At 32.6% G+C, this 72,089-nt stretch overlaps 2 protein-coding genes and 1 long non-coding RNA gene across 5 annotated transcripts in view; 2 read left to right on the top strand and 1 right to left on the bottom strand.

The window, feature by feature from the left end:
* Window positions 1-15,404: 15,404 nt before the first annotated feature.
* LOC123196152 (regulation of nuclear pre-mRNA domain-containing protein 1A-like) lies at window positions 15,405-42,225 on the top strand. 3 transcript variants are annotated; one of them, XM_044610052.1, is made up of 8 exons: window positions 15,405-15,705; window positions 16,643-16,749; window positions 17,149-17,396; window positions 23,885-24,040; window positions 24,181-24,337; window positions 34,720-34,859; window positions 34,955-34,990; window positions 40,782-42,225. In XM_044610052.1, exons 2-8 carry the CDS (start codon window positions 16,671-16,673, stop codon window positions 41,664-41,666), a joined length of 1,701 nt encoding a protein of 566 aa, XP_044465987.1. In that variant the 5' UTR covers window positions 15,405-15,705; window positions 16,643-16,670; the 3' UTR covers window positions 41,667-42,225. The 3 variants fall into 3 exon arrangements, with proteins under 3 accessions (XP_044465987.1, XP_044465986.1, XP_044465988.1); XM_044610051.1 differs by having other exon boundaries at window positions 16,631-16,749; XM_044610053.1 differs by lacking the exon at window positions 15,405-15,705 and having other exon boundaries at window positions 16,641-16,781.
* Window positions 42,226-45,320: 3,095 nt separating this feature from the next.
* Window positions 45,321-47,637, top strand: LOC123195395. Its single transcript, XR_006497449.1, has 2 exons — window positions 45,321-46,160; window positions 47,423-47,637. It is a non-coding gene; the product is annotated as an uncharacterized LOC123195395 (long non-coding RNA).
* Window positions 47,638-69,662: 22,025 nt separating this feature from the next.
* LOC123196974 (probable sugar phosphate/phosphate translocator At1g06470) overlaps window positions 69,663-72,089 on the bottom strand; it is a 6,922-nt gene continuing 4,495 nt past the window's right edge. The window contains exons 7-13 of the mRNA XM_044611138.1: window positions 71,933-72,033; window positions 71,805-71,817; window positions 71,431-71,615; window positions 71,160-71,246; window positions 70,832-70,926; window positions 70,317-70,478; window positions 69,663-70,148 (exon numbers count right to left, since the gene is read on the bottom strand). Coding sequence (XP_044467073.1) covers window positions 70,358-70,478; window positions 70,832-70,926; window positions 71,160-71,246; window positions 71,431-71,615; window positions 71,805-71,817; window positions 71,933-72,033 — 602 coding nt within the window. The 3' untranslated portion in view covers window positions 69,663-70,148; window positions 70,317-70,357. The remainder of the gene's footprint in view (window positions 70,149-70,316; window positions 70,479-70,831; window positions 70,927-71,159; window positions 71,247-71,430; window positions 71,616-71,804; window positions 71,818-71,932; window positions 72,034-72,089) is intronic.

Raw genomic sequence — 72,089 nt, 5'->3', positions numbered from 1 at the left:
ATAACCTAAAACTGTCATCTAGATACTGGTACTTGAACTTTGAAATGATTAATCAAGTTTATCATGTCTATGTGACAAAATCTGATGGCAAATTTGTAATTCTATCGATGTGTATGATGATGTATAGATAACTAGAAATGATTTGAAGTAAATGATAATCATCAAAGGATGGTTGTCCATACTTTTGACTTGCAAGATGTGGGAAAACAGATTACATATTATGAATTTAAATCTAGAGGAATTGTTCAAAGAAACTTTTAACTCTGTCATAAGAGCATAATATTCAAAAGATTCTAGAATAATCCAACATGGTATATTGTGAACACGTTGATATTCCTGTGTCAAATGATGAATTATTGAGCCAAAAGAGATATGTCCCAAAACTTAAGATAGAAGTAGAGAAATGTCAAAGGTTACCTATTCAAATGTCATCAGATGTATTATGTATGCTATGGTGCATACATGCCCAAATATTTATTTTTGTTATTGGCTTGGTTAGTCGAAATAAGTAAATGTTAAAAAGAGCACTGAAAGGCTGTATGTAGAATTTTGATATTTTTAAGGCTCTGTGGATGATTGATTATGTGATTAAGGATCGAACTTGCGTTTGATTGGTTATTGAGATGCCAATTGGGGAAGTGTTTTTAAACCAACACAAATTAAATTACGGCTAAGTTTTCTTACTCTAAAAGGGCCTATATCTTAGAGTGATAAGAAACAGAGATGTATAGTTGTATCCACATCGAAAGCCTAATATATAGCATGTTCAATAAATATGCAAGAAACTATTTAGTTAAGAAGATTCTTCGTGAATCTGAGTAAACAGGACGATATTGCCAAAACAATGATTGTCTGTTAAAATAAAAATCTTGAATTTTTATAAGATAACCAAATATATCGACACTAGACACAACTTAATAAGAGACTCAATTTTCAAGAGGGAAATGAACCGTACAATATAATTCTACGCATTGTATGGTCACTGATATTTTGATCAAGATTGTTCCAAGAAAAGTACTTCTTGGACATGTTAAATTTCTTGGATTGCGTAGACTATGATTGATAAATGCTGAACTTATATATTGTACTGGTGACACAATGTTGAAAACCATGAATTTAATTTCATTTCATGTTTTGAACTTACATCCCGAAATTCTTGGGTTTTCACTGCATACACATCATTTTTAGCTCAACAAGATTGTAATGTCACACAAGTTAGAGATTGGCTCACTCACAGAGCAATCGCCTTTGGCGCTAAGAAAGCGAGCAAAGATGAGACATTATTCTTGAGAAATGTGATGTTGAGAGAGCATACCAATGAGAGACAAATTTCTCAAGAAAAGATTTATTGAAATAAAAATGTCGTCTTAATGATTGATCAAGATAAGGTCATAAATAGATACATTTGAAAAATGACTGATTTGGATTCCCCACTTCCAAATAACTTATGAATGTTAGATGTGAGCTCTTAATATGAATAAATATTTGTAAGTGTAAAGATAATTAAGAACTCAGGTTAGACATTGAGTGTAGCGATTGAACTAAGATCTGTATAGTGTTGTGAATGACATTTGAGAAAATACACACTGTAGCACATGATTCATACCATATGTACATAAGTAAGACGACCAGTTAAAGTAGTGAGAGGATGAATCCCTATTCCCTCACTGTGTGAGACTTTACGAGGATTACCTCATGTTAGTACCCTTTGACTATTTACTGTTATTTGATATTTACTCTTAGTGTTGCTATCTTAACTTGGAACCTATGGCCACGCATGATTTGGTCTATGGAATATGACTAGAAAAACAGCTAAGTTTAAATTGAGATTGTCGAGTAGAAGAGGAAGACTTATATGTTATATGTGTCCATTGGTCGATTGATCATGTCACTCATATGGAGATTGGACTTGATCATGGTTATATAAGAAAATAACACAATGATAAATAAGTGATTAAAAGGAGCTAGTGTTATCGAATAAGTCTGGGGTGCTGCGAGCCTAACGCTTTATTTTTGTTGTATTCAGGTTGAAGAGGTTATGCTATTCCTAACAGATGCATAGTATTTAGCTCCCAAATGCAAGTTGCTTGTGAGGTCGTACAACACATTTACAAGTATGAAACGTAATGCTATATGGGATTTCTGTGGCTAAGCATTTGGTTTGGGTCTTCTATCATGTGTGAATGAGAGATATTGGATCCGGGTCCACCCATGACAAGTCGACCCAACCCAGTTTAATATAACTATCATGGCATGGGCAGTTATGAGAAGGCGTTGGAAGGCAGTTGGACATATATAAATTGTCCAAACTGCCTCCTCATTATGAGAACGTTATTTTCAGAAAAAAGGTATTTCCTTTGTTCTTTTGCAAAACAAAAAATGCACAGTAAATTCGTCTCCCAAAATGAAAAGCAATACGTGGGCAAATGACGTCGTGGAAATAGACTAACGTCAACACCTTGCGTAGAATTCGAAGAAGCTTCATCAAAAAATGTCCTGAGTACGCAAATTCTCATTTACAGATTCACAAAATTTGATCCTCACATATTTAATTATTCCCAACATAAAGTCATGCTCTTTTTTTGATAAATTTACATATTACTAATATACTGATTATTTATCTAAAATTATGAATGAAAATGATCAATTTGATATTCTTATATAGTGAAAAATACTTAAAAAATTTATGATGTAATTTCAATAGTAACATATGATTTACTATCATTTTTAGTTTCTACTATAACATCATAATCCATTTTTAATATATGTGAATATATATTAGATGATAAAAAATCAAATTTACATCTAAGTATTATAAAAGGTATTATATGCATAAAAGATTGAATGATCCATTATGACATATGTTTTAGTGAGGGTTGACATAGCACGACCTATGATGCAGTCACCAGCTCCAAATGTAGGTGTCGAGTTTGAAAACGGGTAGTTGAATTTTGATTAGGGTTTTACGGTAGGTTTTTTTTTACTTCAATTTTTATTTGATTATTTATTTTATAACTTTATAATGATTAGTGATTATTAACTTGTTATTTCGTTTTATTTTATTTCAAATCAAACATAAATATGGTATGACATTGCATAGGATGTCGGAAGACACTATATAGGTAATGTAACTCGAAGTTCATAACACTTCAAAGAGGTTTAGAAATTCTCTCATTTTAATATTAAGAAATATTACGTATATAATTATATATATAATTATATATATAAATAAGGCCAAAGGACTATTTCCCACCCAAGGTATACGCATTTCCTAAGTTTCCCTCCGTTAACTTTGAAAATCCTATTTATCCACTCATATACAGTTAAAACTAACGGTTTCAAAGACAAAATTGTCATTTTGTCTGTATTATAAAAAATAAACTTAAATTTGATTTAATTTTCCCTCCCTAAACCCTAAAAACTAATAATTTCACCTAGCTTAAGTTTTAAAAAACAACATTTCCCCCCCTAAGGTTTCTAGTTTTCAGATTCAATTTTTCGGTGTCATTTCTTCGTCTCCGACGACCTTTAGGCGATGACTCTTCTTCTCCGACACAGTCTTCTTCCAGCGGCTCTCTTGGGAGCTGTCATCGACGAAGACGAGGTCTTTGTTGACGATGAAGACTTTTCGTCGACGAGGAGTCTTCGTCGTCGACCAAGACCTCGTCTTCGTCCAGAGACGAAGACAATTCGTCTTTGTTAGAGACGAAGATGATTTGTCTTTGTTAGAGATGAAGACGACTTGTCTTCGTTGATGACCTCTCCTAGGAGAGCCACCGAAAGAAGACCGTGTTAGAGAAGAAGAGTCGTCACCTGGAGGTCACAAGAGAGGAAGAAACGACACCTAAAAATTGAACTGAAAACTGGAAACCCTGAGGGGGAAAATGCTGTTTTTTAAAACTTGAGTTGGGGTGAAATATTAGTTTTTACGGTTTAGGAGGAGAAAATGATATAACTAATAGACTCAGTTAATTTTAATAGCCCATGGGTGGGTAAATAAGATTTTCAAAGTTAACGTGGGAAACTTGAAAAATGCGCATATTTTGGGTGGGACATAGTACTTTGGCCTATAAATAATAATATAATATTATATATTAAATAATAAAAAATAAAAATAATATATAATAATATATTATTATTTTTATATAAATTTATAGGTATAATTTTATTGTTTAATTATCAACTGCCACATGGCCGGATTTTAATTATTTGTTTTAACGAATGCAGTGGCTTCTGAGCCAGCACAAGTAATTTGAAATTGAAACCAAATGCATTCAATTTATCTTATCTGCTTTGGTCGGGTCGGTGACTAAAATCTAATTTCTTTATCACCCATGTTTGGCAAATTAGAGATGCGAACGAATTCAATCATTATGGAGCTGTTTGCAATGGAGTTTTTGTAGAGTTAAGCTTGTGTTATATTCGAATTGAATTTGAGTTCAATTTGTTGATTTTGGAAATATCATCAATTTAACCTCAAACAATAGACCAAGAGACTTATTTCCACTAAAAGTTTAGTTTACTTTCAAACTCATTTACGAAGTTTTAAAACTTAAACACTTATTTATTATCTAAACTTTGTTAAAAAATTTTGTTATATATAAAGACAAAATAATCATTTATTCAAAAATTAAAATTTTATCCTCTTTTTTCATTTTAGTTTTAAAAACTGATAATTTCCTCTTTAATTTCAAAATTTCCAATTTAAAAAAATGACATTTCCTCCTCTCCTCTACTAGGATTTCATACTTTTGAAGTTATCATAATTAGTTGCCTCCCTAAACTTTTAAAAACTTTTATTTCCCTCCCCTTGTATAGTTTTTGTCACTGCCATTCTTCCAACAGCCCCCTCCTTTCGTCGCCTATTGCCTCTCTTTGTCCAAGACGTCGTGCTAACTTCTCCAACTTGCAGAACTTGAATGGAAGTTGGCAGCTCAACACCAAGAGAGATTCGAGGAGGAGAGGTTGCAAAAAGGTGAAAGGAAGTCGACAACCCAACAAACTTCTTCGACGTGTATCACGAACAAAAACCTGCACAAACTTTCGTTCATGATGCAAGCTGATTTTTGACTCTATCTCTCATCTCTCTGCACCATGAAGTCTTGTCTTTCTATTGGTGTTTGGTTGTCAACTTTCGTTCATGTTTATACACGTTGGAGAAGTTAGCACGACATCTTGGACGGAGAAAGGCAACAAGCAACGGAGGAAAAGGGTGGCCAGAAGAAGGGCACTAATGAAAACTATATGGGGGGAGGGAGATGAAAGTTTTAAAAAGTTTAAAGGGGCAACTACATTATGATAACTTGAAAAGTATGAAACCCTAGTAGAGGAAAGGGGAAAAGTCATTCTTTAAAACTGAAAAATTTGAAACTATAGAGAAAATTGTTAGTTTCCAAAACTAAGGTAGAAAAAGAGGATAAAATTTCAGTTCTTTTAGTTTTTTTGATAAATAATACTTTTATCTTTATATATAATATAAATTTTTAATAGAGTTCGAATGACGGGTGGGCATTTAAATTTTTGAAACCCCTTTGGTGTGAGTTTGAGAATGCACTAAACCTTAGGTGAGAATAAGTCTTTTGGCCTAGAAAGTAAAATTTACTTCTCAATATTGTTGACAAATTTTAGTAAAATTGTCATTGCCTTAAGATTCAAAAGGAATAACATAACAATTGTAAAAATTTTTAAGTATATACTTAAATATATAGATGATGTGTCATCATATAATTACATGATTTTAAATTAAAGAAATATTAACATCTAATCACATAACAACACATCATCTATATATCTAATTGTGTATTAAAAAGTGTGTATACAAAACATTGTTCATAAAATAAAAGACCAAACTCGAGTTAAAATAACATTTTTGAAATCAAATTATGCTCATTGCAGGAGAAGTCGAATACACCAAGGTTAGGATTGTGTTTCCAATACTAGTGGGCATTATACAAAAACACCAAACACACACGAGGTATATTAATTAATTAAAATGATCCAATTAAAGGGGTTTATACAAAATTGACCAATTCTTTTGGGGTTATATGAAAATGGCCAAAACCCAAACTTAAATACAACTCCCTCACCCCCTTTTATGTAAACCGTAATCTTATATACAAATTAATAATATAACCAAATCTTACTATCTTTAAAAATTCTCATTTTTATACTATCACTTAAATTCCAACTTTAATATTCAAAACCAAAGAAGGAAATTCGTTAAATCTAGGTATTTATATAAACATTAACTTAAAATTTAATTTATTTGATAATTGGGTAATGTTTTTTAGTGTGATATATTAATTTAAGAAGCTTGAAATGCATTTCAAAATCACAAATGATAAGGCTGAAATGATTTTTTTTTAGTAGAAAAACAATAAGAGGTTAATTGTTATTTTACATATACAAGTGTTAATTGATATTTTACCATGTGGGGGAAATTTAATTGATATTTTACTGGAAATTTTAGGTTAAATTGGAATTTTCAAACAATTATGTTTTTAGATTATATTTGTTAAATAATTTACTTAGGAAATTATATATTACCATTGTAGGATTAATCGATATATCGAGTTTTGATATTGAATTGATTCAGTATAGACGAAAATGGAGGAGACATTATGGTAATAGAATGAAACACATCTAGGCAAATGAGATAATGGTAAAAATCCTTGTGAACATGAAATTGAGGGATTAATTCGATTAATAAGTAAACATCTCTATAGTGACTATAAGTCGAACTATATTCAGATAAACATGAAACCAAAAAATGTCAATAGTATGGCGCATATCAACATTGTGGATGATGAAATCATTGATCGTTTTATTAGTCGTTCTCAGTAGTTGAGAGAATGCATTCCTATTTATGTGACAAATATCCAAAATCAAGAAATGCATCTTTTGAAACCATTAACTTTGATGTTCAATAGCTACATAATGATACAGTAGATAATGATAGTTTATAAAGTGTTGAGTATGAAAAGGTAAATACTTATTTGGGTGTTGATGAAAATGATATTATGAATATGCATAATGTTGATATACTGGCAATTGTAAAGTATTAGGTTTATGAAGGGAAAAAAAAGGTTTCAATTTGGGATACCTTTGACCATGGTGAGGAAATGGATGATATTCTCATCAAAGAACTTGAGTTTAAGAAGAAGATCAATGTCAATGATGAAAATGAAGATATGAATGGTTTATAGTATGAAAATCTAGTTAACATTAATGAACCACTAGAGGTTGTGACTACTACTAATGCATTTCATTGGTTAACTTTTTTCCTTGACCATTTGTCGACGTATAATGCTCAAGGAGTAAAGAGTAACACATAGTTTTTCAAAGCAGATGAAATTTTCTCGGATAAAGATTGTTTGAAGATGTATTCATATGACATGCTTTTGAGAATGAATATCAATACTAAAAATCTAAATGGAAGATAAAATGTCTTCATGAACAATGTAGATGACATGTACAGACATTGAAGTTGGAAGGTTGTGACTATTTTCAACTCTATAGTATGAATACTCACCACACATATCCAAGAGATAAGATCATGCCAATCATAGACAAACAAATGACTAGGTATTAGGAGAAATATTAAGCAAATGCTTGGTAATGTTAATTGTGAATATTGGTTGAAGGAAATTATCACTGACATGCTTTATTGGTATATAATTTATATATCATATATGTAGGCATGACAAACAAAAAATTGGGCACCATAAGCATTCAGAGGTATGTCAAAGGAGTCATTCTTGATGTTACCTAAATACTGCTATAATTTAGTTCTCCCTTTTCTTGGGAGTATCCATCATATTGAAATGGACGATGTAAAACCCTCTCCAATTAAGTTGTTTCTAAGTTTTTCTTAAAGAGAACTTAGATAATTCACACATGAAGTGTTTGTATTTGAAGCATACATAACTTTAAGATAACATAATTATATGAATGGAAAATTGTATGAGTTAACAAATTATGGTTCAAACTATAAAACTAGACTGAAACATTTAATAATTATGGTTTGGTTTAGTTTGATTTGTAAAATAATTTAATTTGAGTTAATAAATTTTTAAAAAACAATTTTCAGTTTAGACAATTTTCAAATTGAACCATATTGTAAACCATATTTTTTTAAACTATATTTAACACAATTTTTCAATAAACAATTAAATATACAATTTGTTTTTTTATTATATATATTTTGTCATTTTCTTTAAATGTATATTGTATATATATTTTATATTTATTTTACATATTTGTATTATGTTCTTAAAAACTATAATTCAATTAATTTTGTTAAATAATATTTATTTAGAAGTGAATTATTTTAATAGTTTTAAACCGTAATCCAAACTGAATCAAACTATAATTTTTCAGTTCGGTTTAATTTGATTTGAAATGTAAAATTGTTTTGTTTGGTTTGAAAATTTTTCAAATCATTTTTTTTTAGTTTGGTTTGAGAAAGCTTTCAAACCGTATCTTGCACACTTCTAAAAATTTTAGATTTTTTATTTAGCTCATCAAACTTTATTCACTGAGACATAAAATCTTCTGTTTAACAAAATTGAGTCCAATATCTTTAGCTTGCATAATTGAACTAATGCATAATCAACACCTGAGAGTTCTTATTTGTGCATGAAAGCATACAATTTTTCAAAGTGAGTTTCACATCATTCCAAATTTAACTTGACTTGTGCTCTTTATTTATGCCTTGGCCAGTTGCATCCCACATAGACACCACTTACCTATTACTTATAACCATTTGAAAAGGTGGAGTGAGTACTAATAACTCAGTAAGTAGTCAATCTTTAACCTTATATCAACTTTTAATTCATGACCTTAATGCATAAATTATCATGTCTTATTTACATTGCATCCTAGCCTTAATATCATTTGAGTATCTTAACAATCATACTACAATGTTGTAGTTTAATCAATCCAATTTCAGTAAATTTAACATAGGATCGAATTCACATACCCAGATTGTATTTTGTTTATGTTGATGATGACATGAAGTTTGATAATTAATTTCCACCACATAATTTGCCTTTTTTGTATTATAGCATTTTGTCGATAATGGTTATGTGAGAAGAAACTCTCTCAAAATGGAGTTTGTAATTTTGTTATGTATTGCGTATCTTCTATCATTCTAGAGTGGCAGTTTCTAGGACTTTAAATATGGTCCTATCTGCCCTCAACTGTCGTGGCAATTAAATGCAAATTAGGCATGAGTTGGGTTAACCTATCATGGATAGACCATGTCTAATATCTTTCACTCACACATGATGGCTGATCCAAACCAAATACTTAGAACATAAATTTCTCATACAATAGTATATTTCATATTTGCAAATATAGCGTATGACCTTCTGAGCAACCTATACTTGAGAGTTTATTACTATGCATCTATTAGTAATAACATAGTTACTTCAACCTAAAAAAATAAAATAAATCGTTATGTTCACTATACTTTAGACTTACTTGATAACATTAGTTTCTCTAATCCTTCAACAATAATTATGTCATTTCCTTATATATCTATGCTCAAGTCATATCTCTTATATTATCGACAAGATCTATCACTCAATGGATAAACATAATAGATAAGTCTTTGTCTTAAACTCAAAATTCTCAATTTAAACTCAATTGCCTTTCTATTCATGTTCCATGGACTGCATCATACATAGTGTTACCCTTGTAACTATGTCTAATGTTATTTTGGTCTTTTTGCTTTGCTTGAGATAATTTGTGTTTAATTGATATTATTTATGAAACTGGTAATGCAAGACCATATAGGAAGATTACACACCTGTGTATGTGATGGAAAAAAGATAAAATAGTCTTTTTTTCATTTGATATGTGAAAATTGGCTAAGTTTAGATGACATGCATGTCTGTGTATAAGGGTGTATATGCCTATACATGGTCAACATGTTTGAATATTGGACAAGGAGCAGTTTCATGATGATTTTGAAAGCCGTCATTATTATGTAATAGTATGCACGACTATGTATGATCAATAGACGCTTGTGTGTGACATTATTTTTGGAAAATAAAAATGATCACAAAACATGTTTGACTAATTTTACACGCATCTTTCCAAAGAAAATAAAGGATTTTGAGAGCCTTGGAGCCTTGGACACAAGAGGAAGCATCAACATGGGAAATTTTTGCAAAGAAAAGACTAGTTATCATTGGAGGAAAGGTAAGTAGATGATTTCATTTGTTAATATTTTGTATCATGGTAATTGTTTTGTTTTGAAGTATCGGAAATTTATGTGAATGGATTCTTATTGAAGAACTAGAGAATTATACTAAAATATGAGGATAGGTTTATGTAAAACTATAGTTGTGATTTATGCTCTTTTTATGAAATTTTAAGCATGTATTTTGATTGTTAGCTAAAAACATGATTTTGAATTCCTTGAATGATATATATGGAGTATTGTTAATGATTATGAATGACTAGCATGTGAATTGGAGATTGTGATTATGCCTCGAATAAATTGGATACTCGGTGTTTGGATTTGATGTGATGTTACGACTTATTTTATGTGGATTTCGTTAGGATGGTATGTAGGTTGTAGTTAGTATGGATGGTTGTAATTAATATACATGAATATTATTGATGGATTTGTGTAATTAAAGCAACACAATCATGGTTTGTAAAACCTCTCTTCGGAAGTATACACTTAATAGTAATTATCTCGAAAAGACATATCATGTGCAAATAAATGTTAAAACACCCAATTATTGTATATGAATAAGAAACACTATATATTTATTGATATTAAATAAGTGTGCCAAAAGGTATTTCAAAAACGAGTTTAGCAATTACAAATAAAATTATTATTTCCAACGTGCATAATTTCATAAAAATATTAACTAAAACAATGAAATAGTTGCAGACATATATGTAGCTCAATATGCTGATCCACTAGCCTCCCCGCCTACCTCGCAGTCTCTTCTACCTACAAATACAAAATAAAGAATATGGTGAGTATAAATACTAAGTAGGTATTTGTGATTTCGATAATATTCCCTATTAGCCTTTCCCCGACAGAGTCTCACTGTTGAACACACCTCAGGCATAACAGTTGGACATTCGTCTCAAGTGCCTCTTATGGACATCTATCTCAATTGCACACTGAATTGTGCACTCATCTCCAGTACCTCCCATAACTATAACAGATATGGACACCCATCTTAGGTACTACTTACCTCCCCTTAAATAACAAATTATTCTTATTCCACTTACAAGAACTGAGACATCTTATCAGTCAGCTTGTGCATTCTTAATACTAGAACGTCTCATCAACTAGCCTTTAACAAGACTCACCCATAGTTATATACAATTATACCTATGTTTCTGGACTGATCCCTTTATGAATATCCTTGATGGAGTTTCACTATCCCACGCATCTCTGACGCACCTGACTGGACATCCATCTCAAGTGCCCCTTATGCCTTCGTATTTGGATGGGGCATTTGTCTCATATACCTCCTACGTCCATATTCATCAAATTCAAACACCCATCTCAGGTGTTACTTACTTCATCATCATGTATCAAATTAATTCCATTTTCCCTTTGTTCAAAATTGAGACATCTCATTAATCTACTCAAGTATTCTCAAGACTGAAACATCTCATCAACCAGCCTTCAGTATAACTCATAATTACCAATGCTCATAATTAAGGCTACGTTTTTGGGTTCGGTCCATTACAAACTTTTATGGACACCAATTTTGTCCCCCTATCTATAAATAGCGCTAGCATTACCTTCCCAGTATTCAATCTGAATGTGAAATGTTTGGCATGAATGTGTTAAGAGGCTGCTGGAGTGTATTTTAAATGCTGTAGATGCACCGCAACATGTGTGGTTGCACGCATGGCATTCTAGCCCAAGCAAATGCATGTCTGGCATGCAGGCAGGTGCACCACAACATGTGTGGATGCACACATGGCATCCCAACCTAAGATGTATGCATTTTATTATTTTTTGCATGCCACTGTGCATCTTCAAATTTAACTGCAAAAATCACACACAAAGGAGACACCCACCAGAGCTTTCGTGCCTGCCTGGGTTGCTCATCGACGTCTAGCGTGCGTGCCACATGTCTGACGTATCCGCCATACATTTGACGTGTGTAGTGCAAGTTTGACTGAGTGCACTGCATGTTGGCAACAAAATACTGGCTTGACGTGCCTAGTCCATGCCTGGCACATTCGTTGCAAGCCAGAGCCTTGGTGATGCTAGACGGTGACCCCAACCAAGGCACATCTACATGCGCGGATGTGCCTGACATCTACCGCTGTGCACACTTGTCGTCTTCTAGCTTGGAGTAAACGTGGTGACTATGCAAGAATTCACCAACTGAATTTATAGAACGTGCAAGAGGGGATAATGGGTCGAAAGCCTACCTCTCTTCCTCAGACGGCGCACATGAGCCTCAGCCCTCCCCCTTTCTTTGTGAATAGAAGCTGGGTAATTAAAAATTAAAAAACTCCCTGTTGCCAACGTGATTCCTTTATAAGCATATACACCGAGGATACATTTTCTATAGCAACTCTCCCACTCATGGCAAGTTGGCGCAAGTTTTGTAAATTCATGATCATCCCATACAGGGTTTATATTATCATGATTTTTAAATGCCAAAATAATAAAAATATATCTTTATATACATGTATACAAGGATATTTATACATAAATATATTTAACTGTCCCTTTAATTCCCAACTAATAAAAGATATTTATATATTTATAAATATATATGTGTACAACATACACAATCTCTAAATACGAGCACATGCACAAATTAAACCAAGATTTGAGCAATTACACATAACATTGAATAATAGGAAAATGATCAAAGTACTCTTTACATTCACCCGGGGGTATTACATGGTTACGTAACCTCCTACACAATCATCCGAATTGTTGTCGATCCTTAATGTGTCTCATGATCTTTAAGGACATGTTTATCCAATATTCGAATTCCATGCATAATCGCGTATCTTCCTCACATGAGGTCATTCATGGTTACCAACTTTCACTATTAATCCTTATCAGGTGTACGGGCCCTTGTCTTCTATGTACATGCATGCACTTTTGGCACGCATGGACGTATAACATGCTTAAACCATGCTTCATGCATAAACATTAAGAAATTAATGAAAATCTTAAAAGTTGATTCTTCTTTTCTTGTGACTTATCATCACATAAAGAGTTATCATTTGTCTTTTTCTTCCTTTAGATAACTTCATCAAAGCTTGAATGCCATAATCATCTTGACTTTTGTAAGAGAATCCATTGAGTGAGTTTTCAACATTCATATATATATATGGATATGAGTACACTATCAATTAACTATTAGATGGGATCTCAAAACCTTAACCGATCATTCATAATCAATTACTAATCGTCTTTTATCTCAACCATAGTATTGTCATTTTCAAATATCCATTACCTTTCATATTCAATCATAAATACTACTTTAACCATTTGCCAAAAATGAAAAATTCTTGTGATTAGAGAAATAAATTTGGTTAAATCAATATTCAGAGTAATGAAACAACTCTAGATATCCACTACCCTCCACACGGTGAAATTTATATTTCTAAAATATCATAAAATCCCCCAAGATTCTTGTATATTCGAAAAAAACCAAAACAAATAAAAAAAATTGAATTTTAAGAGTATCTTGTCTACCGTTCTACCCCATGCCTACTTGGCTTCTTGTCTACTTGCCTACACGTTACCCCACACCTATTGCTTACTCACCTACCCAACGCCTACTCGTCTACTATTTTCAAAAAAATCAAAGTAGTTTGTTTTCCACCTATTTGATCTCAAGAACTAAACTTTCTTTAATTCTAATGTAAATTTGATATAAACAAATCATTCCTAGATTAACTGCAAAACAAAAATTTACAAATTAACAAAGTAGGAATATCACTACATAAAGAAATCTCAAAATTTCAATTCGAAATCTTCAGACAAAATTACAAGCAATATAATGAAATATTACTTACTTGGATTGATATGATTTTAATGCTTGATTTATTTGATTTTGATCTAATATTTAGTGATTGGAATATAAATGAACATGAGTTTGGGAGGCTACGGTTTTTTAAGGTTAGAGATGAAAGAAAAATGAGTATTATGTTGGAGTATTAACTAAATCTATAAAAACACATAAAAAGTGGGTTAAAACTATTTAGTACGATTAAAAATGATTAAATTAGTTAGTTTTCCAAAATAAATTATTTAGAAAATTATTCAATATAAATTATTACTGTATTTGATAAATTTGATAAGTATAACTAATTATTGTGCTTGGTTAATAATAATAAATAAATATTGATATATAATTTTATTGAAACACCCCCCTATGTTAATCTAAATTTATGGTGTTAAAACAAGGAAAACTGTAATGAATAAAAAACAGGGAAGGCTAGAGGAGAAATGATAAAGGGAAATTGCAGTGAATAAAAGACGTGGGGGTTGAATGAAGAGTATCACATATGAGTAGCATCGTCTAGAGCTGCTCCCCTACAAGAGCATATAAACTTGATGGGGACTAATTGATCTTAATCCAAAGTGTTCCTGATGAATCTTGATCTCATCTCGGCTCGTCTCAATCAAAAGTTTTCCTAGCAAGTTAGCTAATCAATCAGATGCAAAAGATTTCGCGGAGCATTATATCCTCAATTTCTTCAATTGATCTCTGTTAGTTTTAGTAGTGGGTGGTGGCATGTGTGGTGAAAGGGTAAATTTAATTTTAAAATAAGAACATTTTAGTCTTAATAATTATTTGAGTTAAATAAAATAGTCACAGTAAGGTTTAAAGTTGATCTTCTATTTTAACATGATGAAATTTTCGGATTTAAAATTTAATAAAGGTAAAATTTTAATAAAATTAAGATTATTTCAATAATTTTTTTTTAAAATTTTTTTGAATTAGATGTGATAGTTAAATTATAAACAAAAAATAGATTATTGAGAGTTAAACTTAATAAAATTTATCAATAATATGTTTATTTTTTATATACAAATTGATATAAATTTAAATGTGTTATTATATAATTAAATAATTTTAAATTAAAAATAAAATAATATTCAATTATATGATAATATATATATAATTGTATATCAATTTGTATATAAAAAATTTATACACATTAAAAGTAAAAATTTATTTTAAGTGGGGAAAAGTAAAACGATTTTTTAGTGTAGTAAATTTATTTTGAAAATTAAAGTGTTAAATATGGTGGTGGTGGCGGTGCCGATAGGCATTCGGGAATTAAAAGTGTTTTTTGGGTGGCGATTAATAAAAAATATAATCCTTACAGTTGTAATTAATATTTAACGTTATATCACAAAAAGTTGCCGTTCAACGACATCGTTTTGAAGTGTGGAAATCAGGTTCTTTTGTCTGCCAAGGATAGAAAAAGGGTGTTGGAACCCCTAAATCGCAAATCATTGAAAACTGATTTTACAAAGATTTTCACAAATCGTAAAGCTTCACGTTGCCGAATTTTTCCTTTCTGCCTTGTTAACGCGTAGTTTTCTTGCTGATTGTCTTCCCTGTGCTGCCAACGGAAACCATGAAGTTGTCGTTTAAGTTGTGAACGCTGGCTATTGTCCGGGCTGGCCGTCGAATCGCTTCTCCACAGTGAAGGTGTTGGCTGTCGAACCGTTAGGTATGAAATTAAGAAAATATTTTTCTGTCTTTTTCAATAAGTGCGTGCATTTGGTGTCATGTTAGATGAAATTGAATAGTGAAATAGATAGAAAAATCTTCTGAAATTAGATAAACAGGACCGTCTTCAGTTTCTTGGATTGTAGGGATTTCTTGGTAGTGGAAAAGTATTATAGCATTAACTGAAGTGGAAACCTCAAGTGCGTGAAGTGTTAGAGGACAATTCATTGTTGTAACAAATGCTTCTAGTTGTAAGACAAAATATTCCCTTATGTTCTTTCATGCCTGAGTACAGGGAGGGAGCGACAAAGGGCTGGGTGGGGTTTCATGCCTTTACTATTCTTGGAAAATTCAATTAATTCCTTTAATTTTATGAGTTCATTAAAGTGCCCCGGCTCTTCTATGAAAATAATTAAGTCTTGGTGCCACCTATTTTTCCATGTTTAATTCTTTTGTTCAACCTCCTATCATAATTTAAGCTTTGGTTTTTGTTTTCTCTCTAATGATCAAATATAGAGTTTATCAATAGAACAGCCTCTACCAGTTATAATTTCAAGTAGTCTGTCATTTCTCAAAATATTAAATTCTTCCTCTATTTAGTCTATATTCGTTTAATTTTATGGTGAGTTATTCATACTTTTAATCTTTAATTTTTCAACATTTCGATTGTTTCCTTTAATTTGCCCCCACTGAGACAAATCACTAGTTCTGTCATTTAAGTGTGAAACACAATGAATACGCATGAAATTATTTCTTTTTTATTGGAAATCATTGCATATTTGAATTAATATCGTACATACTTCATGGACAAGTTTGCCTAATTTTGTTTCTGGCCTGTCTTGTTTATCACATGTTCAGATTTATCACATAAAATTATAACTATTAATTCTTCTTTTTCAATCTTTGTTTGATTAATGAACTTACAGAAATTACCACAGGATATTGCAAAACCTATTGAACATCAAGATGAGCAGTGAGGCTTTTGATGGAGTGATATTGGCAGAGAAGTTATCTAAACTTAACAATTCACAACAAAGCATTGAATGTATCCTTATGTTATATCATTAGTTGAAAAAAGTGAGTGCTAGGTATTTTTAACTTTTGCTAAGATAATTATTGATGAATTCATATGGCTCTAGAACTGGTTTTTTGGAGGAAATGTAGCTGTATGTTCTTCACATTGTTGCACAATATTCATCTTCATCTTGAACATAACAGTTCAGCTTGAATATTGATAAAATAATTTATGAATACGATGAGCAAGGTTTTGGCAAATTTCATTTTTGGTTATCTGCGTGAAGTTAATTTTCATATTGACAAAATAATAATTTTCATCCTCATGCTTCCAGTTTTATGTGGTTTATATCTTTGCATTTGAGTTTTTCTTTACCTATAAATTTGTTTTTTTTTTTTGTATGTTATGTATTACTTTAACAATGCTCAGCATTGTCTCGATGGTGTATTTCTCACCGGAAGAAAGCAAAACAGATTGTCGAAACATGGGATAAACTGTTCAACTCTTCCCAGAAAGAGCAGCGTGTTTCTTTCCTATATTTGGCTAATGATATTCTGCAAAATAGTAGGAGAAAGGGTAGCGAGTTTGTGAATGAATTTTGGAAGGTTCTTCCTGTTGCTCTCAAGCAAGTTTATGATAATGGTGATGAATATGGAAAAAAAGCAGTGACAAGACTGGTAAAGTTTTTTATTTTAATTTCTTCTCATAAGTGCAATCATTTCAGTTATTTACATGCCAGAGTCGATTATAGATGATATATTGGAATTAGCTAATATGTGGCTATTGATTTGGATGGAGATAAGTTATTTGCTGGATGGATGATGCTCCTTTTGGCCCTAGATCTTTTCTTGTGTCTGATTCTATCTTAGATTTTTTAATAGATCTTATTTTGTTTCCTAGCGGACAGTTTGAAAGATAAGTCATTGGAATTAGAAGATTTTACCCTGGCTGTTCATCGATATTGTTGGTTGATTAAGAAGGATCAAATGGAGTATTTTGCAAATTCTTTCATAACGATATTGTTGGGTAATTATGTTTGATGTCTTATGTCTTATTTTTTGAGATCTAATGATTATGATTCTTAGACTTACCATTTTTCTTTGAAAGAGTTTAACTAAAGTCTTGGCTGCAATGATAAAAGAGGTTGTGGGGGATGTAGTCTTAGTAGCCAATGATCTTTACTGAAGGGCAACTATATTTTTATTCCAGTTGGTATTGAGATGTTGCAGGAGTACATCGAGAAGATGAAAGAGAAATTTGTTTTCAACATTGAATTTGAGAAAGCCTATAATTACATGGATTGATAGTGATTGGATTTTCTCATGGGAGTCAAAGGATTGGCCCAAGTTGGAGAAGTGGATCATAGGTTATAATGTCAATTAATAAGCGTAAAGTTGCAATCTCTCATCCTTTTTTTTTTATTACACCTTATTTTTCCATTTGGAGTATTAATCATTACTTCATAACTTCTTTAACATCTTTAGTGGGTATCTAATCCCCTTTTATTCTAGTGAACTTTGTCACCTAGACAAGAGTCAATCCTAAGGCATGAGAAATGTAATGTTGGTGGAAGATAGAGAATTAGATTTTTTTGAAAGTTTGATTGGTGAGGCACCTTTTTCAATCTTTGTTTGAAGGAGATATTGGTTGGGAACAACCCTCCTATTATCAACATTGTGTTGTCCTCTTCTTTTTAGAAGGATTGAGATCTTAAGCTCACTAGAATTCTTAATGATGGGACTGGAGATTATGCAGCTGAGAATTTTGTAGTATGTTGTATGAATTTAACAACTATGAAAGAGTGGTCTTTTATGGTTGCAATATATACATATATATTTTATTTTGATGAGAGATAGAAAACTATCTGCAGAAACTCTTCTCATTTGATTGAAAGAAAACATTGTGTTGCTTGGTTGATTATTAGTTCAATTTTTTTTGGGATTGAGTAATGAAAAGTTTTTTTATTTTTTATGATAAATTGAGAAAATGACTTGGGATTTTATTCCATTTCAAATCATTGTTTTCATGTATAATTAAATGCATATATGGAATGCACAAAAACATTTGGGATTTTGAAGGTCTAGGGTGACTTCTTGTGTCACTGAAAGACCATTACCAAATTCCAAGAATGTCATGACTTCATCCAAAATATCAGTTCAATTCTTGTTAATGGTGAACGGATTATATTCTAGAAAGATCCATATAGGAATTATGTTTGGTACACATGTTGTTCCCTAAGTTCACCATTTTGTGTGCTGCTAAGGTTTGTTTTATTAATAAATTTGTTAGTTTTCCTTTGATTGATGATGACAATGTTGCCATCCACGATATGTTGTTCAACCACAACCAATGCTAGTAAAGTCTGTTGTTGTGATACCAGATAATCTTGCATGGCATTAGGAGTTGAATGATGATATGATTACAAATAAAAATTTGTATAGTGTAGGGTAATAGAAATGAATACACATAAAAAAAAATGCTTTTGAATGTTAATGATTATACCATGTAACTCTATATATTGTTTGATGACTTTAAAATAATTTTAACAAAGTGCAACTATACTTTGTTATGTGTATATATTTTTTCTTGGCACAAGGGGTAGAAAGATAATGTGATTACAAAGCAAAATCTTTATGGGGTATGTGTGTATATGTATCTTAATTTTCTTGAACCTAATTTTAGGCCTCTATCTTCTCAAATCTAATATTGTTGAGAGATGCTGAGTTGGTTATACAAGTAATTACTTTAAACCATTCTCTTGAAACTGTTTGACTGCCAAAAATGAATGACTCATAAAATCTATTAAATAATTGAGTCAGCATATGTTGAATCTGGACATATATTCATTTTACCCCTAATTCCATGAAAGAATAATTAATATTAGAGAATTTACTTATGTGATCTGAGGAAAATTTTTGTGACCCAAACATGTGTAATCATGCATGTAGCATTAAGTGTAATTTGATGCTGAGTTTGGGTAAAAAAAGAATGGATTGGTCGTTTTTTACCATAAACACTTTAAGTTATACTCTTTTCTTTAAATTAACTTCTCCAATTGCATCATGTAATTCTCTTGGCCCCAGTAGGTGGCTCTAACAAAAAGATTCCGTGTATATTTATAACATAGATTGGAATAATTTTGATGTGGTATGTGGTGGGATTGAGTGAGCCAAATTTGAAGATTAGAGTTTTAGGTGGTTTTGGTTGTGTGAATGAGGGAAAATAAAATAAAAGCCAAGCAAGAACTTCAAGATGTAAAGGGCAGGCCACCGGTCAAGGAGGAGCTCCACCACCAATGTTGGATAAAGGATTTAGACACAACTCAAAGAAGTTCTGAATTTCTTTTCTATTCTCACTAATTTTCAGTTACATCATTGCTTTCTCTTTATAGGAGAAAGATTTAATTCAAAATTTAATTTTACTATGAAAATGAAACAAAGTACTTAATAACGAATTGGATATTCTAAACAATTAAATCTTGCCAACTTGCATTTAGGGAATGCATAATTGACTTCTGACAAAGAAGTCGCTGATTAATATCTCACTTGTTAAGATCTTGACCAAGTTAATGTTCCTCATTTGTTGTTCCTTTGACTCTTCTTGAAGTAATGCACTCCTTAGCGTAGGTCTTAAACGTGTACCTGAGCAACATGAAGATTCTTGGACTTGATCTAAAAATGCATCAATCTCCCCTTGTTGGAAAGGATTTGTCCTCAAATCCATTGGCTGTTCATCTTTCAAAAATGCTGATAAATCACAAACAATGAAAGTAGTTGAGACATTTTGTTGCTGGTACCAATTGATAGTAATTAAAATTTTGCTATTGATAACTAATGGTTTCTTGCACCAATTTAACTATTTTAAAGAATGAACTATAGTTGCAACCATGGCCAAGCTAAGTCCTAATTCCATTGAAGCATTTCAACATTAACAAGATGTAAAAGCCATTCTTCATGGGACAAACTTTGTAATCACAATCATCCATTGGCAAAGGATTTTGACAAGTAAGATTTCTGTGTCTAACATAGTTGTCAAAGACAAAAAAGGCCAAAAGGCAATGAAGGGTCCTATTGCCTAGGCAAAAAAGGCGAGGCGAAGGTGTTGCTTTTTACCTAAGGTGATTAAAAAATTCTATAAAAAAATTTCACGTTTCCATTAAATTAAAATAATTTTTTACTACGACAATAAAATTGGCAACTTCATCAATAGTCTCAGATTAGATTGACAACTGGTTATTATACTTAGACCTCTTTGGCAGTGGCAACAATACAAAGGATTAGTTTCAAACAACCTAATTGATGACCTTAAATCTCTCTAGCAACCCCTCCGAAAACCTTAAAACTCATTGGTGATCTCTTCGACGGTCTCAAACCTTATTGGAGACCTCAAATATTGCCAATAATCTTCATATCTAGTTGAAAATTGCCAAAAACCTGTCAGAAGCCTACGATTATGTTGAAAATTGACCAAAAATTAGGAGTAGCCTTCAAATCTAGTCGAAGATAGCCTAGGTGATAATAAAACACTCTTTTCTGATGCCTAAAGCTTCTCCAAAGGCTTCAAAAAGCATAAAACATGATCATCTTTGAACCATTAGTCGCCTTGACCATAGTCAAGGCGATGGCCACATTGCCTTGAGTAAAGCGTTTTCTAATAACTACGACGTCTAAAGTTTAGAAAAATTTCAGCCAAATCAGTTAAAGAAATACCATCATTGATCATAAAATATTTTGGTAGTATTTTCCTTGAGAAACTTGATCGATTCCTTAAAATATTGAAGGGTTGTGAACAAATTTTTCAAAGTTATGTATAGTATTATGAGATAATGCACAACTTGGATAATGAAAAATTGACTGAGAGCCAAAAAAAAAAAAAAATGAGAAAAGAAATTGATGTAGTTACTCATTAAGGGTTGTACGAAATGTGATGAAGGACTGAATACTCCTTCCTTTGCTAAGGGAGCCAGGAGCTTCGATTGTAGCTTAAGCATCACTTGGTAGGGTATCATTTGGTAACCTTAGAGAGAGATTACAGGGTTTTAAATCCAAATTTGCATCTTTGTTCTTGTCATTGAGGCATTGTTTGGTTTTTTAACTGTGCTTTCCTAACAGAAGAACTAGTAAACCAATCAAGGCCTTTATTATTTGGTCCTTCCATATTGTCATACCTTCATGTTGCAACAACTCTTGATTCCCTTTCAATCCATACACCATCTTCTAAAAAATCAACATTATGAGTTGGTGTGTCTACCACACTTATACCTTTGTCCTTGAAAGTTTGTTTCAACCCTTTTATTTCCTTATGAAATTTACGCCAACTCTTCCATTTTCCACCACACCTAGGCCATATTTTTTTTAGCCTTTGTAACTTGAATGACTATAACTGGAGGTAGAGCTCTTGTTTGTAATTCTTAGGTAGAAATCTCTTCTTGAGCAGTTTCTTAAATTTCTCCCATGAATGGAGCTTTTCTTTACTTGCTTGATTCCTGTACTTCTTTACCTTCTCCCACCATAGAGATGCATTATTCTTGAACTTGAGGACAACCACTTTGCATTTCTTATCAGGGTACTCTCTGTATTCAAAAACTTTTTCAATAGCACTTAGCCAATCTATGAACTCATTAGGCTTAAGACTGCTTTCAAATTCTAGAATGTTTATGTGTAGGCCATGGCGATCCTTCACTTTATTTTCTCCTTCCCATTTATGCTCTCAAGTCACTAGAATTATTGTCGTTTGCAATTTCATTTTTATTGATGGCTAGTCATAAAGGGTGGGGACAACGGTGATGTAGGTGTTCTTAGTGGGATGGGTTTGGTGCTCTTAGCAGTTGAAGATCCTGGTTTAGCTGTTCTCTTATTTAAACTATTTCTCCATCCATCCTCTTGGTTGTTATTTCTCATAGTGTAGATGGAGGAGGAACCACTTTGTTTGGACATTGCTATTACTTGAGAAAGTGTGAAAGAGATGGCCGAAATGAGTTTACTTAAACAACCTAGGCTCTGATACCAATTGATGTGGTTAGGCTTGGATTCGAACCTAGTTGGCTTGGTCTTGGAAGTCGACTCAACATAGTTGGGTTCGATTTGAATTTGTTTAGTTTGAATTTAAACTGAATTTGAGTAAGATGATTTGACTCGTTTTTTAAACTGAGTAGAACTCAAGTTTGAGGGTGTTTGACTTAGTTTAGGTCAAGTTCAATTCGAATTTATAGCTTGAATCCTTAGTTCAAATTTGTAACTCGAAGTTTTATTCAAATTGATGTCTTGAATCGGTGGATCAAATTCGTGATTCGAGTTTGTGACTCATTTATAAAACAATGTTGTTTTACCTATTATTTGAATAAAATAATGTTGTTTTGTTAATGAGATACAAACTTGAACCATGAATTTGAGTAATGAATTTTAGACTAATTTTAGTTTGATGAACTCAAACCGAACTATTTTTATTCGAATTGAACTCGAGACAGAGGGTATTTGAGCTTGCTTTAGTTTGTATCTACTCTTAGATGTGGTTTGTGGTGAGAGTGTGGAGCCAAGTTTGAAGATTAGATGTTTAGGTGGTTTTGGGTTTGTGAACAAGGGAAAATAATATAGAAGCTAAGCAAGAACTCTAAGACGTAAAGGCTAGACCACCGGTTAAGGAGTAGCTCCACCACCAATCTTGGTTAGTGATTGGATAAAGGATTTAAACACAACTAAAAAGGGTTCTGACTTTCTTTTCTATTCTCTCTAATTTTTTATTTACATCATTGCTTTCTCTTTATAGGGGAAATTAATTTAAAATTTAATTTTCCTAGGAAAATAAAACAAAGCACTTAATGACATTTTGGAAATGATAAACAACTAAATCTTACCAATTTGCATTCATGGAATGCATAATTGACTTTTGACTAGAAGATACTTTATTAATATTTTAATATCTTACTTAATTAAGATTTTGACTAAGTTAATGTTCCGCATTGGCTGGTCCTCTAACTCTTCCAGAAGTAATGCATGACTTAGATTAGCTCTTGAACACGTAACAAAGCAGTGTGAAGATTCTTGGGCTTGATCAGGAAATGCTTCAAATTTATCGTTATTCATCTATCTATATCTGTATGGTTATATATTACTGGCTCCATCTAATTACTTTTTTAACAAGCATCCTCTTTCTTCATTTTTGATAGGTTGACATATGGGAAGAAAGGAAAGTGTTTGGTTCTCGAGGGCAGAATCTTAAAGATGAATTGCTCGGTAAGAATCCTCGTCCTTTATCTGTGAGCAATGGAAAGAGTTCAAGTCCAATCAAGATAGTGAAGAGGGATGCTAATTCATTAAGAGTTGTAAGCATTTATCTATTATGTGACAGTATTTTGTACTGTTTGTATCAATTTTATTTTCTCTTTTTTATTTTATTTTATTTTTTTCCAGTTTTTATTTATCTGATTTGCTATATGTTTTTTTATGGTCACCTTAACTTCAGAAATTGGCTGTCGGAGCTCTGCCAGAAAAAATAATTACTGCATTTCAGTCTGTACTGGATGAAAGTCTTAATGAAGAAGCTGCTTTTAACAAGTGTAATGCTGCTGCACATCATGTGGGGAAACTTGTAGAAGATGTTGAAAACACTCCATCTCCAGGTATGAGTTTTGCTAAGGTTATCATGCTTCATTCTTGCTAGGTCTCTACTATTATGATTTACTGGCTTAGTTTGTATGATGTGATGCGTATGATGCATTCTGAAATTAATCAGGGTAACTTGTTAGTGTCCAATGTGACAGTGGTGTATATGGCATTAACCCAAAATAGGGCCCGTAAGCTGTGCTGAGATAACTCTAGTTGACACTTGATCAATATATGATATGCATGTTATGAGAATGGTACAAGGTTGTATTAGATGCATGTGGTACTTTTAAACTTTGTACCTTCTGATTGCTGCATGGTTCCATTGATAATTATTGCAGTGATTGCAGTAGAATGATATAACTCTTTTTGATTAAGTTGGAGAGATGTTACAAAGATGTGACAGATTATTTTCAAGAGTGAATTACATTTTCCCACCCAAGGTATAGGCTTGAAACTCTTTTTCACCCCCAGTTAACATAAATGACATTTTTCTACCCAAAAATCAGGCATAAATAACAACTTCCCACCCAAAATTAAGCTCTGTTAATGAAATAATAGTATTAGGGGTAAAATTACCATTTTATCTCTACTATTTTATTTTTCAAAATTATCATATAACCCTAAATTAATAAAAATTAAAAATAACTTTTTAAATATCTAAATTATATAAGAAGTCACTTATTTTCTCTTTCTTTTACTCTCGTTTTTTCTACATGTTTTTCTATAGATAGGGGTGTTTTTGTTGTATAATCGTATATTAAGTGGTAAATTGTAATTTTTGAAAATATCATTAGTCTTTATGAAAATTTTCAGGAGGTTATTGGAAAATTTAAAAAGTTTGGGGGTCTTTTGAAAAATTTGACATTATTTTGCCCTCCTAATAGTTTCAAAATGATAGTTATATCTTTAAATAATTGAATAAAATGCAACATTATTTTTTAAGGTTAAATTGTCATATTTAAAATGTTTGAGTTTGATAAAAATTTGTTGTTTTTATTTTTAAAATTAATATATATTAAAATTACTATTTTACCTTTATGCTGTTAGTTTTTTTTTTAACAGAGTTTGAGTTTGGGTGGAAAAATATTATTTATGCAAACTAAGGGTGGAAAAGTGTTTTTAGACCAAACCTTGGGTCGGAAAATGTTATTTACTCTATTTTCAATAATAATATTGACATAGTAAGTCAACATATAAATAGCGAGAGAAGTGTATCTCATAACTTTGTCATTTTGTGCTGTCCTGGTTTGTGAGCTTTCTAAAGTAAAGATCTAACTTCTGACTTCTGTTTCTCTAGACACTATGCTAGGTTGAGTAAAACGTTATTTTAGGAGAATGAGGGTGCATATAGTGATTGCTTTTTCCCTTAAACCAGGGAGATAATTTAGAATACACAAGGAAAAATTTGAATATTTTCCGTGCTGTTAAAATGTGTGGTTTCCAAGAAATCTTTAGGGGTCATCTGGTGAAAAACTTGTATCTACATGGGAAAGCAGTAAAACCTGGAGTTGAGAATATGCCAGAAATATCAAATAACTTTTGCAGATTCTGGAGGGAAGAAATTTAACTTTTATTGCGCTGAGCCAAGTTTCTCATTTCTCTTTCCTCCTATAGAATTTTTTTTTTTTTTGGCTTCATACTGCACAATTGGTGGGTGGTCATGGTTTGTTGCAAAGTGATTTGTGATTTTGACTATAAAACCACTATCTTAAGGTGCTAGATATTTGCTCATATCCCTGTACTGTTGAATCCCCATTGTGATGCTCTTTCACGAGTTCACTTTGATGCTGAAAGAAATACTAGTAAAGTGGCTAAGTTTTTTTTCTTTAAATTTTTATTTGATGAAGATAATAAAGTGTCATCAAAGAATTTGATATGGTTACCTTTATTTTATCCTTGCCCATCATAATGCCATTCACAATTCTAGCTTCAACTGCTTTACCTATCAATCTACTTAACGTTTAACCATATAATTAGTACATGGTATATGCTATTTCTGTTCATGGGTGGTTGATTATATATTAGGTACTTCTATGATTATTAAAAATGTTTTGGCATGCCCAGTTTGTCGATTTTACTATTGATTTGCATTAAATGGTTTGTTTAAATATATTAATTTCTTTAATATAATAAATTGTTTAAATTTGTTTAAATAGGTTTAGTTTTTTGGAGAGGTTAAATGAGTTGTGTGTTATTTGATTGCCATGATCTATTTATAAAATTTAGTTACATTGGTTTAGTTGTGTCATTTATTTGACATGGCGAAGTTATTGAAGGGTTGACTTTATTGCTTAAGAGTGGTTTGTATTCTTGGTTGACCTTTATAAATTAAATATATCTTGTTTTATTATGCCTAGACTTAATATTATTCTCACTTTTTTTACAATCCAAGACCATGTAGCGGGTAAAAGTTTTCTTAACCCAATGAGGTTGACATAATACTAAATCAGTGAATATTATCGACTTTTTGTCATTTTTTCCAAAGGTATGCTAAAAAGGAACTCTGTTACGTAAAGAATGAGTGTTTTCTTCTCTATCGCTTTATAGCTATTTTTTGTTTCTTTTAAGTTTTCTCAAACTTGCCTTTTTTAGTGACTGTTTTCACCTTTGATAACACATTTTACTGCAATTTCATAGTTTTTATTGTTATTGTTTATTAAATCAGTATAATCTATTTTACTCTTTTATTTCCTGTCTTCAAAATTTTATACTAGGTATCAAATAGAATTGAAAAATTGTTAAATAATTCCTTTTGTGGAGGGATTCGGAGAAGTGGGCAATATAATGAAAGATATGGTTGTCTTTTTTTTCTCCTTCCTTGAGTTGGTTTTGGAACTTCAACTTTTGAAAAAATTTGGACGTAGTATCCCTTGTTGAGATGGGAGAAAATGGAATAGTTTTGAAGCTCCATTCTTCTTAGCCATTTCACGCAAATCCATCTTCAGTTATTAATTGATAATCACTCTATTAGTCTTTTTTCAAACAATCTGCATAATTCACTAAGCCAAAGTGCCTTGTAAAGTCAAGATTTTTCTTGGACCATCTCTCTTGGTAAAATCAATACGAGCAATGCTACGTTTACACACATTTGAGTACATAGATTATGTGTCATATGATTCAGTGATTTTGAATTAAAAATAAAGTAATTCTGAATTATATGATAATATATTATCTATATACTTAATTGTTTACTTAAAAGAGTGTATACATAGTTTTATTGAATCAATATTGGCGATGTTATTTTAAGAAGGTTTCCAAACTGGCATTTGTTCCCTCCATGTTTTGTCTTGTGCAAAAAGAACATGGATACTACAAATCACCTGTTCTTACATTTGAAGTTTCTGTTTAAGATTATGGCAACAAACGTCTCTACATAGCAAAGATGAAGTGGGTTATATTAGCCTCTTGTTGTGACATTCTTTCAACATACAATTTTGGTTTGGGTAGAGGTAACAAGGCCAAAATTTTGTGTAGTTGTGCTATTAGCTACTTCTATGTGACTTGGCAAGAAAGACACTATTAGAATTTTGGAAGGTAAATGCGAGGAAGATATTCATAGTTTGTGGACAAAGTTTTTTTCCCTTTCTCTTTGAGCTTCGGTCGCTATAGCTATTCAAGATACATCCTTTCTTCTTTATTCACTTAAGATTAGGGATGAGTTTTAGGTTACTGTTGTGCCATTGGCATTGATTTTTGAGTTGTTTAGCTTTTGTTTGAGTTGATAAGCTTATACTGTATTGATCTTTTGTAATCTGTTAGATAATTCCTAACTTTTGTGTACGTTTTTCACATTCCTGTAATATTTTTAGGCAGTGATATTGTTTTAGATTCTTCTCTTTAGAAAAAAAAGGGTTAAAGAGCGTTCTAAATGGTTTTACCTGCTCCCTGAGAAACTCTGTATAGCCATAGTTTAGAATGTATAATTTTTTGTCTTGTATATTATGTTACAAGTAATAAAAGCTTTCACTGGCTCCTTTTCCTTCTCTTTTTCTCTCTCTAGTTCTTTGTTACCAATGTGTTAGAAAGAGTGTAGAAAGCTAGTAATCATGGGCTAGTATCTTAGGCTCCTATTTAGGAGAGGACTTTCTCTTGCCAGGTTATAACAGAATTTGCCAATAATTGTTGTCATGCTAGTGAATTTTTTAGAGTGTGCCAATGATGTTATTGACTAGTTACACAGTGTTACAAAATCTGTAAATATGTGCATTAGTATATATAGAGCTTAATTATAGGAAGTTAATTATGGTAGAAGCTGATTATAGAATCTCGATTATAGGAATCATATATTCTGTTTCCTAATCTAGAATATCTAATGTGTATATATAAGCATATCTCTGTAATAGCGAAAATATGAATGAAATATATACTCTGAATTTTAGTTTCTTCATGGTATCAGAGCTTGGTTTGCCTTAGTGTGCAAATTCGGAAATTTCTTTTAGCCCTAGAGAGCAGTTTCGGAGTTCACCGGTGAAGAGTGATCGTTAGATCTCACCCCCACCCTAGAAAGGAGTGCGTTTCATCGATCGCCAATTTCCCAAAATCCGGCCATCGGAAGCTCAGCGCGTGACCCACATGCGCCACCTATTTCTTCTGAAAACAAATGCTTCAGATCTCCTATTCTGTGGCGCGTTGGTTCTCACCGCCGGCATAGTTAGACTCAAATGACGCTAACTATTTAGATCCCTATACTTCCGTCGTAGTTCGCCGTCGCACGCGCCGTCGTCGTCGCCGTTGCCGGAATAGTCACTGTCGATGAATCTCTCTTCCTGACCAGATTTCTGCTTCTTTTTCACTGGTCTTGATCGTCTGTGCAGTGTTTTTCGGGTCCTAGTTGCTGTAGAAATCAATTTGTGCAAGGGTTTCTTACTATTTCTTCTATTCGGCAATTTTGAGAGTTATTATGGCGGATATTAAACCGATAACTATGGCTGAGATGGTTCCGATAATGTCAAAGATCACTAAACACAAGCTTAATGGTTCCAATTATCTAGAATGGAGTAAAACTGTTCGACTATATCTGTTAAGCCTTGAGAAGGATGATCACCTCAGGCAAGCTCCTCCTATGGATGGTACTAGACAAGTATGGCTAAGAGATGATGCTCGATTATTCTTGCAGATTCGGAATTCCATTGAAAGTGAGGTAGTCAGTTTAATTAATCATTGTGAATTGGTTAAAGAACTAATAGAATATTTAGATTTTTTGTACTCTAGAAGAGGTAACTTTTCCTGTATATATGAGGTGCGTAAAGCTTTCTATCGTGCAAAAAAAAAAAGGATAGGACCATCACATCTTATTTTATGGATTTCAAAAGAACTTATGAAGAAATTAATATGTTGTTACCTTTTAGTCCTGATGTGAAGGTTCAACAAGCTCAACGAGAACAGATGGCCATCATGAGTTTTCTAGTTGGTCTTCCATCTGAGTTCGAAACTGCCAAATCACATATACTTGCTAGTCCTGAAATTTCATCTTTGCATGACACATTTACTAGGGCACTTTGTACAGAAAACATCCCATCATTTCAGATTAATAGTGCTCTTATTAGTCGAAGTGGTGCATCTGAAACTGGACGCTCATATAATAAGAATAGAGGAGGGAGCAGCAGTAACCGTGACAAAATTATTGATCGTAATCATGAGTCAGGAGGGATTGTGTGCTATTACTGTCACGTGCCAGGCCATACAAAGCGCACTTGTAAGAAGTTACAGAATCGGGCCCCAAAATCCCAGTCAGCACATGTTGCAGCGACCAATATTGCTACCAATTCATTATCTGGAGAGACTATTATGATTTCTGTAGATGAGTATGCCAAGTTCTCCCAGTAACAAGAATCACTAAAGTCTTCATCAACTCCTATCATTGTCAGTGCTGAGTTAGGTAAACCAAATACATGTCTTGTTTCCTCCTCATCCAAGTGGGTCATTGATTCTGGTGCTACAGATCATATGACAGGTAATCCTAATCTCTTTTCAACCTTTCAGTCATTTACATCCCTTCTAATGTTACGTTAGCAGATGGATCAACGTCATCTATTCTTGGTTCTGGAACTGTTAATCCAACTCCATCAATTTCATTGTCATCTGTTTTGAGTTTACCGTAGTTTTCCTTTAATTTAATTTCTGTGAGTAAACTCACTTGTGCGCTTAACTGTTGTGTCTCATTCTTTCCTGATCATTGTTTATTTCAGGATCTTACGACGAAGCAGATTATTGGTAAAAGACATGAATCTGGGGGTCTCTATATCCTAGATGTGCAAATGTTAAGGTCCATTGCTTGTTCCAGTGCCTTAACTCCATTCGAAGCTCACTGTCGATTGGGGCATCCTTCTCTACCTGTGTTGAAGACCCTATGTCCATAATTTCGTCATGTATCTTCGTTAGATTGTGAGTCATGTCAATTTGCCAAACATCATCGTCTGTCTTTAGGTTTTAGAGTCAATAAATGAGCTAACTCTTCTTTTGAGTTAGTTCATTCAGATGTTTGGGGTCGTTGTCCTAGTGTGTCCAAAACTGGATTTAAATATTTTGTTACTTTCGTTAATGATTATTCTCGTATGACTTGACTTTATTTAATGAAAAATCGTTTTGAAGTGTTTTCTCATTTCTGTGCCTTTTAAGCTGAAATAAAAGCACAATTCCATGTTTCTATTCATACCTTACATAGTGATAATGCCAAAGAATATATCTCTGAATTTTTTCAGTCATATTTGATCCAAAATGGCATTCTTCATCAATCCTCTTGTGTTGCCACTGTAACACCCCAGGTCCAATAACCCGGCCTACTGTTAAGATATTGTCCACTTTGGACACACAGTCCATCACGGATTTGCTTCTGGGCTTTGCAACCTAAAACGCGTCTTAACAATTAAGGAGCTCACAGGCTATTTAACCAATCCAATTCTCCCACCACTAACCAATGTGGGATCCATAGACAGAGCACACACAGACCCAGCATCTCTCCCGTGCTTTGTCGATGTGGGATTCGCCTAGGGGTATCACATACACCCCCCCTTACGGGACTCAGCGTCCTCGCAGAGGTTTGCCCCACCATCGTTTAAGAGGACACGCGGAGTTGCTCTGATACCATTTGTAACACCCCAGGTCCAATAACCCGGCCCACTGTTAGTGGTGGGAGAATTGGATTGGTTAAATAGCCTGTGAGCTCCTTAATTGTTAAGACGCGTTTTGGGTTGCAAAGCCCAGAAGCAAACCCATGATGGACTGTGTGTCCAAAGTGGATAATATCTTAACAGTGGGCTGGGTTATTGGACCTGGGGTGTTACAAATGGTATCAGAGCAACTCCGCATGTCTTCTTGAACGATGGTGGGGCAAACCTCAACGAGGACGCTGAGTCCCGTAAGGGGGGGTGTATGTGATACCCCTAGGCGAATCCCACATCGACAAAGCACGGGAGAGATGCTGGGTCTGTGTGTGCTCTGTCTATGGATCCCACATTGGTTAGTGGTGGGAGAATTGGATTGGTTAAATAGCCTGTGAGCTCCTTAATTGTTAAGACGCGTTTTAGGTTGCAAAGCCCAGAAGCAAATCCATGATGGACTGTGTGTCCAAAGTGGACAATATCTTAACAGTGGGCCGGGTTATTGGACCTGGGGTGTTACAGCCACACCATCTCAAAATGGAGTAGTTGAGAGGAAAAATAGACACTTGCTTGAAACAGCTCGAGCACTTTTGTTTCAAGCGCAAGTTCTCAAACAATTTTGGGCTGATGCGGTTTCCACATCCTGTTTTTTAATTAACCGCATGCCATCATCAGTTCTCCAAGGTCAGATTCCTTACACTGTTCTTTTTCCAGATAAACCTTTATTTCTTATTGAACCCAAAATATTTGGTAGTAGGTGTTTTGTTCGTGATATTCGTCCGAGTGTCACAAAGTTAGATCCCAAGTCTTTAAAATGTGTGTTTCTTGGCTACTCTCGTATTCAAAAAGAATATAGGTGTTTTTGTCCCACCTTAAACAAATATCTGGTGTCATCTGATGTTACATTTTTGGAAAACATTCTTTTCTTTTCTATTTCTCCTACTTACAACATTCAGGGAGAGGATGATGATTTGTTGGCGTACACTGTTACCTTATCTCGCTCTCTAGAGGATGCTCCTACATCCGTTAATTCTCTAGAACTTCCTTTAGAGTCTACTCCTACTAGACCACCCATTACGCAGGTGTACTCTAGACGTCAACAACCTTCGGATACATGCCTCCGGATACATGTCTTGAACCATTCTCTTCGCTGTCTGATCCAGTCCCTATTGATATTGATCTACCAATTGCTCTTCGAAAAGGTAAAAGACAGTGTACTTATCCCATCTCTTCTTTTGTTTCTTATGGTCACTTATCCCCTATTTCTTGTTCCTTTATTGCATCACTTGATTCTATTTCTATTCCTAATACTGCTCATGAAGCTTTATCTCATCCTGGTTGGCGTGAGGCTATGATAGAGGAAATGAATGCCTTATTTGATAATGGTACTTGAGACTTGGTCAATCTACCTGCAAGAAAGAAAGCCAGCCATTGGATGTAAATGGGTGTTCACAGTTAAGGTTAATTCGGATGGATCAGTGACTCGTCTTAAGGCTCGGTTGGTGGCTAAAGGATATGCACAAACTTATGGGGTGGATTATTTTGATACTTTCTCTCTTGTTGCTAAGCTGACCTCTATTCGTTTGTTTATTTCTATGGTAGCTACCTATAATTGACCTTTACACCAGTTGGATATCAAGAATGTCTTTTTGCATGGTGACCTTCAAGAGGAAGTTTATATGGAGCAACCACCTGGTTTTGTTGCTCAAGGGGAGTATGGAAAAGTTTGTTGGCTTCGCAAATCTTTGTATGGTTTGAAACAAAGTCCTCGTGCTTGGTTTGGAAAATTTAGTCAGGCAGTTCAAAAGTTTGGCATGATATAGAGCAAATGCGATCATTCAGTTTTTTATAGACAGTCTGAAACTGGTAGCATTCTTCTAGTTGTGTATGTTGATGATATTATCGTTACTGGAAGCGATACTGTGAGAATTTCCTCTCTAAAATCATTTTTTCACACAGTTTCAAACAAAAGATTTAGGGGGGTTGAAATATTTCTTGGGTATTGAAGTAATAATCTTCCTATCTCAGAGGAAATATGTGCTTGACTTATTGACTGAGATAGGAAAATTGGGAGCCAAACCATGTAGCACTCCGATGGTTCCTAATCTACAGCTTATAAAAGATGGTGAACTGTTTGAAGGACCTGAGAAGTATAGAAGATTGGTGGGAAAGTTGAATTATCTTACAGTGACTCGTTCTGACATTGCATATTCTGTTAGTGTTGTAAGTCAATTCATGTCATCTACAGCAGTCGAGCATTGGGCAGCCTTAGAGCAAATTTTGTGCTACTTGAAGGGTGCTCCTGGACGTGGTATATTGTATGAAAATCATGATCATACTAATATTGAGTGTTTCTCAGATGCAGATTAGGCAGGTTCCAAGGTAGATAGAAGATCCACCACTGGTTATTGTGTTTTTGTTGGAGGAAATTTGGTATCATGGAAGAGCAAGAAGCAAAGTGTTGTGTCCCGATCTAGTGCAGAATCAAAGTATAGAGCTATGACTCAGTCCGTGTATGAAATAATGTGGGTATATCAACTATTGACTGAAGTAGGCTTTCGGATGTCCTTACCAACACAATTATGGTGTGATAATCAAACTGCTTTTCATATTGTCTCTAATCCTGTGTTTCATGAACGAACAAAACATATTGAGATTGATTGCTATTTCGTTCGAGGGAAGATTCAATAGAACTTTATTTCTACACGATATGTGAAGACTGGAGAACAACTAGGGGATATTTTCACTAAGGCTATAAATAGAGTTCGAATTGATTATATTTATAACAAGTTGGGTATGATTAACATCTATGCTCCAACTTGAGGGTGAGTGTTACAAAATCTGTAAATATGTGCATTAGTATATATAGAGCTTAATTATAGGAAGTTAATTATGGTAGAAGCTGATTATAGGATTTCGATTATAGGAATCAAATATTTCGTTTCCTAATCTAGAATATCTAATGTGTATATATAAACATATCTCTGTAATAGCTAAAGTATGAAGGAAATATATACTCTGAATTTTAGTTTCTTCACAGTATACTAATAGTGAGTTGGACCTAACTCGACACACTCTTGATCCAATAATTTAAGTTGGTCAAAGTTAGGATCTTTATTTATTTATTTTTGCATAATTTTTAATTACTGAGTGTAGGTGCATGTTATGCACAAATTGTCACTTTTCTTATAGCCCTGTGTATCATTACTTTGTGTTTCTCTGGAATTAAATTACCTTTTTAAGGATTTAATGATTTTTTCAAATTCTTGTATTTTTGTTTATGTATACTTTATCAGGAAATCAACATGGGTCTGCAGTGGTTGATCAGCTGCAAGAACAGGAAAATGTCCTTCAGCAATGTCTTGGACAACTTGAAAGTGCTGAAACATCAAGAGCTGCCTTGGTTTCCCAGCTTAAAGAGGCACTTCAAGACCAAGTAATGTGTTGTAGCAAATCTATGTTCTCAAGCATGCAATTATAGTGCAAATTTCTTTAGCAGTGTTGGCTCCTTACTGATTTAAATTTTTTCAGGAATCAAAGCTGGAGTTCATTCATACTCAGTTACAAGTAAGAAACACATCTCTCTATCTGCCTATTAAAAGTGATTTTTCTGATTCTACTTACAGTGATATTTCTTAATCTACTTAAAATTAATTGCTCAAGAAGTTGATTCTGCAAAGAAGTATTTAATTTGAAGTTCTTATTAATATGTCATCAAACATGTTGGAGACACAGATTTGCTAGTGCGCTGATCTGCTAAATTCCAGACATACTAGGTTCAGCAATTTGGTGCTGGTGTTTTATTGCAGTTCTAAGTTATTGCCTTCTTATCAGTGAGAAATTATCTTATCATATCTTGTCTTTTTAATAATTCTTCAATAGATGTAGTGAGTTGCTCATGCATTTTTTAGAAAATCTTCTTCTCCATTATCTCTGGTAGAAATGAGTATCATATAAATATATGGACTTTGGAGTGGTACAGTCTCTTGGATATGCATTTTGATGTAACTTGCTATAGAGGTTTCACGTTATGTAGAAGTATAAAATATAAACGCGAGGGTCTGACTGAAAGGATTAGCAGTTGATAATGTTTTTTCATTCAGTATCAATACTTAAGAGGTATTATTAAAGGTGCATACGTGTGTGTGTGCGCGCACACTTCAAAAGCCTTGTAAAAGGAGCACATACATGCTGTTGTGGTTTGAGCATGGTACAATAAAATATTTTGTTATACCTGAAAGTTCTTTATTGGTGTATTGAAGGCAATATCATTTTTAGTTACTGTAGTAACTTCATCAGTTGCAAGAATGAAGTTGTTTATGCTTTGATGCTACAAAGTGTAGTTCCAATTTATTGAATATAACTGAAATATTTGTGCTATTTTTGAAATGTAAAGGATCCATCATTTGCAAAAATAATGACCACTGGATATTATTTCATTATCTTTTGTATTTTTGGTTTTCAAAAGAGAATCAAAGATTTTTTTTTCCTTTTTAAAGTGTGCTTAATTATCCTTGTTACTATTGGGTTATATATAACCATTCAAAGGGCCTGCATTATTAGGTAGTTTTGGAGTCTTCATTATATTAATGACTTGACATTTCTTGTTGATGAAGCAGTGTCTGTTGCTGGGGTTGGAGTTGTAAGTGGCTGGGCTGGTGGGTAAGTTATACTTAGGCAGGAGTAGGACTTATTTGGAAGGCTTGGGAAATATGTTGTATTGGGGTTGGTGGGATATTTAGTACTCCAGTTAACGCAATTGGGTTTTCGATCAGGATGCCACTTGATAGCTATCTGCACAATCAACCCAATCCATTCCCCCACACTTAATACAATCAAGCTATAAATTGATTGAAGTAAACCAACTCCGTTTCATCACTCTTTTTATATCGCTGTCTCTTTGTCCATTCTTGTCAGTGCCCTTTGTACTCTCCACATGTACGGCTTCTTTTGCTACAGTTACTGATTTTTCCAACTCATTCTAAGAAAGAACACTTTTGATTGAGTCCCTATCCCTCTTCTTGTAAACTTTGTGATTGGGAGCCTAACAAGTAACTTGTAGTAGACTTTTTATCTTCAATAGAACCTGCCTAGTCAGCAGTTGCGTAGTTTCAAATCCTCTCTGATTAGTCTTCCAAAACAGTAGCTCTTTTTTTGGAGCCTTCAAGATAGGATATGATTGACAACATCAACATGTCTTTGTGATAGTACATGCATGAATTGACTTACAACACATAGTGCAAAGACAATATCCAGTCTAATGAACGATAAGTTGATGAGTTTACTTGCCAACCTTTGGTATATTCCCTTGTCCACTAGAGGATCTTCTTGATTTCTTTTGCACTTCCAAATCCATTTTGAGGGTGTGCAAGTTGACTTGTTCCCTATTATTCCAGTCTTTGTCAATAAGTCAAGAGTATACTTTTCTTGAGACATATAAATTCCTTGTTTGCTTTGCGCTACCTCCATACCAAGAAAGTATTGAAGGTTTCTTGTATCTTTAACTTGAAATTTTGCCATCAGGTATTTCTTCAAATTTACAATCACTTGAGTATCATCTATTGTTATGGTAATATCACCAGCATAAACAATCAAGGCAGATTTTTTATCATCATGAGAATGTTTGGTAAATAGTGTATGGTTGGCTTTTCCTTGATGGTACGCAAACCTTTCATAGCTGAGATAAACCTTTTGAACCAAGTCCTAGGAGATTGTTTTAATCCATTCATTGACTTCTTCAGTTTGCACACCTTATTTGTTCTAAATTCTCAAAACTAGGTGGAATCTGTTAGGCCCCCATGTTAGCAACATGAATGAGGGTGATTTAGGAATTATACAATTATGATTAGAATTAGATTGGGATTAGATTATCAATTTGATTGTGATTAAGATAAGATGAGATTAAAATTAGCATTACCAAAATAAATCAATGTTAGAAGAATTAGGGAAGGAGGTTGCTTATTTAAACTAGGATGGTTTAAATGAAAAGGCAGTGATTGTGTTGCTTGGTAGTATCAACTAAGGAGCTTGGTTGCAAAAGGTATAACACCTTCCTTTGAATTAGGGGAAGCACCTGAAGAAATAAATACCAATTTGTTGTAATTTAGTATTAATAAAATTCTATTCCCGTTATTTCTTAATCTCAATTATTTGTAATTTCATTTTGGAGTCTTATCAGAATAATCATATAAATCTTTTTATCAAGCTCTCCATTGGAAAAAACATTTTTAATATCCATTTGATGTAGTTGCTAGTCAACATTAGCAACTGATGAAAGTAATACTCTGATTGAATTGAGTTTTACAACCTTTTTTTATCTTTGGGTAAATCCACAATCTCCCAAGTATTATATTTGTTAATACCTTTATTTCTTCTTTAACTACAATCCTCTACTATGAAACCCATATGACATTGAATGTCTTTAGGAATTTCAACCCCATTTATTTTTTAAATAGAATCCCTATAGTGATCAAAGAATTTAGAGTATGTAACATGATTTGCAATAGGTTGTTGAGTGGAAGACCTTACTCGTTTTTGGATAACAGTAGGAATATTAAGGTCTTTGTGCTATTCATTACCTATCTCTTAAGCTTCCATTACAGGACTAGACTTCGGGTTTAATGGTTGGCAGGGAGAAAGAGCTTTTGGCATCCTAGGGTAAATAATATCTTTCCATTTTGAAGTTTAGGTGTCTATCATGTCATGAGTTTCTCCCTTTGAACTAGGTGCTATAAATGAAGAATCATTATTATTGTACTATAGAGGGAGCGAAATGGAAGGTTCCCAATGTGCAACTTCACTTTATTTCTTCCTTGAAACAAAGAAATGTTTGGAAGTAGGACAATAACATTTGTACCCTTTTTGAGTGGGGAATATCTAACAAAGACAGAGAGCACAACTGTACAGTCAAATTTTGTATGAGTGGGAGAATGGTTGTAGACATGGGCAATACATCTAAACACTTTTGGAGGTAAAGATGTAATAAGGCGAACATGGGAAAAAACATTCCTTTAACAAGTTGATTGGTGTTCGAAATTTTAGGCTCTTAGAATGACTACGATTTATGAGGTAGGATGCATTTAATGTGGCTTTGCCCCCTCATTCCTCCCTTCATTCCTCCCCTCATTCCTTCTTCAACACAAACAATGACAATGACTTCATTTAAGGAGGGAAAATCCTCTTTCCCGAGAATTTGTATTCGAATTGCATTAAATTTAAAATTCAAACTAGTGGGAAAATCATAAATTCTCCTTTTCAACACACTTTTGTTGGAGGATTGCATCATCTTTACATTTCGTCTAGATATGCTGATAATAATTCATCTTCAGGTATAACGGTTGCCAAAGATTGGATTACATAGTGATTGAATGAGTTTTTTGTTTGGTAGTCATCATTTTAGTTTTGATCTTGTAATTGTGGGCGATATCATGAACTTTTGAGAATATAATCTTGAAAGCCTCCCAAATTTCTCTAGCAGTACTTAGGAACATAACATTCTCACTTATCTCTAGCACCATTGAATTCCATAGTCAAGACATCACCATAGTCTTTTTCATCCTAAGGAGAAAATTTTGAATCCCATTCCTTAGGCCTATTTCCTTGTATATGACTCACTTTTTCTCCCCCTTTAATAATGTGTGCACCAATTGAGACAACTTCAAATAGTTTTTCCCGTTCATCCTATGTGCTCCCTAGATGTTTTGCAACTCGTCGCTTTGAACCAAGAGATATCCTTTGACTAACGTTGTTATAGTCATTTCTGATATGTTGCTTGTCATGTCTATATCCACCATTGTTATGCAATCTTAAGAGTGATATTAGGAGGTGTTTAGGTTTAAGATCAAGAGAAAAAAAATCCCAGTCCAAGAACAAAGAACCTATAGTTCTGATTGCATGATATAAATTGCATGGTAAATTAATTTTATTATTCTTCATAATTAATCTTGGTTTATATACAATAGATGATAGAAAGATAGAACTGGAAACTATGAGCTAATTTGATTGACTTTTCTATTGAAAATAGGAAACAAAATAAAATAAAATAAGATAAACTGAACAATATAACTGAAATAAATCCCTAACAGAATATTTGCTATCTACGATTTGCTAAATAAGAGAAAAAATTGTATATCTCAACATCATGGAACCTGAGGTACTGTTGCACTTGGAAGGATTATGATCATTGAAATGCTCATGAATGAGCACAGTAGTTACATTGGTCTCTGTGCTTGAGGGGGACAGAGAGTAGGTGAATAACACTAGGTAGCCTTCCACCTTGGAACCCATGGTATTTATTATATTTCTAATTTGGAATGTAAAGTTATTCCAGAAACTTTCTCTAATTGCATAGAAGATTGATGATTTGTATTCTCATAGATTGGCTAGGTTGCTTTGCTGTGCCTGGAAGATTTTGAATAGGTGATAATTGAATGAAGATAGCCCATTTCTTGAGCTATGTGATATCAACTACTACATTCTTTGTATGATAAAAGATGGCCTCAATTGTACTATTTTCTTTTCTACATCATATTGATTCTTCACATTTGTAGTTTATCTGTTGCTCTTTTTTTTTTTTTTTTTTAAATATTGTGTACTTGGTTTCCCTTTGCATTCTTAGTGATACATACTTTCTGGAAGTCTCCTGCAAATTGGTGGTTATACATTTTTCTCTCATCTTTACCTAGTTTAAATACTTGGTGTATCCTGATGAAGAGACAATTAAGTGCTTGTTAGATTTAAACATATGTACCTCTGGTTGCTAACCTGTTATCCTTAATATATTTTGGAAAAAGAGAGTAATATAAACTGCGTTGTTTTATGTTCTTGTAAGCTTTTGAGTCAGGGAGAATTTCCATTGAGTGTTATATGTTGGGTGCACACCATGGCTCATAAATTCTGCATGATGACTCGCTAGACATAGGGAAAAAGAAGGGAAACAGAAAATTCAGTGGTCAAATGTTTGCCTACATATGCTCGCATACCTGTATGTTGGATACCTATGCACAATGGTGGGGCATTTATAAGTGTTGAATATTCTTTCATGTTTTAGATCCTGACTTCCATTTCCCAAGATAGAGATCTTAAAATGTTGGCTTTTATGTCGTGTATTTTTTGGTGGTTTTAAGTTTCCATATCAATAAAACTATGTACCTGCTTTTGGTATACAATTCGTGTACATAGATTATGTGTTATCATGTGATTGAGTGATTTTTAATTAAAGATAAAACAATACCCAATCATGAAATGACATATCCTTTGTGTATATGAATTATGTATAAAAAATGGGTACATGTAACATTGCTTAAATTTAGTGGCTGCTTTGCTGGGATGAAGTATAATTGTTGGTTGCAATGCACAGGTTGCTCGAGGTCACTTTGAGCGAGCAAGTGATACAAGGAAAAGGCTAACGTCTCCTACAGTTCCTGGTCTTCCAACCGGCAGTAATATCCCAGTGACAGAATCTGCGAGGGTGGTTGAGTCCATTAATCACTCTATTCAGCCAACCAGCTCTCCACCTCAGTCTCTTAACCAACCTGTCATGTCATTTGCACCATTGAAACCTCCTGAAGAAGATAACATGAAAGCAGCGGCAGCTGCTGTTGCTGCTAAGCTTGCTGCTTCTACTTCCTCTGCCCAGATGCTTACCTCAGTTCTTTCATCTCTTGTTGCAGAAGAAGCTGCCTCATTGAATGGTAGCCTAAATTCTGGTGGATTCACTGCAGGTTTATCCATTTTCCCTCCGGAAAAACGGCCCAAACTTGATAAACCAATGGCCATATCTGATGTCAGCAATTCTGATGTTGGCAGCGCAACCTATTTTGGCTCTTTACATCAGCAACCAATGACCAATGTGCCAGTTGTACCATCCTCAAGTATGAAACCAATGGCCCAATCAAACCAGATGCAATCTCCATTTGCTCCAGCCCTGCCACCACCTCCACCACCACCTCTATCACCTGTAAATCCACCAGTTAGTCAATATGTTCAGTCCTCTGGTATGATGGTCGGCATCTTGCCTTATGGGTATGGAGCAAATACACTACCACCACCACCTCCGTTGCCTCCACATCTTGCAATGGGTATAGGACGACCCGGCTCTCAGTCACTACAGTCTCAGCCACAGCCCCAGCAGTCGCAGCAGCAACCACAACAGCAGCAGCCAACTGGAGGATATTATCGGCCGCCAGGCATTGGATTTTATGGGCAGAGCCAGGCTTCAACACCCCCAGTACCTCGGCAGTAAGCTACCCTGAAAACTGCCATGTGACAGGATCCTAGGTGTATTGGGTTTTTCAGGCAAAGCCATCAGCAGATACTTATCCAATTCTACATGGAGTTTTTCTTAAAATCACGAAACTCATGGGCTCTTTATGATCTGTGCTACTGTGTAAATTAATAGAAATTTAGTTGTGCATGTAGACTTAATATGAAATCGTTTCACTGACACCGAACCATAGGTTTCATCAAGCCCCCAAGTCCATAATTACCTGCAATGTTGCATTGTATCTGTGCATTACCTGAACGAAATTAGACATGAGAGTAAGACCCCTATACTGTTTAACGCAAAATTATGTAGGAGTTGTAGCATGGGTGGGTCATCTTATTTAGCTATAAACACGGTTGCAGGCACCTTTGTTGTGTTGCATCAGCAGTTGTTTCAAATGTGAACTTGAACACCTTTTTCACCATGCTTTATTGGATTAGGCTGCTGGAAAATGATACCCACATACTGGAATAATATAAGAATGACTGGTGCAATTGTACATTGTAATCTATGATACAATGGTTTGTTTCTGTTACCGTATTTTTTTGTGGGTCCCTTTGTATCTAATTTCAGTTTGTCATTTTTGTGTGAAAAACAATTACGTTTGACTAAAATGTTTCGAGTTAAAGGCGTTATCTTCAGAACTTTTTCAAATAAGTTTCGTTGGACAAAACATTCTCTGTAAAGCAATGTTAATTAGACAATAACATTTCAAACGCCTCCATTGATTATTAAATGATGATGTTAGTGTGGGTGATGAGTGTCATGTTATTATGACATTAACATAGACCTTTAGTGAATTGTTTATCCAATATGATTGATCATAATGAATTGTATGGATATTTAGAATATGGTCAATGATTCATTTAAAATCTTATGAGTGTATCATTAATCTTTAGACTTTGAGATATTATGCTTACTTTCAACATAAATGCAAATGGTTAATATGACATAAAGAAGAGACTAATCTTATCTTAAGTGTTATTTATGTGCAAATACAAGTGATAGTTAAAATGAGATTCATCGACTTAATAAAGCATAAGCTTGGTTCTATAAGAATGTTAATAAATGTTAGAATAAGAAAATCTCCGGTTAGAGTGAAAATGTAATTCATAAAAGGTTGTTTCATGTTATTATTCCAATATATTAATTTACGATTCGATGTAAGATCTATATGAGACTTTTGACATAATATGAATCCATTCATGATTGGGATTATACAACATAATTATTTTACTACATGATATATACGATTATAAAATGTTCAATAAAGTTCAATTTCATTATAGGTAGAGATTATAATGTATTGTTAGATACTTACTATAATCGATTAAATTTTTAATATAATTTGCTAGATTCTGATATTAGTCTCACAACTAGATTACAATGAATCTAAGAGGTCAAACATAACAATCCAAGTGAAACGAAAAACTAATTACTAAGATTTGATGATCCATGGCTAGCTAGTACTTTCTAAGGGTAAAATAGTAATTTCATGAGAAAAAGTTCTATGAATGATTAAAACATTTTAATTGGTAAAGTGAAAATGAGATTAAATGTTAGCAGAGAGTTTAATTATAAGCAATAGGAAGGACTTATGTCAATTAGTGAAAGATTTTACTAATTACACATAATTTAAACTCTCTCTTATTTTTAATTATGCTCGAAATACATTCTCTTACTGCAACACCATAAAGTTCTCAGCTCTCTCTATATTTGTTTGGTGTGGATACTCTTGGAGTGATTACAAGAGTGATTCTTGAACTTTTGAGCTTAAAGGTTATCTCTTACACACCATAGCTATTTCCATTGATGCATGTTTTCTTTATCTAAACCATCGATTTGACATAGAAACCTCTTGTAAATTCTAGTTTGATTATTTAGCTATGCTTGTTATATTCATTGAGCATCTTCTTTTATCTAAACCATTAATTTCGACATAGAAACCTCTTATAACTTTTAAGAAGAATAAGTATTATTATTAGTTCCTGTGAAAAGAAGCACATTTCAAAAAGGAATGCAAATTTTTAAGAAACAAAAAAAATTAAACATACCACCAATAGGGCTAATATTGTTGAACGAGAGCCCAATGAGTTTATTGCCATAATATCTAAACTTCACATGACAACAAAAATTAAATTTGACAGGTGGTGGTATAATTCTAGAACAACAATTCATAGAAAACATGAATTACTGATATTAGAAAGTTGATTAGAAAGGTCATGGAAAACAACAATTCATAGAAAGAACTATGAAGAAGTTGATTAGAAAGTTTAATGACACTTCAAAGGTCATTGGCAAGGGAATGGTAGAATTATAATTTACTTCTGGAAAGAAAAATGATTTTAATAAATGTTCTACATTTCCAGATATTAGAAAGAATCTCATTTAAGTAGACATTTTTTGTAAAAAGAGAATTAAAGTTGTTCTTGAGGCAAAAAAAAAAAAAAAAAAACTAATATTGTCCAAGAATGATGTTTTTGTAGGGAAAAGGTACTCTTTGTGATAGAGAGTTTAAATTAAGTATCATTAATAAAACTAATGATTCTACTTATATGCCTGATGTCTTCTAATTAATGGCATTGTAGGTTAGCTCATGTTAATTATAAAACTTTAAGGTTAATGAGTAAGCATGATTATACCTAATGTAGAATAGATAGTGAAAGATGTGAAATTTGCTTACCAGCTAAATTAACTAGAGAACCTTTTCCAAAGGTAGATAAAAATTCTAATACTCTACAACAATTATAAACTTGGAGACTTGTGAGCTATATAGTTTGCTATCTAAGGGAAGTAATTAGTATTTATCTCATTTATAGATGATAATCCTATAGAATTCTATATATATGTGTGTGTGTGTGTGTGTGTTTGAAGAAAATGGGATGATACATCAAAGAAGTCCACCATAGACTTCACAATTAAATGGACTAGTAAAAAGAAAGAATAGAACTTTAGTTGAATGGTGAATGAAATGATTTTATATGCAAAACTTCTTACTAATTTGTGGGATGAAGCTTTACTGATGTGATTTATAGAAGACAAGAATGTGTGATCCAATAATGAAGGGCTATGACAAGAGTGTGATAGACTAGATAGAATTAAGAACATTGAAGATACAAGTTAAATGTAAGGAGTTTGATGTAACACTCAAAGATGACATGACAAATGATGTAAAGAGCATCAAACACATGACAAATTATATGACACATCCTTAGTGATGTTTTTTACTTGTCAAAATATGAAACAAAAGCTGAACAACTAAAAATACTAGGAAGCTGAACTTCAATTGAATTCTCTTGCTTTCTTCACATGAATTTTTACCTAATCAAACTTTCACTTTATATTTTGACAAGTAAACAATGTCACCAAGGATGTGCCATATCATTTCCCATGTGTTTGATGCTTTTAATGTCATTGTCATGTAATCTTTGAGTGCCACATTATACTTCTTACGTTTAGCTTGTGTCTTTAACATTCTTAATGTTATCCAGTCTATCATACTCTTGTTCTAGTCATTAAGATTAGGATTGCTATTATCCTTGAGATTATGTTTGTTATTATCCTATTTAGACTAGGGCTATAAATAATCATATAATCCTAGGATAGATGATAGACATTGACATAATGAAAGTGTGAGATCTTTTCTCTTGATTCTTTTGAGAACTCATGAACTTATTAAGAATATTTTCTAATGGAATTTAAATATGACTTGTTATTCTCCTTCTTTTCTATTCTAGAGAGTGGCGTCAGCTTATACCTTTGGTTCATGTCAATTATAGACATTGGGTCAATGTTTTTGTACTTTTGGTTCATGATTATCTATAATCATTAGGCCGAGGTTTTTATACTTTTGGTTTGTGTTAAGTATAGACATTGGGTCAAGGTTTTCTTTCACTTATATAAATCTAATTTAATTTTTTTGGGTTCTTAGCTTCCTTGCTTATGTGTAGGGTCTAATAGTTTATCTATGAGTGTAATATCCACAGGTGTGTTTAAGGTTATTTTAGTTTTTTTAGCATTTTTCATGTGTGAGGTTGTGCTTGAGAAGCGTTTATGCGATTTGTGGCATGTAGAGCCGTGTATGAGAGGCTACACACCTATGTATGATGTGGCAAAGATGGCAAAATAGACTTTTTGCATATAGTATATTTTGGTCATTTTTGGCTAGGATACACGTCCGTGTAAGTGGGAATCTAGTCAATAAATTTTGAATTTTGAGATAAAGATATATTTTATGGGAATCTTGCAATGTGGCTTTAATGTTTGATAATTGGCGTACACGCTTATGTATGTTTGTTTGATCTGAAAATAAAAACAGTCACAGAAGAGGTAGCTTTCATTTTTTCTCAAAATCTTGTTAGCAAAACATGAGAGAAAAGAGGATTGGAGAGCGCTAGGGTCATATTTTGCTAGGAGAAAAGGTTTTGGGAGTCGTTCAAGCCATAGGAAGACTAGCATTATCGTTTTATCAAGGTAAGAGTATGATTCTTTGTGATGTTTTTGTATTGGGTGTTACTGATGGTTTTGAATTGAATGAAATTATAGTTTAAAGTTGTTTGATTCCTGTTTAGCCATAATTCCCTTTATGTATGATTATTAATTTAGTGTTAATGGGTTGTTTGGGTTAGTAAAAGGATGGAAAATTCATTGAGATTCGTATGTGGACTAATGAACTTTTGATTTATTAGGTATGTGTGTACCATGTTGATGATGGATAATTCATTGATTCATGTGTGTAGCATGAAAAATGATTGTATGGTGAGATGTGGTTATGAAATATGTCTCTTTTAGAAGCGTTTTGGTAGTATTAGAAGTGTGAAAAGTGTAAGAGATGTAAAATCAGAATTCTGAAAATTTTGGAATTTGAATGACACATGTCCGTGTATATTGAGGAATATTCATCCATGTAAGTTGGGTATATAAGGGTGTTGAATTGGGAATAGAGACACTCCTATGTGGTATGAGACATACAATTGTATGCCCTGCACTAAAGTAAACTCTTGTGTGTTTTTGTCGTAAGTTGTGTAGATCGGGTAATACATGCTTATGTGTGAAGGATACACACCTGTGTAGTTTTAGGAAAATTTAGAAACATAATCCCTTGAAAGGGATTTAGAATGTATGGATTAGAGAAATGACAAACCTATCCCTATAAAGGTTATTGATAGAAGAAAGTTAATGATAAAACCCTAATGCAAGTTGTTGATAATGAAAATTCACAAGAGTGTGTCTGACTATGTAGACAATGACATGTACCTGACTAAATCTTATTCGGGTCAAAAAATTTGAGATAGTGTACAATAATGTTACAAGCCACCAATCTGTGTGGAAAGTAGTAGTGAAAGCAACATGACTAATAAATCAATATGATTCCATATTGATGATAGGCGTCATAGTAGAGGTCTAAGGACCCACTGTATGAGTAATATTGTCAATAGTCTAAGTTCGGTTGACATATGTATGAATGACATATAAGAATGACATTTAGGATGTCATAAACTTTCACATGATATTTGAGACGTCTATGTACACCATAAGGGTTAGTCATTCAAGATGACACCTTGTTATTAGGATACAATGATGGGCGTTAAGATAATCTAGATAGATATCTAAGATGCTGGAGAATATATCTATGAATTTTCTTAGGAAGAAAGTAACACCATTACATATATTACTTCTGCTATTTATTGAGTGCGAATCCACTCATGTGCTTTTTATGTGATTTTGCAAATAAGGTTCTGGAGCAACAAAATAGTGGCGGGGAGACTAGTGGAATGACTCGTTTTGATACATAAGGGCAAGGGACTTGGATGATATTCATTGTTATTTGTAAACCATTCATTACACTTTTATGGATTCTTTACATATATTAATGTATGTGAATTTGACTGTTATTGGTTTAGATTGATTTGTATGAACTTAGACTTACATTTAGATGCTTTCATTCAAATTATCCGGATAACATTTGAATTATGGTGCTTTATTTTAGTATACTTTCAAAATAGTGGGTCTGATTTGAATGTTTTGTATTTAATGATTGAAATAACATACTATATAAGTCTATCAAGTCATGTCTCTCGAGGTGCATATTCTGGATAGAGGTAAGTGCCTTAAGAGGGTGTTACAATGAGGTTCGCATCATTTACTAATTGTATATAAGTTTCACTTTATGAAATTCAGAAAGGTAGAAAACAAAATCTACGTTATTCTAAAGTTTGAGGTTGTATTACATTAAATAAAGTCATTGACCCTAAGAGAACTAAATTAGGACTTGTGTTTCCCTCTATGTGGAGGATGACCTAAAGTTTACTTATTAAAAGAGAAGCCCAAACAAGTTTTTTTCACTCACTTGGAGGAAAGCTAAATTGGTATTCTTGATAACCAATTAAAGAAATTAAAACCCCAAAAAGTTTAGGGTAGCAAATGGGTGGCAGAATTGGTTTTTACAATAGCAAACAAAGAAAAAAATTGTAGATTTTTCTAGTTAAGAGCAATCCTTCTAGGTTTGATCAACAGTCTCGATTCAGGTTAATTTATGGTCTGATTCAACTAAAAATTTAGGAGCATTTTCAAGACTCATTGATCATCATTTTGAAAGGTGAAGTTCGATTTTAGGTTCTGGAAAGTCATCTTTCAACCTTTGAACACAACTAATGTTTTTGGTGAGATTTTTTTGTATTTATTGTAGAAACTTGTTACATTTGCCAAGAAGATTTGTTCTTAAGGAGTCATGGATTTATATCTCTAGTTTTAACTAAAGAGATTTGTACCCAATCTTATCGATAGTGAAAATTTTTAGGTAGATTACGGTCATATTATTTTTTCTTTCTCATATTGAGGAGGTTATCACATTAAAAATTGCATGTGTTTTGTGTTTGTTTTTGTTTGCTTCCATATTTTTTGGTTCACACAAATTATGATGAAATTAATTCCATTGTGTATTGATTAATTATGTGAATTTACAATTGGGTTGTGTTTTTGTGTGGCTTCTTCTAACAAAGTGGTATTAGAGCCTTAGGTTATTGGATCTTGTTGGTTTGCGTTGAATGATGGAAGCTAATACAAGTAGAATGGTTACCCTTAATAGCTCAAATTATTATGTATGGAAAGGTAAGATGGAAGACCTCTTATATGTGAAAGATTATTATTTCTTAGTATTTAGTTTTGGGAGGTCGAAAGATAAATCTGATGAATAATGAAACTTATTTCATAGACAAGTTTGTGGTTACATCAAACAATGGGTTGGTGATAATGCTTTGAATCACGTCAGTTGTGAGACACATGCACTCATGTTATGTAATAAGCTTGAATAATTTTATGTTAGAAAAACCAAAAATAATAATTTGTTTTTAATTAAACAAATGATGATGTTAAGGTATAAAAAATGTGATGCCATGACTGATTACTTAAATAAATTTCAAAGGATTCTTAATTAGTTAGTAGGAATGAGAATCAGGTTTGATGATAAGGTACAAACACTATGGTTGTTAGGTACTTTATTGGACTCTTAGGAGACATTCCAAATATCTTTATCTAATTTTGCCTTTGATGGTGTAATTACTATAGACTTGACAAAGAGTAGTGTTCTGAATGAAGAGATAAGAAGAAAGGTACAAGGTTCCTCATAACAATCACAAGTGTTAGTTATTGAAAAAATGAGGAGAAGTAAAAACAGAGGTCTAAAAACTAAAGATAAAGGAAGAAACAAGTCTAACAAGTTTGTTGATACTGACTATTACTACTTGGTATGAAAGGGCATATAAAAAAGTATTGTCACCAACTAAAGAGATACATTAAACAAGGGAAAATGAAAGAGAAAAAGAATGATGATGGAGGTGAGGATGATTGAGTTGCCACAACCATTTTAGACTTTCTTCTTGTTTATGATGGTGAAGTTATAAATCTTGCATGCCATGAGACTAATTGGGTGATAGATAACGGTGTATCCATTCATGCTATATTTTATAGAGATTTCTTTACCTCTTACACATTTGGTAATTTTGGATGTGTTAAGATGAACAATGATGGTTTGGCTAATATTGTTGGTATTGGAGACGTGTGCTTAGAGACCAACAATGACATAAGGTTAGTCTTGAATAATGTTAAGCATATTCTTGACATTTGTTTGAATTTAATTTCCACAAGTTGACTTGACAATAAGGGGTATTGCAACACTTTCTGTAATGGTCAATGGAAGCTCACTAAAGGATAATTAATTATGGCTATAGGCAAAAAGTGTTCATCATTAAAGTAGTGAAAGATAAAGGTACAATGGAGTTATGGCATAGGAGGCTCAATCATATTAGCTTAAAGGGGTTGACTATTTTAGCCAATAAGAATATGTTTTCAGGAGTGCAAAATGCACTATTGAAGAAGTGTTCCCATTACTTGGTAGGAAAACAAAACAAGGTTGCATTCAAGAGTTCCCCTCTTTCAAGAATGCAAAGTACATTTGATTTAGTTTATTCTGATTTGTGTTATCTTATGAAAACAAAAACACTTGGTGGCGCTCTTTATTTTGTTACCCTTATAGATGATCATTCAAGAAAAATTTGGGTTTATATGTTGAAAACTAAAAATCAAATGTTAGATGTATTTAAGAAATTTTAGACCTTTATTGAGAGACAAACTAGAAACAAGCTGAAATGCATTAGAACTGATAACGGGGGAGAGTATATAGGTTCTTTTAATAAGTATTGCAAACAACAAGGGATTTGACATCAAAAGACATCTCTCAAGACTTAGTTGAATAGTTTAGCTGAAAAGATGAACATGACACTAGTTGAAAGAGTGAGATGTTTGCTTTTGTAATTGCAATTATTGATATCATCTTGGGGTAAGGCGTTGAACACTGTTGTTCATGTTTTAAATCTCACACTATATGTTCTATTGTTGTTTGATGTTCCAAAAAAAGTTTGGATAGGTAAGGATGTTTCTTATGATCATTATATGTCTTCAAGTGTAAAACTTTTGTACATATCCCCAAAGATGAGAGGTCAAAACTTGATGTGAAAATATGACAATGCATATTTCTTGGTTATAGGCAAGATGAGTTCGACTACAGGTTTTATGATCTAGTTGAGAAAGAACTTGTAAGAATAAAGATGTTGTGTTTATGGAAGATCAACCATAAAAGATGTTGAGAAATCAGAGATTTTAGTGTTAGAGTATGATAATGATTTGACTAAATTGGATCTAATTTCTACACAGGTTAAGGTAAAGCAACATAACATAGATGTTTTAGATAATATAGATGTTTCAATACAAGTAGAGACCTATGATACTATTCAAGAACAGTTGTTAGCACTAAAGATTTCCTTAGAAACTCTATTAAAGATTTCATCAGATATTCTACTTAAGAGATCTATTAGAATTCAAGTACCCTCCACTAGGTATCCTACTAGTTAGTTTGTGTTATTGACTGATTCAAGATAACTAGAATGTTATTTAGAAGTGATGGAAGATAAACATATAAGTAAATGGATTAAAGCCATAAAGGATGAGATGTAGTCATTGCATGAGAATTATACCTTTAAGTTGGGTAAAGTTACCTAAAGGCAAAAGATCTTTGAAAACCAAGTAGGTGTACAGGGTGAAGCAAGATTGATAACAAAAGGATTAAGTTAGAGAAAAAGGTATTGAATTGTGAAGATGTCCTCTATTTGTGTGGTTTTAGGCTTATCAGCTACTTAGACTTAGAGATTAAGTAGATGAATGTCAAGACAACATTCCTTTATGATAGCTTGGAAGAGGAAATTTATATGGATTAATCAAAGGGTTTTGTAGTAAAAGGAAAAAAAAATTATGTGTGCAAATTAAAAAAGAGTCTTTATGGTTTGAAGTAAACACTGAGACAATGGTACAAAAGATTTGAATTTGTTATAAAGGAGTAAAAGTATCACAAGACAAATTATGATTATTGTGTATTTTTTTCAAAAATACTTTGATGATGATTTTATCATTTTATTATTTTATGTTGATGACATGTTAATTATCGACAATAATTCTTTTAGAATTGACTTATTAAAGAAGCAATTGTCTGAGTTCTTTGCAATGAAAGACTTGAGGCCAATGAAGAAGATTTTTGACATTCAAATTGATCAATACAAGAATAAGAAGAAGTTGCATATGTCACAGGAGTAATATATCAAAAGGATTCTTGAAAGATTCAGTATAAGTAATGCTAAAATGGTTAGTACACCTTTTGTTACATATTTTAAATTAAGTTCCAAGCAGTGCCCTTCTACTGATAAGGAGAAGAAAGATATGGTTAAAGTGTCATACGCCTTAGCTGTAAAAAGTTTAATGTATGCGATGGTTTGCACAAGGCTAGACATAACACATGCCATTGGTGTTGTCAACAAGTTTCTTTCTTGTCTAGGAAATGAGCATTCAAATGTAGTAAAGTAGATCATAAGGTATTTGCATGCCACTTCTAATATGAGAGTCAGTTTTGGAAATGGTGAGCTAGTGTTAGTTGGATATACAAATTCTAATATGGCAGGTCATATAGATACCTACAAATCTATATTGGGTTATTTGATCACATTTGCAGGTGGTGTTGTTTCTTGGTAATCAAAGTTACAAAAATGTATTGCATTATCTACAATAGAGACAAAATTCATTGCAAAAACCAAAGTTGTAAAGAGTTGCTATGGATAAAGAAGATTTTAGGAGAGCTTGGTTTCCATTAAGATAGCTATGTTTTATTTTGTGACAACTAAAGTGCTATTCACCTTGCTAAAAACTTTACATTTCATGAAAAATCAAAGCATATGGATGTAAGGTATTATTGGATTAGAAATATGCTCGAGAAAAAGTTATTAAGACTAGATAAAGTATGCACCAATGACAATAGTTTAGATATGCTAACAAAGACTTTATTAAGAGAAAAGCTATAAAAATATTGTTTGGTTGCCAGGATGGCAAATCCTTCCACATAGTCAAAAAGGGGGAGATTTGTCATGTTAGATTTCCTTTCAACATTGAATGACAAAAGAGACCTCCAGATGTTACAACTTTATTAGCTAAAACATTTAAATATTGTTGGCCAACATTAATTTTTCTTTAAACTAGTGCATATAAGAGGTTAAAGTTTTTAAAACCAGTATATTAAACAACCGATTTTTCAAAAAATCGGTTGTATTTCGTTTTATAGTTCACATGTTCAACATTCGATCTACCACACCAGTGTTTTTCCTAATAAATCGTTGATCCACTCTGTTAATACATCAAAATATTGAGTGACATAAAATTAGCTAGCCATGTGTCACACAAAAAAGAGATAACGTATAAAATAACATTGAAAACTTGCCACTTACAATAATTGCACTGCAGTGAATATTTAAATAAATGATTTTTTTATTCGTTAAACACAATTTACAAATCATAAGCCCTTTTACATTGTTGTCCTTCTCACTAAAGATTTCTGTCCATTTTAAAGTCTAATGGTAGGATTTTGGGTTTACCAAAGTTAACGGGTATAAATTTAAGAAAACATCAAAAGTTAGGTAGGAATAAGTCCTTTGGCCAATAAAATTTATAGAAAATAAATTCATACATAATTCAGTTATAACATATGAAAAGGATCCTAATTTAAATATGTCTTACAATGATTCTAATTTGAATAAAATTACTCTAGTAACAATAGTATAGACTTAAATATTAGGGAGAAGGACTATTTCCCACCTAACTTTTGATGCGTTTTCAAAATGCCATCCATGACAAATGAAAATCCACTTTTCCCACCCGTGACCAAACTGCCGTCCAATTTTTAAGTTAAAGACAGGGGCAAAATCATCATTTACTATTTAAAACCTTAAAACTTTAAAATTTTACCGTTTCCCCCCTCCAGGTTTTAAAAACTAATAACTAACCTATCCTCAAAGTTTAAAAAGTTTAGATTTCACCCCTAGGGTTTGCTTCCTTCTCCGTCCACCACCGACGACCGATGCAATCGATCGATCTCCCATCTCCGACTACAAACGACGATGAAGGACGACCCTTTATTGCCCAGATCTGGACGATGAAGCATCATCCAGATCTGGAAGAACAGATGAAGGATGACGTTTTGTCGTCCTTCGTCGTAGCGTCTGGACAACGCGACAAGCGACGAAGGACGGTGAAGAGTCGTCCTTCGTTGTCTGGGTGGAGAGACAAAGAGAGACCTCTTCGTCGCATAGTAGTGCGACGAAGAGATCTTTGTCTCTTCGTTGTATCGTGCGACGAAGAGATCTCCGTCTCTTCATCGTACCGTGTGACGAGGAGATGAAGATCTCTTCATCGTACCACCGCCGTTGCACCAGGAGAAGGAGGAGGCTAATGACGACACTGGAAATGACGTTAGGAGATGAAGTTGAAGAATGAGGGTAAAACTGCTAGTTTTGAAAGTTATGGGGGGCGGCTGTATTTTGAAAAATATGGAAACCCTAGGTTTGGGGGTGAAAATGTTAGTTTTCAAAGTTTAAAAACTTTTGGTAAGGTGAAATATTAGTTTCTAAAACCTAAGGGGGGTGAAGGTAAAACCCTCACATCAATTTTGGGATGAATTGTGCAGACTAAATTGAGGGGTATTTTTGTCATTTCATCTAACGACATTTTACCCTTATGCAAACAGATATCATCTATATTAACGGCTCACAGGGTGGGAAAAGTGGATTTTCATCTGTCGTGGGTGGCATTTCATCTAACGACATTTTACCCTTATGCAAACAGATATCATCTATATTAACGGCTCACGGGGTGGGAAAAGTGGATTTTCATCTGCCGTGGGTGGCATTTTGAAAACGCATCAAAAGTTAGGTGGGAAATAGTCCTTCTCCCTAAATATTAATAGTAAAAGAAAGACAAATGAAATTCCTAGTAAGCTTAGGAGTCAAAAAGCTAGGAAACCAAAAGACAGAAACAAATTTTATATCTCGTTGCCTTAGTATTTCTTATGGAAGGAGCAAGAGAAGTTATTAATAACAAAATTCTTATCTTGTTCCATGTTGAAAAAGATCCTAAAACTTATATAGTGATGTTTTGTCTTCTAGACACGTTGTTTTTAGAAAAAGAATAAATGATGAATTGGATTCAATTTTATCAAATGAAACTTGGATATTGATGGATTTCTCCAAAGTTCCAAAGCAAGGTTAGTTTTAGGCAAATTGAAGGTATAATTTTTCTTGACACATATGCACTGTAGCAAGAATCAAATCCATCCAAGTTTTGATGTCTATAACATCAATATTCAACTTTTTGTATACATCAAATAAATGTTAAAATAATTGTCTTGAATTGAGATTTAGATGAAGAAGTATATATGGATTGTAACACCTTTCTCCAAATGTATTGCCCTTTAAAGAGTGATGTTACTACTATTCACCAAACATGCATGATTCAAGACTCAACATAAAAACTTATGGAAATAACTAGTTAAATTATTAGAACACCTTATATCATATAAATATTAACATATTGGAAAACGTCAAAATATGTCATATAAAATCCTTATACAAAAGTGTTAGCAACAAACACATTATAATTGTCAAATCACCAATTACATCTAAAACATTTAAAGGAAATGAGTGAGTGGTTGTAACTCAATAAGGAAACATTACGTAATATGCTTCATTTCACTTATTTCCTTCCCAGTCTTATCATTTACATTCCTTTAAAACATGAACTTAGTCATTTAAGGTACACATAAATTTAGAAACTTGATGCAATGGAATGTAATGCATAAGAAAACATCATTTATATAAAAAAATATTGGTGATAACATTTTTCTTAAAATATCATTGTATTAACTATAGCTATATTGATCAAAATAGGTTGAGGTAAAGATTTAACACCTTGGTACAAGAGTAACATAACTATGTGGACCTTTTCTATACACAACTATTAGATGCCACATATTTGCGCTACTGTTGGTATGTGTATGAAAAATTTTATGGGTGCCCTCTTGCAATAACCTTCTTAGAAAACAAATCCTTAAAATCATTCATGAGAAGAAAAGAATGTTTAAATGGGTTTCATAAAACTGTCAGACATATGGAACAAGTCACATATATGTATTATAAGAACTGCAAACTACATGTGTACTACAAGATTAGGTCCCACACATGTACTATAGGAACTCTAGGCACACATGCTCTACACCTTATGAACTTATTTAACATGTAAAACATATAACTTGCCTCATTCATATAAAACTTTGATATGTTTTTATGATATCATTGACCATAAACTCAAGCTCTTAAAAAACTTTACTCAGGCTTGCATGTCTCTTTCACCATTCATACATAGGGTTATAACTCGTGTCCTAATTCATAAACTATCCTAGAAATGTATCGATCCTATTACATACATTTAAAGTTGTAATGAGGAAACCCACCTAAATTAGACTACCTACATACCCTTAACGTTCATTAAAACTTATAGGATAACTTTTGGAGCAGATGTTCACTTTTAAAGAATGACTATTTTGTATTCATGTCTTAACATACGATCATTCATTACTTTGGGAATGGGTAGTCACTACCTTTATCATGAAAAATCATTGTTCATCTCAATCTAATTTTCCATGTGTATACTTAACAACACAAAACAATGGTGGCCTAGTCATGCATTATCCTTCACTAAATAAAGCTTCCAAAATAAATGTTATAGTATTAGCATTTAAACTTAATAGTTAATATGTGATTTTGTCCAAGTTTTGACGAATACTAATTTGATAATTATTTTTGCACCTTAAATAGCCTAATGTTCACAATAGAACATCCAAACTCTCAAAGGAGTTACTTCTGGTACAAAGAAAGCAGAGAATGAATGAATATAAGCCTGATAATGTATTTTCCTTGATTGCTTTGTCTATTGAGCTCTCTAATAAACACCAACCTTGTCCCAAATGCTTTTATGCTTGAATAATCATTGGACAATGCAAGGTTGTTTTTGGAACTAAGAGTAGATTCTTGACTCTAAAAAGATCTTTGAATTTATTATGTGGAGTCTGTGGAACAAGTGTTTCTTCTCCTAGAGTAATCATTGCTAATGAAAGTCTTAGATTATTTAAAGAAGTCTTTTTCTAATCTTCAACAACTATATCATTTGTTTTGCACTTGAAATAGGCATTCTAATCTTTGGAAAAAAGCATTCTTTGATTAGTCCAAATTGTCTCATATTTGATGACCTTTGAAACAATCAGGTTCTTCATGGAATGACATGGGGAATTCATTTGGGAACAAGTGCTTCAAATGTAGAGTGGGCATTTTGAGCTGTAGTTTGTCCTTGGTACTTCTTAGATTGGAATAAATGTTTGTTATATAGAATGGGCTCGTTCTTAGATCTTTTGAAACAATAAACATTTTGCAAATGGAACTTGTTTGTTTTTTGACCTTAATTTTTTATGAAATGGTGTGATGTAATATGAATGGGCTTTTTGTCTTTCTTCAATTGAGAACAAGGTTATTTTTGAGTGGAATGACTTGAAAGTTAAACCTTTGTATATGGAACTAGCATTCCATGCTTATGTCCTGCATTTTCAAACTTACACAAATTTTTTTCATGAATTATGTCATGCCTTAAACAATATTAGAGTGATTTCAATTATTTTGCTTGTTTGTTACTTTAAAACACACAAGGACTAATCGTAATTAATTATTGGGCTTTAAGTATCAAATCATAACAACTTAGGGGTTGTGCATAAACATTAGTAAATCTTTACCCTTCTGACCTCTATTCAAACTCTTTACAAACAAAATCACACTATAACTCTTGTCCATTAGCTATAGTGACTTTAAGTCCCTCCATTGATTGAAAAATACATCCTATTGTATTATGCAAGTTACTGATGCAGTGAATTGTATGTGTTACTAGACTCTATAAGGATATACAGTCTCATCTTCTTATGCACTCCTTCAAGTTTCGTAGTTTTCGTCCATAAAGCAGCATTGATAATTGCCTCAAACTAACTTCATCTTGTTTAGTTTTCAAATGTTTATGTTCCTCTTCTTTTTCTTTACTAGTATTAACATGAAATTGAAACACCAAAGCCTACATTTCCTTACATTTTTAGTATGTTGTATGCATTACACCAAAAATAAGATCCTTAGCCCTTTTCTTTTTAAAATCTTGATTTGTCATGGTTTTAACATTTTTAGTGGGACGTATGTAAATCTAAGGATGTTAGGTGTAAGTAGGGTTTTAACATTTTTACAACCCGAACACCACTAAGGTTGTTCGAGTTCAAGCTCAAGCTTTAGTGGTGTTCGGGTTGTAAAGCTCATGAACTTGAAAATTTTGATACAGATTGACTAAAACAAAGTTGTTTAGACCAATACGCATTAAAATTAGATCGTTTTATTATTAAGCTGAGCTTAAACTTGATTTGAGTTTGATTCTTCTTAAAAAAGTCAAGCTTAAATACCTTTGAAGTGAGCTCAACAAGCTTGAGCTCAAGCTACTCAAATCCAACCCTCTTTCGTGTAGGTAGCAATTTTGATAAGTTGTTTGGTTTGGAATTTAGGAAGTTAGTGGCCATATTTTGTATGTTTTGGATAGGTGGTCTGTAAAGGTTATTGGTGACATCAGATTGAATGCAAATTTTAGCAAATAGTTGGGTTGATCTCTAATTATAATTATAGTTCGTAAAAGAGTAAGTCTTAGCTAAAGTTTTAGGCCTAGGCAACCTAACTAGCATCTATAAGGCATCTATTATGCCTAATGAAAAGAAACAAAAAGTCTTATCTTCTCCAATTCTAGCCCTAATGTATTGTATATCTAATAAATTGAGCTAATCCTCAAGAGATCCTACGTGTTTCAAATTCCTTAGGTTTTCATAGGTGTGAGCTTTGAACCAAGCTCTTAAAGAATGGATATACTCCTTCCATGATATAAGTGCACTTTCTCTCGCCTTGATGAAACTTTAATACCATTATATGACCTGTCTATCCCAGTGCAATAGGGTCATTTTACCCAATTTTCCCTTGTAGTCTCACCTAACTAAAAAAATTATTCCACTTTTAACAAGTCAAATGGCCAACCATTTTCCATTAAAACACATAAACTCCAATTTAAAAGACATCGCCAAAACAAATTTATCTTATGGATTTCTCATGGTGAGTTCTTTCTCTGTTAAGTCTAGAAGTTATCTTATTGTTAGCATTTTCTTGTTTTGAAGGCTTAGGGGCCCTATCAGGCTTTTGATTTCAACTATGGACTCAATGATAGACTCCTTAATCAACAATTGTTGCTCATCTCAAACTCTTGCATGGATTCCTTAATCAATTCTGTCAATTCACAACAAAGCTCCTACTATCGAGTTCCTTCAGCCATGCTAGAGGATCCTTTAGACTTTAATACCATTGTTGTAGATTAAATGAGAAGAGTAAGAGAATTTATAGAAGAGAAAGAAATACAGAAGAAATTGAGAATTTGTAAAGAGAGAGAGAAAAATGAAAATCGATTAACTATAATAGTACTTTGTATTCCAATTCATTTTATCAGCGGTATTTAGTTGGTGTGACCAACCATTATATACAAGTCTCTTTCTTTCTTCACACATTCAACCTTGCTCTTCTTGTCTTCCTTACAACCTTAACAAATATTAAACTGAAATCAAATAAAACAGGAAATCTAGACTCTAATTAAACGACGTCACATACTTCTAACACTTAAACAAAACACAATTTTTACACTAACAATTTACTTGCCTATTCTTACGTAAATTGACTCTAACACTACGTCATTTCACTATTTGCACTTTAGTCTACAAAAACATATGAACACTTATGTGTAACGAATGTTTTCAAACTCGAACTAGATATTCAACCAATGAAGGGGTCAGTCGAAGTCACCCAAAATCACTTTTGTTTCTGAATTTTCTTTTATCACTTGCATAAATATATAAATATTTGTGTGTAAAAGTTAGGTTAAAGGCCAAAAATTGACTTGTACATATCTTCAAAGAGTAATGCTATGTGCATGCATATTTTTTATTACATAATTGGGTAAACAAATGATATGTCATCATGTAATTGAGTATTATTTTAACCTCAATTCAAATTCACCAAATCACATGATGATGTATCATCTGTATACTTAATTATGTATTTTAAAATGTGTATATATAATTTTATTGTTCTTAAAAAATCTTGTGCCCACAACTTTATTTTCAATCTTGTCTTGTCTTTGTATTTTCTTTTTTCTTTTTCTGTGTGCATGTTGAAAGTCTTGAGTCTTGAGCTTTAAGAAGAGAATTAGAATGTTTGCATAATTTGTGGTAAGACACAAAATCAACTTTCTTCACTAAATTCACCACTCATTTTGCTACTTTATCCACAATTTTGTGCAAGCTTAAGAATGATAAGTGACCTATTGTTTTCTTTTGTTTATAAAAGTTTCCAAACTTTTTTTCTGTTTCTTGTGTGTGTCGATGGCCTTTTTTAATTAGAAGTCCCTATTTATTGGTTTCATGTTAATGCCATTTCTGGCATGCTTGGTTCATGTGTATGGTGAATGAAGTTGTGAGTGTTCTTTAATCATCTGAAAGGTAGAGCTTTTGTTGCCCTCTAGCCTCTTCTGATGTTTTTTGTTAATAATTTTTGTGGGTGAGAGTTTTGAGCTTTAGTTTTTCATTTAAAAAAATTTCTTAAGTGATTTTGTACTAACAGTTAATATGCTTAATATTAGCACAAACTGAAACTTGGAAAAGAAATTTTTATATTACAAGAAATTCATAGGGGAAAAGTACCAGATACCTAAAATTAGAACATAAACCAAAATGAAACCAATTAGATAGATTTTGAGTAAGAACCTGTTTATACAGGTTTCAATTTTGGTTCTTAGATCTTAGGATTCAATAAGTTCTAATTTTAGTTCTAGTTTAGTTTTCTCTGCAGAGCATTTAAGACTTGTTCATCATGGTAAATGTGATTTAAGTAGTAGATGGAAAGCTTTGTCGTTTGTTGGGACTTGAACCTAAAAATTTCTCTAACTTTCGTTGCTTTTTTTGGTAAGCGGGGAACCTTGTCCGATTTGGTCAAACAAGAAAACATTGAAATATAATAATCGAACCTACAATTACTATATTAGAAAACTCAGAATTTCACAAGGATAACAAATACTCAAACCTAGACTTTCTGTTAATTTTAACTTCCCATGATAATGTCAGTATGATCACATTAAACTAAAGTCATGACGAATGTAATCAAACAGTCAAGTTATGAACCAAAATGGATCAAACAATTCAATTGTAATTTACTATGATCTAATAGCTTAAATAGGTTTGGGGGCAAGCCCAAACTAAGTCCCATCAAAACTGGTCTAACTGATTAGATTGATCTGATTCTAAAATACTTGGGCAAGCTTTATTAAGTATGTACAAGCTCTACGCATGACATTGAAGCAAATTTTCAGGAAAATCCCTAAAAGAGTTTCAAAATGTCCCCACAGAATACAAACTACTATAGCTATGTAGCTATCATAGCCCTCTGAGAAACTAATCTATGCCCTAATTGTGCCAACAAACTTGGCCTTTAGGCTTGGGTCCCAGTAAACCTAACTTGGGTTTGTAAAACCAAAACTTTTTTTGGACCTGAGCTGCATTAGAAAAAAAGAAAGTAAATTATATTTTCTCACATGGTTTGGATTAAAAACACATTTTTGTTCAAAATCAAATTCTTTTAAAAGATAAATGATATAAGGATACAATAATTATTTTACTATTTATTAATTTAAAAACATTAAAAATAAATCCTTTACAAATTAAACCAAACATTTTAAATATTACAACTTTTAACTATTAAGTAGGTTTGAAAACTCAAAATCAATCCATGAAATCTTTTGAAATCCTAGTTGCAACATCATTACATTGAAAATTATCATATTCATTTCTAATATATTTTAAAAATATTATGACTCTAATTGTTTGTAATAACATTTATAGTCTTAATTTGTTGCATTTTGTTCAGTTTTTTAGGGGTATAACTATATTTTTTAAAATATTCGGGGCGCATTGAAATTTTAAAAAATTTATAAACACACTCAATTTTTTTGAATTTCCAAATAACTTTAAAAATTTTGATTAACACCCCCAACATTTTAAAAAACTATAATTCATCCCCTATGTGACATCATTGACACTCCTATCTATCTACCAGTAAATTAGTACTATCATTTGTTATTCTTGATTTGAAAATAGAAAAAGAGGAAGAAAAAAGTGAGAGTGAAAGAAAAAAAATAATTAAATTCTTCTATAATTTAAATGTTTAAATAGTTTATTTTTAATTTAGTTAATATATAATTATATAATAATTGAAAAAAAAAAAGATGATATAGTAATTTCACTTTTAACACTAAATTTTTCTTTCTCATTAAGTTTGATTTTAACTAGAAGTGCTATTTATTTCATGGGAAATTATATTAAATGCTTTAAATTAAAAGGGTCTAAATGAAATTGCCTAAAATAATTAGGGTTAAGCAAAAATACCCTTTTTGTGAAATGACCAAACTGCTCTTATATATAAACCAATAATTTTTTATTTAACCTACGCTATCTTCCCATGGTTTCATGTGCAAATTCAAAAAATTTTGCCTTTTCCACGGTCATCCCACGGACGAAGAGATTTTCGTCGATTTTCGTGTTTTCTGATGATCGAAAATGGCAAAAAAGGTTAGTACATCTTCTTTACTCTTGTTTGAAGCAACTTATTGTTCATATTATTGAGATTTGAGAGAGATTTTAAGGTTTGAAATTTTAGGGTTTCGATTTTAAACAATGCATAAAATGTTTTGAGTCTTGGTTGTTTTCGTTGAATTTTTTGAAGGGTTTTGTGTTATAGGTTTTGTAGATTTGATTTGTGTTAAAAGTCATCGACACTCCGTCCATGGGAATAATAAAACCCACAGACCGAATGAATTCACCCACAGTTAGGAGAGATCGACTGTGGGTTGGGGGGAAAGTTAGCTTTTTCAAACTTCTAGAGACTGAGGGATAGTGGGTAGTTTACTGGGGCCCTTATGGAAATTTTACATGAAACAGTGTGTTGATGTTGTGAAAACTGAATTGGGGGGAAATTGACTTTTTTTCCACTGCAAGGGCTGTAAGAGATTAGAAAATTGTTGTGGGGGCAACAGATAAATATTGGACCTACTTATAATAGAAATTTTTTTAGGGGGCAAATTGATATTTTTTACATCTAGGGTTTTTTGGCGTGTAGCTTTTGAATTTTATATCCATTTTTTTTTTTTGTTTTAGGTTTTTCGAAATATGGTTTTTGAATTTGACATTCGGTTTTTTTATTTTTGTGCCTTTTTAGGCTTATTTTCCAAAGTAATAACGAAATTTCTTATCAATATTTCATTTTTTCGTTTATAAGATATATTGACTCGTATTTTCGAATTTCACATTTTTAGGATATATCAACTCATATTGTTCAGATTTTCAAACAATTTTTCGATTATTGACATTATAGAGTATTTCAATGTATAGAATTCAAATTTCAGTTCCATTTTTTCGATTTTTGCAGTTTTAGGATATATCGACTAATATTTTTCAAATTTCTGAATGATTTTTCGATTGTTAACACTCTAGGGTATTTCAACATATAGAATTCAAATTTCAGTTTCGTTTTTTCTATTTTCGTCGTTTTAGGATATATTGACTTATATTTTCATTATATTTTCGAACAATTTTTCGATTATTGACATTCTAGGGTATTTCAACATATAGAATTCGAATTTCAATTTTGTTTTTTTGTTTTTTTTTGCTTTAGGATATATCGACTCTTATTTTTCAGATTTTCGAACGATTTTTTTATTGTTGACACTCTTAGGTATTTTCATGTATGAAATCTGAATTTCAGTTCTGTTTTTTCTATTTTCGTTGTTTTAGAATATATCGACTTGTATTTTTCATATTTCTAAACGATTTTTCAATTGTTGACACTCTAGGGTATTTTAACATATAAAATTCGAATTTCAGTTCTATTTTTCGATTTTTCTCGTAAAAGGATATATGACTCATATTTTTCAGATTTCAGAACGATTTTTTAATTGTTGACATTCTAGGGTATTTTAACGTATATAATTCGAATTTCAGTTTCGTTTTTTCGATTTTCATAGTTTTAGGATATATCGACTCGTATTTTTCAAATTTCCAAACGATTTTTTGATTTTTCACACTCTAAGGTATTTCAATGTATAAAATTCGAATTTTAGTTCTGTTTTTTCGATTTTTGCCATTTTAGGATATATCGACTTGTATTTTTCAGATTTCTGAATAATTTTTCAATTGTTTACATTCTAAGGTATTTTAAAGTATAGAATTTGAATTTTAGTTTCGTTTTTTCGATTTTCGTGGTTTTAAGATATATCGACTCGTATTTTTCAGATTTTCGAATGTTTTTTTTTTTGTTGACACTCTAGGGTATTTCAACATATAGAATTCAAATTTTAGTTTCGTTTTTTTTTATTTTTGCCATTTTAGGATATATGAACTCATATTTTTCAGATTTCTGAATGATTTTTCAATTATGGAGATTCTAGGTATTTTAACGTATAAAATTTGAATTTCAGTTTTGTATTTTTTATTTTTGCTATTTTAGGATATATTGCATCGTATTTTTCAGATTCGTGAATGATTTTGTGATTGTTGACATTCTAGGATAGGCCAAACGACTATTTCCGACCCAAGGTATGCTGCAATCTCAAGTTTCCACCCTTTAACTATGGAAACACCAAATATCTATCCATGACCAGTTAAAAATAACGGTGGTAAGGGTAAAATCGTTATTTTTTCTATAATATTAAAAAAATAAACTAAAATATAATCTATTTTTATCCCCCTAAACTTTGAAAATTAAAATTTTCCCCTAGCCTAAGTTTTAAAAAATGACAGTTTCACCCTAGGGTTTGGTTTTGAAATCTCCGGCGACATCTCCGGCTCCATTACTGACGACCTCTCCCTCTTTAGATATCCTCTCTTTCTAGAGATCTCTTTCCTCTTATTTAGAGGCCTGATCGACGTCGGAGATGCCTTGGGAGACGAAGAACTTCATCGGGGAAGACGAAGAGGAAGACGAAGTTCTTCGTCTTCCCAGACTAAGACGAAGCTGTCGTCTTCGTCTGGCAAGACAATCGTCTTCCCAGATCCAAATGGGAGGAAAGAGATCGTCAGAAGGAGAGAATACTTTGGGAGGGAGAGGTCGTCGACAATGGAGCCGGAGAGGTCAACGGAGATTTCAAAACCAAACCTTAGGGTAAAACTGCCATTTTTTAAAACTTAGGCTGAGGGAAAATTTTAGTTTTTAAAGTTTAGGGGGACAAAAAGAGATAAAATTTTCAGGCGTTAGGGTTCTGTTAAATTTAACCGACCATGGGTGGGTATTTGGTGTTTCCATAGTTAAAAGGTGGAAACTTGAGGTTGCAGCATACCTTGGGTGGGAAATAGTCGTTTGGCCTCTAGGATATTTCAATGTATAGAATTCAAATTTCAGTTTCGTTTTTTTATTTTTATCATTTTCAAATATATCGACTTGTATTTTTAGATTTTTGTCGTTGTTTACATATCTGTTTTTAATGAATGTCTTAAGAATTTCAAAATTTTTTACAAGATACTTCTCTTAAAAGGAAGCTATGAATTCTCGATGAGTCTAGACACTTTCGGGCAGAGGTTATATGTCATGCACAATGCAACACATTATCCAGGATTACATCTACACTTTCGGGCAGAGGTTATATGTTTTGGGCATCTCCTTCGTCTACTTGATACCAAATTTTTCGGAGTGTTGATTCATGTATTTCTTTTATGACAGCTACATCGGCCATCTGTCAGAGATACGTTATGGTTTAGGGTCATCAGGGTTGACGTGAGATTCAGCTCGTTTGAGTTTTCTTTGATGACAGGGTTATCATTTAGCCGATTCACTGTTATTTCATCATATATTCCCTACTCCTTCGGACATAGGATCAAAGATACATACTTTTGGGGTTGTCCAAAGGTGCAGTATCATGACATAGAATGTGTTTTTTTGGCCAGACCATGGGGGGATGTCCACAATTATTTCTTTAGGCCGATAAATTCAATCAATCAACATAAACTTTGACCTCATTAATTGACCTAAAGCTAGAGCCCCAGCTTGTCTGTGATGTGGCATTATTTGATCAACTGAATATGTGTGGGTTGGATTCATTTGGTTGATTTGAAACACTTCACCGACTTTAGATTTGGTTGCATGTATATACCACTGACAATTTTCAGCCTTGCATTTAATATCCCATTGCCTCCTGTCAGACTTCTTGACCTAGAATTAAAATCCTTTTAGTAGGGTAAATTGCTTCACAACATTTTTCAATTGTACTTTATTATGGAAAATATCACCAAGCTTTACATCATTCTCCTTTCGGATCAATCTTATACCACCTGATGATGTTAATGGCTGTGGAGGAAAATCAGGAAGCCACCTAAACGGATCAGTGGAGACATTGTCAAAAAATGGGCCAAAATAATTTCCACCACCTGAAATAGGATCTTCAAGCAGCAAACTATTCATACCTTTGGTAACAGGTGGCATATACTCGGGCTCTGTCTCTTCAAAAGAGATATCAGACATATCATTTCCATCAAAGTCACCTCAGTTGGGAACCCTATCTTTCTTTCCATGAGCCTATAAGTTTGCAATGTATAATGGGTTATTACTGAAATCAATCAAGTTTTCCAAATCATATTATTTTTTCACTCCACTAATTTCTTCTTCATCTTCTTCTTCTTCTTCCTCTTATCCTTCAATTGGGGTACATGCAATAAAAATAGGAATACATTCCTATAAGTATTAAAACATATCAATAAGACCTTAGACATCTTCATCATTTTGGATCTATACGGGGCAATCGAGCTTAATTTTTCTTAGCTTTATTGATAGTTAAAGGTAGTTTTTTATTGGATCGAGACTACAAGACTCCTTCAATAGCTGAATAAATCTTTCAAATGTTGTTCCATAAAGAATTTTAATCAATAGTTTGGATCCTCCAACATATTTCATTGTGTTATTATCACCTTGAATCTATTCTCCTTCGTAACGAACCAATGCATAATTATTCATTTTAATTATCAATCTTATAATGACAAATTTTTGAAAAAAATTAATCATTTATAATAAAAAATCTGTAATAACTATTTAAAACAGTCTTAAAATGATTAATATCAAAATACCCCTCATTTTTTTTAATATTTCATTTAACCCCTATAATTATTTAACATTTTATTTAACACCCTTGTATGTTATCTTGTATCAAAATGCATCTATCTATTCTTACATTCCATTTAAAACGTTTTTACAATGTTACTATCAAAATACCCCCTATATTTTTTTAATATTTTTTTAACCTCTATAATTATCTAATATTTTTTTAATACATCTATCTATTCTTAACATTTCATTTAAAATATTCTTACAATGTCTAATATCAAAATAGCCCCTATATTTTTCTAATATTTTATTTAATCCCCTATAATTATCTAGCATTTTATTTAACAACCTTGTAAGTTATCTTGTATTAAAATGTATCTATCTATTCTTAACATTTCATTTAAAATGTTCTTACAATGTTTAATATCAAAATACTCATTTTTTTTTAATATTTTATTTTACCCCCTATAATTACCTAACATTTCATTTAACACCCTTGTATGTTGTCTCATATCAAAATGCATTTATCTATTCCTAACTTTCATTTATAATGCTCTTACAAAGTTTAATATCAAAATACCCCTCATATTTTTATAACATTTCATTTGACCTCCTATAATTATCTAACACTTCATTTAACACCTTTGTATGTTGTATTGTATCAAAATATATCTATCTATTCTTAATATGTTATTTAAATCCTTTATATATTGTGTACTATCAAAATGCCCCCTCCCCCCCCTAATATTTTTCTAATATTCAAATACCCTCTTTACATGATATACAAACTAGATTTAACAAATAAATCAAGTTTTGAGTTAAAATTCGTATAAATACATTTTTTTCATGAATTGAATTTTTTCGATTCGAATTTAAAAATACGAACTTCTTCCTACTGAAAATGAGAGTAAAAATGAGAGTAAGAGTAAGTGTTTGAGTGATATGAGAAGTATGTGTAATAAAAGTGAGTGAGAGGGTTTATATAAATGTGGTGAAGGGTAATTTTGGTATTTTAAAAAATTTTAGGGCATTTTTGCTTAGGAATAGGAAAAATGGGCATTTTTACTTAAGAATAGGAAAAATGGCCATTTTTACTTAATAAAGGGGTAAAATGGGTGTTTATTTTTGATTTAGGAGTGGAATTTCTAGAGGTGTCCATGGCCAAGTTAGGCTGACTATGCCTTGGCCCATCAGACTTATGGATCAGACTGAGTCTTAAGCCCGCACAGTAATGAGCTTTCAAATTGGGACACTCCATAGAATTTTAAGGTCGAATGCCCGATCTTACATATAAAAGGTCGGGTCACGAGCTGGTCCATTTAAACAAATTTAAAAAAATTAATTAAAAAATTTAAATACAAATTATTTTTTAATTATTAAAACTAAGGATAATACCTTAAACATTTTATTTATAATCCTTCAATTGTGGCAGAGAACATTTTATTCCAATTATTTTGTAATGATAAAATTGAAATAAAAATGAAATTATAAGTATAAAGAATTATTGTTTGCAAATTTAGACTGTTTCTGAAAGAGTTGATGAGAGAAAATAAGATTGAAAATATAGTGAAAAATTGAGATTGAGAGATTTGTAAATAAAATTGAAAAATGGAGAAATTTTGGGTTGTTTAAATAGGAGGAGAAAAAAATTAAATAAAATAAATGACTTTTACTTGTCTGGCAAAAGTTGTTTTGGTTTCTGCTAGCAGCAGAAACCAATTGCCATTTAAATTTTTCTAATTTTTTTAATATTTAAAAAGCAACAGACCAAGTTAGATTAGTTCATGAGCTTAACACCTAGACCTACAACTAAGCCCAAAATACCCATAGACTAAACTAAGGATGCAATTTGGGTCCCATTTTAGGGGTCTGACCCTAACGAGGAGGAGATTTTCCGATAGAAATAGGGAAGGGGACGGGGATGGAGATGAAAAAAATCTTCACAATCGAGGACGGGCTGGGGATGGGGATACATGTAATATATATTTAATTTTAATTTTATTTAATTATATTATTTAATATATTTATATTGTGTTTAGAAGGCAAAAAAAAAGATTTTTTTTTTTTTTACGAGTACGGGGAGGGGATTTTTCGCCTCTGGGTTGGAGAGGGGATGGGGAGGAGATTTTTCTTTGCGGGGAGGGGACATGGAATTATTTTTATCCTCGTAGCAGGGACGGGCCGGGAATGGGGATTGATATCCCCTATGGGGACAGGGACAGGGAAGGGGATTGAGATCCCCTCTCCGCCCCTCCCCGTTGCCATCCCTAGGCTAAACCCGATATGCTACAATGTCAAGTCAAATCAAATTTTTATTTAACTTGGTCTAATTGACGTGTTTAGGTGGAACCAAACGTTGGGTGAGAAAATGTAATTTAGTCTAAAAAAATTGGGCAAAACAAAACCCACAGCTTTTACATCTCTCAATTATTTTACTTAAAATTTAATTTTACTTATGCTACAAAATAAATGTTTGAAATAAACTTGATGACAATATCTATATTGAATTATTTATAATAATATTAATGATAGCTATACTTTAAAAAGGATTATTATTAAAATATATTAAACATTTACAATAACAATACTATAAATTTATAAATAATGTTATATATATAATTAATGACATATCACTATATGATTAAAAAATTTTAAATTATAAATAAAATATCATACAAACATATAATGATATATCGTTATTTATATATAAAATTATATATATTATTTGTATATATAGTTTTATGGATAGATTTGCTTAATAGACAACAAACCACTCATGTCTTACCCAACGTACGCCAATATCGGATTCAAGAAACAGGGTAGGTTGCTTCATGACCCACAAATTGCCTTCCCTATATTTATTGATGAATGGACGTTTTAGAAAAGCGACAATCGCTTGATATGTCACACTGAATAAACAAAAACGGAGCACTCAATCTACTACAGTTTGTGGTTGCCACTTGCATCTTCAATGTCCTAACATCTTAAAAACTACCGACAATAAAATGATTTCAAACTAATCAAATCTGAAGCACGTATCTAACACAGGAGACAAAGTTGTTACTACTAAAGTTTGTGGGAACCTTCTATTAGAAATGGGTTTCTCTCGTCCATGCTGATTGGCGAATCGTCATTGCTCAACCCAAATTATTGTATGCGCACTTGTTTCACCACTGGCCTGCTTGAGAAGCAACAACAATGAAGGCAAAGCTTTGCCCACCCAAAAAATCAGTAAATATTGCAAATATAGACCAATTTAACAGTGACACCTGCTTTTCTTCATAACACCAACCTGAAATCAACAATACACTATTAGTTCATAAAGCCAAATCAAAGACTTCTATTACCATAAAGCACACAGGAAATACAAAGTTGAAAGAAGAGATGCCCTCAAACTGCATATAAGCTAATTTATATACTATAAATATTTTTTGTTAAGGAGGTTCAACAAAATACTTACATAAAATTTATAAAATTCATGTGACGCAATAACTGAAACAGTCAAGTGCCCTCATCTAGATCGTCGAACTCCTCTAGGATAACATATTTTGCATTAACGTTTGCTGTGGGTGAACTCAAAATGTCGTCGGCACTTGTATGACCCTCCTGTAGCCTCTGGTATCTGAAAGAGTATAGTGTCTATTAAAATAAATAATCAGGAAAACTTTACTACAAGCAAAATATACCAATAAATTGCCAAGTTATGTAGGTAAAAAAATCAATTTTTTTTTTTTTCCATTTTGTACCTAATTCCTACAACTAATACATTGCTCACACAATTTATTATCTATAAGCTCAAATAAAACAATGGAATGAACTTTAAAATTCAACCAATTTAGGTTTATCAAGAAAACTGTTGGATGCCAAAGATGAAATAGAACTAAATAGAGAGCTGACAAAATATGAATTCACATTGCCATTAAGAAAAGGCATAGAAGCATATAATTGTACTTGAAAACTATACTGAGGACTTACTTGAACCAGTTGAACAAACTGACACCAGCCATGATCGTGACAAGACCAATCCCCTTTAACCAAGTAAACTCGTCATGGAAGTAAAAAACTGCGACCTACATATTTCCAAATCAAAGTCAACAGAAGTCTTTTTAATGAAAACTTGATACTTTGTAACCATTTACATAAAGAAACCATGAAACTAAGAAAAAAATCTTTACAATGCATCTATGCAAACATTTTCAGATTGAAAACTAGAAAGTACGCCAACCAGACAATAAATCATAGACAAAGGTCAACATTCTGCAAAATTAGTTTGTAAGACTAGAGGTCTAGAGAATAGCTTTACCAATATGGTTACAGCTTCCTTAACAACTCCTGCTATTGTTACCGTGACAGCACTTGTTACTGAGACAAGTACATACTCTGTCAAAACCTGAAAGAAGAGTTATGGGTTAATTCTTTGGGTATCAAGGAGACTCAGATTAAAAGAAGTGTGTTTAGCACACAAGCTTATCAGACAGGAAATGAAAAGCATCAAATATTTGCCAACTACTTTGTAAAACATTCCCACATCCATTTCATGGAAGAAAAATATGAGATCTAACTGCATTTTGTACCATAAAAAAGGCTAGAGTTCCGCCAAAAAGCATCAGCAAGCAACTTCTAGTGACATGCCAAGAATTATTGAAGTAATTGTTCTCCCTGAATTCATGCCATGGATCCAACAAAAGGGATAGAAGAGCAGTCACCACTGCCATCACAGGAGTCAAGTAGCTCATCAAGGTAAGTGGATTTTTAAGACCTGAAAGTAGAACAATTTAGAAACAAATTCTTAAGTTAAGCATACAACTGTAACAAAATATTTACCAAAGAAACATGATAATATTATTGTGTACATGGGCAATCAATTAAAGCACTACATGCAAATCTAATCACAAGAAATATTGGCTAAAACTTCAAATAAAATGGAATAGTGAGAAATAGCACCTACCGGAAGATTCTTTCTGTATGTACATTTTCATTTCAGCATGCACCGCCAAAAAAAAAATGCAAATTTAAGTCAGATTGTATAACTATGGAATCAAAAGTATCCAAGTTATGCTTCCAATGAAACAATACCTGTAGAAGAATTTGAGTCATGCACCAACGAAACCCAGACATGACAGCAGCGAGCATAACAAAAACAAACCCCCAAAATTCAAATTCTGTCTCCTTTGCAACTGGTGTTTGAAGTGATTAAAAAAAACATATTAGAACACTCAGTTTGTCATGGGGA

The sequence above is a fragment of the Mangifera indica genome, chromosome 14 (assembly GCF_011075055.1).
Source record: "Mangifera indica cultivar Alphonso chromosome 14, CATAS_Mindica_2.1, whole genome shotgun sequence".
In the NCBI taxonomy this organism is placed as follows: Eukaryota; Viridiplantae; Streptophyta; class Magnoliopsida; order Sapindales; family Anacardiaceae; genus Mangifera; species Mangifera indica.
Note: the sequence above shows the minus strand (reverse complement) of the source record. Positions and strands in the feature narration are given on the sequence as shown.

What these genes read in the sequence shown, in the direction of transcription:
- LOC123196152 (XM_044610052.1), top strand. Translation starts at nt 16,671, where the DNA reads ATGAGCAGTGAGGCTTTTGATGGAGTGATATTGGCAGAGAAGTTATCT. An exon ending in TTCACAACAAAGCATTGAAT is followed by an intron (nt 16,750 to 17,148) that starts GTATCCTTATGT and finishes AACAATGCTCAG; the next exon opens with CATTGTCTCGATGGTGTATT. An exon ending in TGAAAACACTCCATCTCCAG is followed by an intron (nt 24,338 to 34,719) that starts GTATGAGTTTTG and finishes ATACTTTATCAG; the next exon opens with GAAATCAACATGGGTCTGCA.